The sequence below is a fragment of the Rosa chinensis genome, chromosome 1 (genome assembly GCF_002994745.2).
Source record: "Rosa chinensis cultivar Old Blush chromosome 1, RchiOBHm-V2, whole genome shotgun sequence".
In the NCBI taxonomy this organism is placed as follows: domain Eukaryota; kingdom Viridiplantae; phylum Streptophyta; class Magnoliopsida; order Rosales; family Rosaceae; genus Rosa; species Rosa chinensis.
In genome coordinates, this window is record NC_037088.1 from 38858864 (window position 1) to 38919827 (window position 60964).

Consider the following 60964-nt stretch of genomic DNA (forward strand, 5'->3'; position numbering starts at 1 on the left):
GGGTTCAGGTCTACTAGTGCAGCCGCGGTCGCCGGAGCTTCCACCTGCAAACTACCATTATTGAGCCATACCTGAATCTGATCCTTCAGCTTTACGCAATCAGCTGTGTTATGATTCCACAGGTTGTGGAATTTGCAATACTTTTTTCCTTTTAGCTGATCTAGACAAGGGAAAGGTCCGAAGTTTGTCTTCACCATCTTCGCGGCTATCATTTCATCTAAAATCTCATGTGCCCTATTGGCATCATATGTATACGCCGCGAACTCAGGCTTGGTGAATGCTATAGATTTGAGTTTGATAGGTTCCTTCGATATTTTCAATTGCTTCAAGGCTGGACTCTTCCTCCCTGTCAACTCTAACGCGGAGACATCATTCTCCTCTTCCTGGAAAACTTCTTCCCCTTGATAATGATAGTAAGGATCATATGTAGTCAACTGGTAGTGCAACGCAGCCACTGTACGGTGTTTTCCTGGCATATATGTCCCTTTGGATGCATTTTTTCTGGCGTCAGTCTCTCTGAGGAGATGCTCAAAGCTACCTACCTCTGTGATAAGTTCTCCCATTGATTGGATCATGTTGCCGTGTTGCTTCTTTCACTGGCGTGGCTCCAAACCTTTGATCACCAGCTTGACCAGTTCTTTCTCAGGCAACACCATGCTCAGTTTGGCCTTCTGGATCTGGAAGCGTTGGAGATAAGCAATAGCAAATTCGATGGGCTATTGGGCCATCTGAGTGAGCGAAGCCAAATCAACCTCAGGCTCGATAGCCCTGAAAGTTTCTCGAAAGAGCTTTTCCATTGGTGGCCAATCCGCCACTGATCCTGGTCGGAGATTAGAAAACCATCTAAAGGCAGCTCCAGAAAGAGAGGTGCCAAAGATCCTGCACTTGAGGATGTCATCATTCTGGTATTGACCTCATTGTACCCTAAACTTGGCCAGATGAGTTGCCGCATTCTCAGTATCCTCTCCTGAAAAAGTAGAAAATATGATGTTTTTATAACCTCTGGGAAAAGGCGCGAGCATTATGTGCGGTGGGAAAGGTCCCTCATAAACCCCATCAAGGTGGGCCCTAGGATTAACCAACCTGATCATCTCCTCTACCTCTTCGTGTCCCACATAATCTGGACTAGGAGGAGGATGCGTCGCTACAGTCTGGCGAGTGGGTTGCAAAGGTATGGCTTGGCTAGCGGCCGCCGTTCCTTCCCCGAGGCGAATTGTTCGGGGAATAGTTGACTGTTGAAGGGTCACAGCTGGCGTGGTCACATCCTTTACCAGAGCTGTTATCTTGACCGGATTGCCAGCCTGGTCAATGCCATAATAATTCCCTGGGAGCTCTTCATAAACATTCTCCGCTCCATCACTGTCATATTGAGTAAACACCACAAGATCAGGAGGACTACCTTCACCAGTCTTCAGAGTCCTACTCTTTTGAGGGGGCGGTGGAGTGGCCTTGTTGCCACCAATTACCAATGCTTTTTCCCTGCTTTTTGTTGTTGAGGCAGAGGCAGCTGCAGATGATGTACCAGTGTTGCCGCTAGTCTTCTCCCGAGCATTAGGAGGTATGTATTTGCCAGTACCAGTACCTGAAGGTTGTCCAAGCGAACCAAGAATAGCGTTAGGATCTCCCAAAGCTTTATTCAGAACCTTTTTAGCCTGGTCCAACTCAGCTCTTTGCATGGCGACTTGGGTCGCAAGATTGGATCTCTAATTGCGAAGAACTGCCAATTCTGACGTAGTATGCTTGGCTTGGTTCGCGATATCAGCAGAAATGTGCTTGCTTTGAGCGGCCTGACCGGTCATCATATCCACGAGCTCTTGGTGGTTTTCCTGGCTTTTCTTGTATGTGTCTTGCCAATGTCCCTACGTTTGTCGCGAACTCACTTCAAGTTTTTTTAATGAGATCGAAACCTCATCAAGCCTTCGGCGTTCTTCCGCAAGAGCTTTTTCCATCTTTTCATTATATGCAGCATTATTCTGTTGAAAGATAGCATGCCGCTCCTCAATGCTCGCATTCGCCGGGGCGATAATGGGTACCAAGGAATCAGTTGTCTCCTCACTCGCGGCCACTTGGGCAGTGTTGGACGCGTTGCCAGCCTCGTTATTCTAGACATGAGGACTGTTGTTGCCCTTAGTAGCGGGCTGGGGAGTTCCACCCTGTTCAGTTGACATGTCGGATGATCACGGGTCAAGTGAGAACCTTTGAGTCACCTGTTCGTCAGAAAGACCACGACAGTCTGCGCGAGAGTGCGGGCTATAACTGGAGGTCTTGTGCTTTGGGCAGTTAACGGAAACCTTTTGGTAAGGGTTTGCGCTCGACTTCCCAATGGTTGCGATCACAAAGAAATGCTATGTAAGGTCCCACTGGGCGTGGCAAAATGTTTGGCTCCAAAACCAGTATTGGTGCAAACTGTCTCTTTTGAGCATGTGCGCAGGCGTGCCAGCACAGTGGGGTGTAGTCGTCAGAGAATCCCTTGACCTGACTTCTTTTCAAAAGTTGTGGACGAGGAGAGCACCAACCTCGTCACCAGGTTCTTCTCTATGCCTTTCGAAAAAGGACTTCTTGCCTTACGGGTAAGGACTTTGGTTGTGATCTCTTCGCGTCACCGAATCGATACTCAACGTTATAGGTTGAGCAGAGCAATCACTGGGAAGTTTAAAGAAAGCACGGGTTTTGCTAAAGCGTGACTTTAGCTTCGCTGGGTTGCGAGGGCGTTACCCTTGCTTCGCTGGTTTGCAACTAGGTTGCAGGTAGGTTTGCTCCGGAGAGGCGTTGATAATCTGTATGATTAGTTGATTTGAGAGTTGTCCTTGATTCGTCCTTGAAACCTGGTATTTATACCTAGGGTTTCGACTGCTCCTTGCCATAGAAGGATTATTGATTGAAGTTTCCTATTCAATCTCCGCTACTTGACTCCAATAAGGGCTCGTTTTCGTTATGGATTCCGGAATAGGTGAAGCTGTAACCCAAACCCAAGTAGGCTTATTTTTGGGCCGCAAGTATTGGCCCGCTATGCTAAATCCCCTAAAGGATCTTACCAATATTACTTTTGGGCTCATACAGTTAGTACTTACCTATTCTATATATGTGTGGTAGAGAATAGATATGTAAGTCAATTGCACTCCTATAATTCTTTTTTTATACCTTCACTGTGAGATAAATAATATATCAGACAATTCATTCTCTCCATTTCATTATTTTTGACTTGGTATTGTTTCAAATGAAATTAACCATGAAGCAATTAGCCTTGTAACTGACACTATTCAAACACCCCAACGCATGCAGACACAATATAGGACATGCAATTAAGAATAATAGACCAGTTGAGTTTTGATTATGGATTTGAATTCCACTTGAACGGTCCAATTGAAAATGAATGCATGATCGAATTCAAATGATCATGTAACAGACCACTATTGCTATTAACTCATGTAACTGAAAATTTATGGCAATCAATAATCATTTGAATTCCAGTATGAAAGAAAAGGATATGTAAAAACTGAATTCAATAGGATTGGAATACTAACAGCAAGTATTTTGAAATATCATAAATTCTGACAGGGTTTATTGTCAAAGGCTTCAACTTCCAAGGAGCATACTTAAAAATACACCAACCGGCAGTTATGTCTTATTTGTTTTCTTCTGCTAACTTGCTATTTGTCTTCTATTTATATGGCTTTACTAATTATGTATCAACACGAATCACTTGATTTCATTATCTATTATATTGATGTAGTGATCATATAAGAGTTTCAAAATGTTTCATTAATGCAATTGTGAAGGAATTGGTTTATGATCTAGGTGATGTAAATGGCATGTTTTCTTATATGCAATGTTTACTGTTGAAGTTGAGGGGGGTGTATTCAATTCAGATTTTAAAAGACTTTGTTTGAGTTTTTATATTCCATGGATTTACTTAATCCACGGATTGTTTAAATTCTATATGGACTCTGATTGATTCTAATGGATTGATTTACTAGTATTTGTTTAGATTTTACAAATCCTTATGATGTTTTTGGTAAGTTAATTTTTTTTCTTCTTCTTTAATTAAGCAATGGATGTATGGATCCAACTATAATGCTATATCAATGACAAGAAAGTATGGCAATCTACCATTCTTTATGTTGTGTATAATGATAGAGAGTTTCTATTGGGACCTCCAAATTTGCTCACTTGACCTCACTCTATTATGAATTATTAAATGACATATATAACATACTATAAAATTACTATTAAGGACAACAATTATGCCAAAAAATATTACATTTATTTTATATAGACTTTCCAATTCAATAATATTAGATTGTATTCCTTATTATTTTCCATATCTATTTTCATTTTCTAAATTATATTTTAATAGATATCACTACAATTCATTTTCCATAACTATTCATTTTCCAATTTCACTACAAATCATTTTCCAAATTATATTTTCCTTATCTATTTTCATTTTCCAATTCAATAATATTAGATTGTATTCCTTTGTTCAAGAAAAACCTAATTTGTGTTTAGCCCAAACTCTAGGTTACTTGACCTAGTGGTAATAGGATTTAATTAGAAGGATCTAGAATCCTATTCAATGTAGAATTACTTTCCTTGTATGATTGAGATTCTATGCATTGTAATCCTCTATATAAAGAGGCCCCTATTATCAATGAGAATACACAGCAAATTTCTCTCAAATTCAGTTTCTCTAAAACACGTTATCAGCACGAAGCCCTAACCCTGAAATAAATAGCCAAACCCTGATTCAAGAAGCTAAAAACCTTGAATCCGAATACAAAACCTTGAAGCCTTTCTTTCCTCCACCTCACAGCTTGAAGAACTCTATCCCAGGAGTCCAGAACAGGCAGCCCCACCTCAAGAACCGGCCGGAAAACCACCGAACCGGCCACCGGAAGCTCTATACAACTAGCGGCAAATATTCCACCGGTTCACCATCTTCCGAACCTCCGATTTCCACCAAATTTTGGTAGCAGAAACCTCTCAAGTCAAAGATGCTGGAACCGGAAGAAAAAGTGAGAAAACCGGCCTAAAAGTGCGTGAACCGGCAGACTAAATATCCTGCAGAAAACCGGCAGAAAAGAAAAGAAAAGAAAAGAAAAAAAAGGGGAAAGGAAGCCCAGAAGCCCAAGAAGCAGAAGCCCAAGCCCATGGTAGAGGCCCACTGACGCAGGCCCACTTCCACTGCCACATCAGCACTGCCACGTCAGCACACTGACCCACTGCCACGTCAGCAAATAGGGACCCAATGCCACATCAGCAAACAGGGACCCACGGCCACGTCAGCAACAGGGACCACACTGCCACGTCAGCGGGTCAACGGTCAACTATTTTCCGGCGACTTTTCGGACAGTTTTCCGGCGACTTTTCCGGCCATTTTCCGGCGACTTCCCAGCACATTTCCAGCGACTTTTCCTGCCATTTTCCGGAAACTTTTTCCGATCAAATTTTCCGGCTACCTATTTCGAGGTATTTTTTACTAAACGTTCCCTTTTTTTTAGAGTTTTTAAATTTAATTTCTCTTCTTTTTCAGGGACTTGCAACCTCCCTTCTTCTACCCCCCTTTCTTCATTATAGGCAGACCAAATTAAGCTGAACTGTGGGGGTTCGTGCTCACTCCAAGCTTAGAGCTTGTTGAGATCTCCAAACTTAGAGTTTGTAGAGAATTTATGATCGACCACTTACATCATTGTTTCGATCTAATCCAATATCTCTTGGAATCGAATTTCTTGGAAGCGACTACGCTCGGAAATTCCTAATTTCTTGGAAGCGATTACGCTCAAAAATTTCATATGTTTTCGTGGTAGCCTATTTCGCTCCGAAACTAACCCTAATTTCTTGTTCTCTTTCAGGATGAGTAACCTGAACAAATTGGACTTTGCTCCATTGAGAATAACTGGCTCTAGATATCATAGGTGGGTTCGTGATATCCGCCAACATCTCAAGGCTGATGGAATCCTGGATATGATTCTAAAGCCTAGCCAGGACATGCTAACTGTTGAGCAAGCTCAAGCTTTGAAAGCAAATAGAGCAGCCTTAGAGGCAAATAAGGCAAAAGCCATCATTCCAATGACTCGTCATATGGATGATTCGCTCCAGTACGAGTATATGAATAAAGAAGACCCCAGAAGGCTGTGGGTCTCACTCGAAGAAAGATTTGACAACGTCCATGACTCCTTGCTTCCTGACCTAGAAGTGAGATGGGATAGCCTCCGCTTCTGTGATTTCAAGTCAGTTCTTGACTATAACTCGGAAGCACTTCGCATTAAATCCTTAATGGAATTCTGTGGTAAAAAGATCACAGATGCGATGTTGATTGAGAAGACTCTCTCTACCTTCCCCGTCTCTGCATTGATGGTTGCTAAGAACTATCGAATCAATGTAAATGCAAAACGGATCACAAGGTTTCATGAGCTCATTGGAGCTATGACTATCGCTGAAAAGCATGACAATATCCTTGTGAAGAACTATAATTCGAGATCCGTGGAAACAGAACATATTCCGGAATCCAATTATAGTCGCACCTCTAAGAGAGGGCGCCAAGAGCGAAACCCTAATCTTAGGTATACTTCTGGACATTCTGATCCATATCATCGCTCTACTTGGGAAGGTAACCGCCAAAATAGGCGAACACGGAACCGAAAAGGTAAACGTGGAAAGAGAGAGGGAGGAAACGCCTCTGGCCATGTTGGTGGCGCCACCAACACTAAGAGCCATCTAAATGACGCTTTCATAGCGCCTCAATCAATGGAGTTCGAGCAAAGAGATGTATGTTCTCGATGTGGAGTGTCTGATCATTGGGCACACATTTGTAGAGCTCGTGAAGAACTTGTCACAGCCTACAAAGCATATTGTGAAGCAAGAGAAGCTCACTATGTGGAACAAGAAGATCAAGAAGATGATCTAGAGTGAAGGGTTGAAGACTACAAATCTGGCTGGGATTAATAGATCGCCAATTCTGTTTAAGTCTTTATTTTCCAAGAGATGTAGGCGAATGCCATATTACTTTTTATTGGATTAGATTTTCTTTGATCAAAGAAACAATGATGTACTCCGTTGGCTTATGAATAAAATTTCGAGTGCTTTTCATTATGACTCAATTTTGATTCTGAGCATATGACTTTGTGACTACAATGGCTAGACCATCAATATTAATTCAAGGACATGGAATAGCCCAAGTTCCACTTACCAAATGGCACCTTGATTACAGTTGTCACAGAAACTCTCTACGCTCTTAGGGTAAATAGTACCCTATGAATAGCCAACGAATTCCATGCGAAAATGCATGTAGAGAACGGAGATGAGTTCCTTTGCATTACCTCTAATGATTGCGAACAAAGACGCATCTTAGAGAAGTTTATGTGTCTCTCTAGTGGACTTTATGTCACTATTCGAGCTATTAAATCCAATAAAGTTATGAGAGAAGATATTTAGACACATATTGGCTTTGTCATGACAGGATAGATCATCCTAGTCATGATATGATGATCCGTCTACAAAAGACTTCACATGGACATCATTTCTTTCGAGCGAAACGAAGCATGAATCACAAGTTGATTTCTAGACTAAGTGTGACCGACGCTGCTGCCTAGGGCACCGCCTCCGTCCACCACCAGCCTAGGGCTGGCGTAGTCCCTATCCATGACTCCATGGATGGCGTCCATCATGGTGATGGTGCCCTAGGTGATGCTGCAATCACCAACTTGCTTTAAAACAGCGTTTCAGACGCTCAGGCCTAACTAAAATTCTCATTGGTTGCTTCTAAAGCCTCTCGCTCATTTTACTAAAGCCTGTTCCTCAGGGAAATTAGGACTGAGACCGTCCTATGCAAAGGATATGACATTACTCATTCTGTTCTTACAAAGAATCCGTAGGGATTTTGTGGATTGATTCAACCAACTTGCGGACGTTTAAATATCTCATGATGTTGGTTGACACGCAAACACACTGGTCACGTGTTGTGCCATTGTCCACTTGTAATGCTGCTTATGCTACACTCCTAGCGCATATCATACAACAACGGGCTCACTCCTCGAATCATCCTATTTAGTCAATTGGATTTGGCTATGCTAGAGAGTTTACATCGAAAGACTTTCGATGGATATTGCAATGGGCTTGATGTTGGACATCACATTCCCATGTACACACCCAAATGGTCTCACGGAAACGACTACAATGGTAGTCCGGACATTGGTAATGCGCACCAACCTCCTTATATCCGCTTGGGGTGATGTAATATCACATGCAGCTATGCTAATTCGTCTACGACCTACTGCCACTCAATGTACCTATGCGTTACAGCTAGTGACTGGGTACACGTATTTTGTACTTATGCACATTTGAGTGAGCTATTTATGTGCCCACTGCGCCGCCACAGCGCGCTATGATAGGTCCTTACAGACGAATGGGCAACTACGTTGGATTTGAGACTCCAACAATCGTCCGCCACTTAATGCCCTTGCAAGGCGATCTCTTTACCGCTAGATTTGCGGGTTGTCACTTTGATGAGACAGTCTTCCCGTCGTTAGGGGGAGATAAGAACACAGATGTTCAACAGGAACGACAGGAATTATCGTGACCTGTCCCCACTATGTCTCATCTCGATCCCTGTTAAAGTGACGAGATCACACAAATATGCTGCAAACAAACCTGCAAGGAAGGACGTCCCTACGAGAGGACGTAGCGCCACCGCACACGAAGGTGGGTATGGCGCCAACGCCAAAGAGAGTGGCACTCTGGCGTTACAGGCCATGGCCCCAGCTAGGATGCGTGGGAGGCCCGTGGGATCGAAGGATACTTTGGCACATTCCAATCCTTTGATCATTAAGACTCAAAATCCGTCTCATGAGAATCTTCCGGGTTATGGTTATCGTTGGGGGACGCCTCAACGTCAGAACCTATTCCTGAGAATAAAGAGCTCTATGAAACTTACACTAGTGTACATGAGACGTGGGATAGAAACTCCATCATAATGATGATGTAGTTGCGCATGCGCATGAGTTTGTTGAGTCCGATGATATCGAACCACGCTCCGTTGATGAATGAATACCAACGTAGAGAGTTTTTGGCCTAAATGGAAAGACGCGATCCAGGTTAAGATGGATTCTCTAATGAAGAGGAAGGTTTTCGAGCTAGAGATGTCAACATCTCCAAATATAAAACCTGTTAACTAATGGGTCTTTGTTAGAAAGCGTAGTGAGAAAAAGAGATGGTAATCTCGCCTTATGGCGCAAGGCTTCTCACAAAACGCCTTGGAATCAACTACGATGAGACATATTCTCTCGTAATGGATGTCATTGCACTCCACTACCCTGTCAGTTTGGTAGTTTCCGAATAACTGAACATGCAGCTTACAAATATGGTCACTACGTATCTCTATAGGGATCTAGATACGGAATATACATGAAGGTTCATGGCGAACTTCATTTACCCAAGTCAAGTGGCTTTAGACCATGGAGCGCGTTTACAAAGAGGTTGAAACGCTCACTAAAGTGACTACTTGATTGGAAAGGGATATGCCCACGCGTTTCTATGATAAGTTTCGGATTCTATTGCGGTTCATGTTGGACATGATCTTCATTAGAAGCCCTTAAAGAGTTAAGGGAAACCGCTGAACACTTGAAATCCGAGTTTGAGATGAAGGATTTTGGGAGAACACGATTATGTCTCTGTTTGAAACTTGAGCATCGTGTCGATAGATGCTTAGGCATTTTGACAAGGTCAAGCCTTCAAGCACCCCCATGATCGTCCGTAGTCTTGATCCTGAAAAGGATCCTCTTCGTCGAAAGGATGATGACGAAGATGTGCTAGAGGCAGAAGTGCCTTACTTAGTACAATAGGCGCATTATTGTACTTATCCCAATGCACAAGACTGGACATCTCATATGTTGTGAACTTGTTAGCTAGATATAGCTCTGCGCCAACGCGACGCCATTGGATTGGTGTAAAAGATATCTTTCGATACTTGAGATGTATGAATGATATAGGCTTGTTCTATCCCTATAGAGAGATGATGGATTCGGACCCATCACACACCAGAAACACCGCCAACGCTGGCCTGCGTTCTCTATCCCCATCCCAAAAAGACATGTGTTTTGGAAGGTTTTGCTGATGTTGGGTATCTCTCTAACCCACACAATGGTCACTCCCAATCCGGTTAAGTGTTCACCATGGGAAAAGACCGTGACATCTTGGAGGTCGACAGAATAGACCCTAGTCGCTATATTTTTGAACAATGCAGAGATCATCGCTCTTCATGAAATGGTTCGTGAATGAATATGGATTGGATCCATAGTTACGCATGGTCGAACAATTGTGGTTTGAAGTCTACCACAGATGAGCCTACGAGTATTTAGGATAATGCTACTTGTTTTGAACGAATGAGGCAAGGCTACATCAAAAGCGATAACACCAAGCATAATCAGTAACAACAGACACTCCTCTAGATCAAAGTGAACTAGATTCAATCTGAGGACAGTGACGCAGACTTGTTTACTAAGTCATTGCCCAAATCCACGTTCGAGAAACATGTGGCAAGAATTGGCTTGCAGAAATTATCTGAACTCTCATGATCGTAGTCATCAGGGGGAGGCGCAGACATCAGGGGGAGATGTCTACATGTTCACCTCAAAACGTGAAGGGTGTGTTGTGCTCTTTTTCCCCTTCGACCAAGGTTATTTTTGTCCCACTGGGTTTTTGTTACTCGGCAAGGTTTTTAATGAGGCAACGAGAGAAGCACCGCATTTGGGCAACACAAGGGGGAGTGTTCAAGGAAAACCTAATTTGTGTTTAGCCCAAACTCTAGGTTACTTGACCTAGTGGTAATATGATTTAATTAGAAGGATCTAGAATCCTATTCAATGTAGAATTACTTTCCTTGTATGATTGAGATTCTATGCATTGTAATCCTCTATATAAAGAGGCCCCTATTATCAATGAGAATACACAGCAAATTCCTCTCAAATTCAGTTTCTCTAAAACATCCTTATTATTTTCCTTATCAATTTTCATTTTACTCAATAAAGCATTCATATATATTTAATAAAAATTAAATATATAAAAATGTATTAAGATAATGTGACATAAAAATGTATGATATATATATTGAACGCATATTGGTGAGGGAAAACAAAATAATTCATCTTATGATTTATGACCTAAATCTAAGTCAATCCATTATATTTGCAAAAAAATAAAATAAAAATAATAATAAATAAATAATTAATTAATCATGTGGTACCAAAAATATAGAAAAAAAAAACATTAAAAAAACGAATGATTTTTTTTTTTTGAGAATAAAAACAAATGATTTCTTCAATTTTTTTTTTTGCACAGCTAAAATAGAAAAAACTTAATAGTTCATGGCATTTTCTTATTGATTAGACATTAATTTTTAAAGAGTTTTTCTATTGGAACCTCCAAATTTACTCACTTGACCTCTATGCTTTTTACACCTCCTATCAAATTTTCAAATACTAAATTTACTCATTAAACCTCACTAAAATTCCTCAAATAACCTCACTCATATAATTTACAAACAAACTATAAGATCTTTATAATAAAAAAAAACTTAGTCATTTCAATGATTTAATTACTCTATAAATCTTAATTACATTTCTATTCCTTAATCAGACAACATAAATCTCTTATCCAATAAAAATAAAAAAATCAAACACACGGTATTGAGTTTTAAAATTTAATAAAAATAAAATAACATGAATTATTATGTGATTTTTTTTTTACTTTTTCTTTTTTAGCTGTGCAAAAAAAAAAAAGATTAATAATTTTTTTCTTAATGTTTCTCTATTTTCTACACCTCATGATTAATTATTTAAATATTTTTTATTTATTTTTATTTGCTAGCTCTTTTTTTTTTTCCTTCTTTTTGCAAATATAATGGATAGATTTAGATTTAAGTCATAATACAATGTATTTTGTTCTCCCTGACCAATATGTGTTCAATATGCATATCACACATTTTTATCTTAATCATAGTTTTATTTATTATTAAATATATATGAATGCTTTAATGAGTATGTAGTGAAATTGAAAAATGAAAACAGATAGGGAAAATAATAAAAAATGCAATATGATATTATTGAATTGGAAAGTTTAGAGAAAATAAATATAACAATTTTTTTGGTATAATTATTGTCCTTAATAGTCATTTTATAGTAGGTTATATATGTCATTTAATAATTCATAATAGAGTGAGGTCAAGTGAGCAGATTTGGAGGTCCCAATAGAAACTCTCATTTTTAAAACTCAAGTTTGATTAAGAAATGTATATTTAGTTAAGATTTATAAAGTGATTAAATCATTGAAATGACTAAATTTTTTATTTTAAAGATAATAATTTGTTTGCAAATTATATAAGTGAGGTTATTTGAGGAAGTTTAGTGAGTAAATTTAGTATTTGAAAATTTGATAAGAGGTGTAAAAAGCATAGAGGTCAAGTCAGTAAATTTGGAGGTTCCAATAGAAAAACTCAAAATGATATATGAACAAAAAGAGAAAACTAACCAGCCAAAATGTTACACAAAAAATAAAGCAATAAACTAATGACATAATTTATTTCATATCTAATTTACAAAAGAATCATGTGTGGGGGTGTGATTATACACATTTATATGCGTGTAATTATATCTAAAACACTATAAATAAGCAAATCTCCATGTCAATTAATATGTAATTAATCCATTTTTATTTACTTTGTAGAAAATAAGTCGAATTGCGGAAATGAGAAAAAATTGTGCGAAATTGGAGCAAATTGGAGTTTCCGACAAAAGGACGAAATAATCAATGCGGGTCAACCGTGGTCAACACCATCAAAGGAGCGGAATCAAATTACCTCCAATAATATGTGTGGAAGTGCATTGAGAAGAGAGAAGAAAGAAAGAAAGAAAAAGAAAGAAAATGGGGAAAAGAAAGAATGAAGGAAGGTGATGAAAAAAAAAATTGAATTGAGAGAGTTAAGCTAATTAATCATTGATTTGATTAATTAATTATTCATTTGATTAATTAATCAAGATACCATCAGCCATCAGCCATCACATACGTGCAGCAATTAAACAAGGCCTTGTTTAATTATTTCAACCTATGAAAGTATGACATGTGGCAACCTCTTCTTACCAACTTTGAAACCCACAGATCCTAGGCATGATTCTCGTTCTCTCTCTCCACCAATAGACCTGATCCATTCTTTTCTCTTCCCACCACAGAGGCCACGTGCAGCCTTATCCTCTCTCTCTCCCTTCAAAAGCCAACAACACACAGCTGCACCACTATAAATATATCCCTTCACTCTCAACCAGAGAGGGTAGCCGCACCACACCTGAAACAGAGGCAGCCCTTTTGGGCTGCTCTCTCTCTCTCCTCTCCTCCTCCTCCATTTTTCATAATAGTTTTAGTTTTCTTTTGGGTATTCATAGAATTTCTCACACAAGATTCAAGGATCTATCAAAAGGCTTAACCTCTACAAGATTCAAAAATTGGGTAATTGTGGGAGTTATAATTCAAGAGTAGTCATGTTGGCTTTCTAGCTAATTGTGGCTATCATTGTTTTCTCCTACACTTCTCTTTTCTTTTCTCTTTGAATTTTGTAGTTTTGATGTCTATAATTATGGGTTGTGAGTAATTTTCTTGTTGGGTTTTAGGGTTGTGTCCCTAACCCAAATTTTGTGTAAAAGATGTTTAATTTAATGTAATGATGCAATTTTCATATGATGGATGTTTATATCTATTTTTGTTGGGTTAAAATGCATGTCTAGGAGCCTAGTCAACTCTAGGGTGTGTATTTTGAGCATGTCTAGGATGGAGATAGAGACTTGACCCCCTCTAATTCTTAAGCTAGAAACCTTCAATTTCGTATTCGAGGGGTTATAAGCATGGTGATTTACACTCGTTGCGTGATTGCGCGGGCGGGTAGCTTAGTAGTCTAATTCCTCGATCTCTACGCCTCTTGATGTGAATTAGTGACCATTGAACCGGCTCTAATTCATGTCAAGTGAGTCCCTACGGCCCTTGAACCGGAGTAGGAATACCATGAAAGGCAATTTCGGTCCTTGAGCCTTGAACCGCCTTGGATACGACTACCGCCAAAATAGGAAATATGCATCTATATTAGATTAGCTTCCGACACATGAGATTTGGGTGAAGGAACCTACCTAACACCCAACATTCTCATTTTTATTGTTTACATTTCATTTTTATTTTTATTGCTTCACATTCATTATCTTTTTGCTAAGTTGAAATCAACTCCCAAATATTGAACTCTTCCACTCATTTGTGAATATCCACCACTAGGTTCTTAGTTTTGATTAGGCTTTAGTGAAAATCAAAGCCGAGCATTGCTAAGGCTTGGTGCCTTAGATTAGTGTTATTTTATTTTATTTTATTTGTTTTATTTCCTTTATTTGCTTAGTGACTTTAGTTCCGACCACCCAAGGATTGTGGGTATCCCTTGGTGAATCGGTTCTTTAGGTCACTTTAGCATATTTTTGTTTCTTTATTAAAAAAAAAAGAAAAAAAAAGTTGTTTATTTTGTTTGCTTACTCTTTAATTTTATAATTTCTAATTTTTTTGGTTACTCATCTTACTTTTGGGAACTCATATATAGGTGCATATTTCTTATCATATTGAGTTATGGATCAATGGAGCTATGGATGGGATGACCCAAGGGGATATGAGCAAGGAAGTTTCTATGGTGGAGGTCATCAAGTGTGGAATTCTCATGTGATCGGTTCTATGTCTTCTTGCAATGAAACTTGTGCTTTGTGTAATTCTCCGTGGCATTCATCTTTTGAGTGCTCTTTGAGATTTGAATGCCCAAATTTTATGCAAGAGTGTGAGTACGGGATGGGCATGTATCAAGAGACATTTGTACCCGATGCATATCCACAAGAAGAAGCTTATGAGCCTAGTAAGGAATTCGTTAAAGGACTACTAGCTCAATTGCAAGCCTCCCGAGATATTTTACAAGCCTCTCAAGTTAGGATTTCACAAGAGACCATGGTGTCCGAAGGATATCCTCATGAGCAAGCGTATGAGTCTAGGAAGCCTTCTCTTGAAGAATTGCTAGCTCAATTGCAAGCGTCCCAAGCTCGATTGCAAGCTTCTCAAGAAATACTTATACATACCAATGAGCAACTTGAGACCAGTCTTGCACAAGAGCCACCCTTCACCATTTATGAGCATAAATCTTTCTTTGACCAAGTGGAGCCTATTTCAAGAGAAGAAGTGTATATCGAGCATCTTGAGTAAGAATCCTTTATGCAAGTTGAGAATGATGATAGTGATGTTGATGTACAAGAAATTGAGCTTGGTTATGAAAGCTTCAATGCAAGTGAGGTGAGAGACTACACTTCGGAGGAATGGGTGCAATATTGGAAATCTAAGCTTCCAAATGAAGGGGAGATACTTGAAGATGATTTCGAAGAGGTGGATGACTTGTCTAGTGAGGAGGATGCGGAATTTGAAGTTCTACACCATAATCCCTTGTTCATCGAGGAGGATGCAGAGCTTCAAGTCATATACTATAATCCTTTATTCATTGAGGTAGATGTTCCCAAGGAGGAAGAGAGTCCTTCAATACTTTGTGATGGTCAAGAAATTGAAGAGCCAAGGACTTTCTCTCCTCCCACATCCATGGAGATCCATCATGAGCTTCCCAAGTTGGATTGTAGAATATTGAGCACTTACATTATTCATGAGAGGATTGGGATCAAGGTACTTTTACCTCCCAATCCACCATTAAGTGGCCAATGTTTCTACAATGAGGTGATGGATAGGAAAGGAAATGGAGCACTTGCATTCACCTTTTCCCATCACTCTCAAGAGCTTCTACCACCTAGTTTTCCTATGAGCATCATTTCTACACCACTTTTGAAGGAGAAGGCAAAGTTGACTCCTATAAGAACAATTATGAAGAAGAGGAAGATTAAGAAGCTACACTTTTGCTCGCCATTTGGAATATTCATAGGTAATTCTTGGTCTTGCCTCTATGATACATCAAGGAGTCCCTTAGCCCCAAACAATAGGGTGGTTGTACTTGAGAAGTATCCACCTTGACAAGATCATGTTTTATATGGACCGGCAATGAAGTCCTTAAACAAAGCGCTCGCTAGGGAGGCAACCCTAGCACATCATCGGTAGTATTTTTTCCTTTAGTAGTTTACTTTTATGGTGAATAAAGATTTTTGGTCATTTTTGAGAGGATGGGAGGTGTCCGGAGTTGGAAATGTGAAGGAGAATTAATTTGGTAGTGAGCAGTTTCTGTCCTGAAATTCAGTTGAATTTGGGTGACTATAGATTCCATTCTACATGCAATTTTGAGCTGAAATTTTTTGGAGCTATTCTTCTATATGTCTACTATCTTTTGCCAAAATTGGAACCACTTTCAGTCACTGGAGCTCTATTTATTTAATGGTCAATGCATGAAGTTCAGAACAGAGGAAGCTACTGTAGAGTGACTTTGGGAAGCTACACCTTCTACATCCTAAGCAATTTGGAGCTAAAAATTTTCAGAGATGTATTTTCTCATGTCCTCTATATGAAGAAGAAACAGTTTTTGATTTGAACCTTCTTAGCTTCAGATATAGTGTTCCAAGTAACAGAGGTCAGAAACAGGGCACAGCAGAAACTGCAGAACAGATCAGTGAGTTTGGAGGCCAACGATGTTTGACTCAGATATGATACTTCATTGAAATTTTACCTTCAGATATATTCATGAGTTTACTTTCGTATCCAGTTGGTCTCACCCTCTTTGCACCTCTGGAGCTTCAGATATTACAGTTTTGGTGACTGAGGGTCAGCAGAAAACTTCATGACAGATTGGCAAGTTTTACCAGCTTTAATTTTCATTTCAATTGGAGATAGGTAGCTAACTTTATCTGGATAGAAAGCTCTCTGAGTCTACTTTCCATTTCAAGTGGCCTCACCTGATTATCACTTTCTGAGTATGAGATATGGGCATTTGAAGACAGAAAGGTCATTGCTGGAAGTTTTCTGCACTCACTAGTTTGTGTTCACTCGGGGTGGTTGGACTTCTTGCACTTCAATTCTTCAATGGAGGTCATTATAGGGCTGTTGTGAGGTGTGTTGGAGGTGATCAAGGCTATGAACTTAATGAAGGACCCTTGTCCTTATTTCTTGATGGGTTATTTGTGACACATTGCCCTTTGGACACTATATATTTCTCAATGGAGTCGATCTTTTATGAGCACCTAGAGCTAGCTTGGAGCATACGTTAAGGAAGTCAAGGCCTTGTGCCTTGAGGTTGGTGTCTCATATTTTCTTCTCCGAAGGTTGTGAGCAATGAAGGTGTCTACAAAGGGGGTTTTCCGTAACTTTACTCCGCATTTAGATTTTTATTTTCATGTTAATTTTTGTGCTTTCCCCCGGACTTCACTCTCATGCCTAAATCCAACACGGATTTAGCTTTCGAGCTCACTTTACAACATTGAGGACAATGTTGGTTTTAAGTGTGGGGATGAGGGCTCGGGCACCTATGAAAAAAAAAAATTTAGATTAGCTTTTTGTAATTAGAATTTAGTGGTTAATGCCTTTTCCAACCCCAATGACGAGACATGGACTTAGTTTGTTGTGATTGTGGATAGATTGAGCATGATATAGGACTTTGAATTTGTTTTGTAATTGAGTGCATATGTGATCTATGCTTGACTATATGTGTGCACATAGCCTATGTTAGGTTCGTTCATCATAATTAGAGAAGCATATAGATTATTCGATTAACTTGCATGCCCTTATTTGTGAGTTTTTGTGCCTATATCTATAGTGTATGCATCGTTCATTCACTTATTCTTTCATGTGTGTACAATTTCATGACAATGCGTATCTAGAACTTGCTTGAGACCTCTTGAGGCTACTTTTAGCTTACGACATGATAGAAAGGATGGAGGCATTAGGACTATATACCACCATGGCCAAAAAAAGCATGTGCCCAAAGATATTTACCACTAGATTGCCACTTTGAGCCTATGTATATATTTTAGCCTTTTTGTTCATTACCACCACAAATCCCTACCTAGCCTAAACACTTTTATCCTACCCTTCCATGGTAGTTGGTGAAGCGATTCGAGAGAATGACTTTATGTTTGAGTGCTTCAAAAGAAAGAAAAAGTTAAAAGTGTGAGGTTACAAAAGAATAAGTGTGGGGGTGAGTGATTTGTATAGAAAAGAAAGTTATAAAAAAAAAAAAAGAAGAAGAAGAAGAAGAAAGTTGTGTAAAGAAAAAAAAAGTATTACGTAGTAAAGTGTGGGTTGTATATTGGGTTTTAGAGTGAGTGACTTATCATTCGAAAGCAAAAATCTTAAATCTCTACAAGAGAGAGTTGCTTCACCGATTTCTATGGACTTTGTATTTCCTTATCCTTCATTTCTATTAGCCACTTACCCTTAGCCCCATTACAACCAAATAAAAGACCTCTTGATCTTGAATGTTGTGGGTTACCCAGCGGAGATGAGATCGAAGAGCAAGCATATGGCGGTGTATGTTATGAAATTGTTTTTGAGTGAAACACATATAGCCCCTACACATTTGAGCAGTAATATTTAGTGAACCTATGTGAGTTTAGTGGGTTATATCGGGTCTTCTATATGCCTATTTAATTGTGGTGGATTGATTTGACACAAGGTCAACACATGCATATGCTTCAGCATTTCTCACATATGCATCTTAATTGCCTTACAAATTCATAATTCCTATTTTATGCTTTGTCGACCTCATGATCATTTACATAATTAGTTCTCCGAGGGTTATGATTGGAAAGGCTAATTCCATACTTTCTTTATGTTTGAGCATTTGTGCTTGAGTTAAAAGATTTTTGGCAATTAATTTACATTTAGTTTGCTTGGGGACAAGCAAAGTTCAAGTTATATGCGTGTAATTATATCTAAAACACTATAAATAAGCAAATCTCCATGTCAATTAATATGTAATTAATCCATTTTTATTTACTTTGTAGAAAATAAGTGGAATTGCGGAAACGAGAAAGAATTGTGCGAAATTGGAGCAAATTGGAGTTTCCGACAAAAGGACGAAATAATCAATGCGGGTCAACCGTGGTCAACACCATCAAAGGAGCAGAATCAAATTACCTCCAATAATATGTGTGGAAGTGCATTGAGAAGAGAGAAGAAAGAAAGAAAAAGAAAGAAAATGGGGAAAAGAAAGAAGGAAGGAAGGTGATGAAAAAAAAATTGAATTGAGAGAGTTAAGCTAATTAATCATTGATTTGATTAATTAATTATTCATTTGATTAGTTAATCAAGATACCATCAGCCATCAGCCATCACATACGTGCAGCAATTAAACAAGGCCTTGTTTAATTATTTCAACCTATGAAAGTATGACATGTGGCAACCTCTTCTTACCAACTTTGAAACCCACAGATCCTAGGCATGATTCTCGTTCTCTCTCTCCACCAATAGACCTGATCCATTCTTTTCTCTTCCCACCATAGAGGCCACGTGTAGCCTTATCCTCTCTCTCCCTTCAAAAGCCAACAACACACAGCTGCACCACTATAAATATATCCCTTCACTCTCAACCAGAGAGGGTAGCCGCACCACACCTGAAACAGAGGCAGCCCTTTTGGGCTGCTCTCTCTCTCTCCTCTCCTCCTCCTCCATTTTTCATAATAGTTTTAGTTTTCTTTTGGGTATTCATAGAATTTCTCACACAAGTTTCAAGGATCTATCAAAAGGCTCAACCTCTACAAGATTCAAAAATTGGGTAATTGTGGGAGTTATAATTCAAGAGTAGTCATGTTGGCTTTCTAGCTAATTGTGGCTATCATTGTTTTCTCCTACACTTCTCTTTTCTTTTCTCTTTGAATTTTGTAGTTTTGATGTCTATAATTATGGGTTGTGAGTAATTTTGTTGTTGGGTTTTAGGGTTGTGTCCCTAACCCAAATTTTGTGTAAAAGATGTTTAATTTAATGTAATGATGCAATTTTCATATGATGGATGTTTATATCTATTTTTGTTGGGTTAAAATGCATGTCTAAGAGCCTAGTCAACTCTAGGGTGTGTATTTTGAGCATGTCTAGGATGGAGATAGAGACTTGACGCCCTCTAATTCCTAAGCTAGAAACCTTCAATTTCGTATTCGAGGGGTTATAAGCATGGTGATTTACACCCGTTGCGTGATTGCGCAGGCGGGTCGCTTAGTAGTCTAATTCCTCGATCTCTACGCCTCTTGATGTGAATTAGTGACCATTGAACCGGCTCTAATTCATGCCAAGTGAGTCCCTACGGCCCTTGAACCGGAGTAGGAATACCATGAAAGGGAATTTCAGTCCTTGAGCCTTGAACCGCCTTGGATACGACTACCGCCAAAATAGGAAATATGCATCTATATTAGATTAGCTTCCGACACATGAGATTTGGGTGAAGGAACCTCCCTAACACCCAACATTCTCATTCTTATTGTTTACATTTCATTTTTATTTTTATTGCTTTACATTCATTATCTTTTTGTTAAGTTGAAATCAACTCCCAAATATTGAACTCTTCCACTCATTTGTGAATATCCACCACTAGGTTCTTAGTTTTGATTAGGCTTTGGTGAAAATCAAAGCTGAGCATTGCTAAGGCTTGGTGCCTTAGATTAACATTTTTATTTCTTTTCTTTGTTTGCTAAGTGTCTTTATTTCCGATTACTCAAGGATTGTGGGTTAGCCACTAATCCCCGTGGTACGATAAACTTTGGGCATAATATTTCCCTATCTTGACAACGATACGTGCGCTTGCGTAAATTTGTATCAAGTCAAAATGTATCATCTTAATAATATCATTAAAAGTAAGCTTAATTAGCTAGAATGATTAAGGCTTCTAGAGCTATAGTGATAAAAATAAAATAAAAAATTATTAGATGAGAGCAGAGGCAGAGGAAAATAGTGGGAAAATAGGTCTAAGACAAAATGGATGAGTGTAACCTATTGAGACCTGCTTTTTATTTATTTTATTTTTTTGGGTGAAGAGCTTCTACATTTTTTGAGTGAGAAAGAATCTATCAAAATCTCTTGGGAAGTGGTTGGATTGTTTTTGAGTTTTGTTATGTATAAAAAACACTATAAAATCCTCCAAAATCCAGTATTTAATGAAATCCTTAAAAATTCGTATACTTTTGAATATCAGCAGATTTGAATGGATAATTTTAAATCTGTTTAAGGATATTTGTGTTTAATCCAAACTCTAGGTTACTTGACCTAGTGGTAATAGGGTTCAATTAGAAGAATCTAGAGATTCTCTTTCCTTGTATGATTCTAACTCTATGCATTGTAATCCTCTATATAAAGAGGCCCCTATTATCAATGAGAAGACACAGCAAATTCCTCTCAATTCTCGTTTCTCTAAAACACGTTATCAGCACGAATCCCTAACCCTGAAATTCTAAATTCGTAGCCTCCAAATCCCAGAAACCACCGCCGCCCACCTTAAAGATCTCAACTCGGGCAGTCCAGAACCGGCAGTCCCACCCCCAGAACAGGCCGGCAAACCACCGAATCGGCCACCGGAAGTAGCAAAAGTACCTCTACCCAGTTCAAAGCCTTCCTCACCACCTCCTGCAGCAATACTCGACCACCTGCAGCATATCCACCCCAGAAACCCAGAACCGGAAATTTCACCACCGGAACCGGCCCAAAAGTCCCTGAACCGCTCACCAGAAGTCCACTTGCCCAGAACCGCCGCCTCACCTTCAGCTTGCAGAATCCTCTGGTCAACGGCCCAGAAGCAGCGAAGCCCAGAGTCACAGAGCAGGCCCAGAAGCAGCCCAGCCCAGAAGCTTGGCCCACTGACGTCACCCACCTCAGGCGCCACGTCAGCACTGCCACATCAGCGCCGAGTTAGCAACGAATCTGCCACTTCAGCTCTGACCTGCCACGTCAGCACCCCGGTCAACGGTCAGTCAACGCCGGTCAACTTCCGGTCAACACTTTCCGGCCACTTCCGGTGACTTTTCCAGCGACATTTTTCCGGCCACTTTCCGGCGACATTTTTCCGGCCATCTTTTTAAGGTAATTTTTCTAAAAGTTCCTGTTTTTGAAGTTTTTTTTTATTTTCTTCTTCTTTTCTCGGGGACTTCCAACATCCCTTCTTCTACCCCCCTTTCTTCTTTATAGGGGAGACCAAAAGCCGAACTGTGGGGGTTCGTGCTCACTCCAAGCTTGGAGCTTGTAGAGTCCTCCAAACTTAGAGTTTGTTGAGAAGAAAATGATCGACCACATACATCGTTGTTTCGATCTAATCCAAAACCCCTCTTGGAATAGGATTTTCTTGGAAGCGATTACGCTCAGAAATTTAATAGCTTTTCATGGTAGCCTTTTTCGCTCCAAAACTAACCCTAATCTTGTGTTGTTTTTCAGGATGAGTTACCTGAACAAGCTTAACTTTGTTCCACTAGAGACAACTGGCGCAGGATACCATAGGTGGGTCGGAGATGTGCGCCAACATCTTAAGGCTGATGGACTTCTGGAAGCCATCCAAGTGCCTAGTCAAAACGTGCTCTCAATTGAGCAAGCTACTGTTTTTGAAGCAAAACAAGCTAAAGCCATAATTCTCATGACAAGGCACATGAATGACGCGCTCCAAAATGAATACCTCAATGAGGAAGACCCAAGAAAGCTATGGGTAGAACTTGAGCAGCGATTTGGCAACATTCGTGACTCCCTGCTTCCTGATTTAGAAGTGCGATGGCATAGCCTCCGCTTTTGTGATTTCAAGTCTGTGCTTGATTATAACTCGGAAGCTCTTCGTATCAAGTCTCTGATGGAGTTTTGTGGCCAAGCCATAACTGATACGATGTTGATCGAGAAGACTCTCTCTACCTTCCCCGTCTCTGCACTGATGATTTCAAAGAATTATCGGATTGATGTAAATGCAGGACGTATCACAAGGTTTCATGAGCTCATTGGCGCCATGAACGTAGCTGAAAAGCACGATAATATTCTTGTGAAGAACTATAATGCTAGACCCGTGGGAACTAAGCCTATTCCGGAGTCTAACTATAGTCGCGCCCCCAATGGAGGACGCAAGGAGCGAAACCCTAAGAGTAGGGACAATTCTGGACATTCTGGTCCATATGTTCGCCCTAAAGAGGAAGGAAATCGCCGAGAGAGGCGTGCACGGAACCGTGGAGGTCAACGTGTGAAGAGAGAGAGAGGCGGAGCCTCCGACCATGGTGGTAACGCCACCAAGAGCATAGGTCGTCCAAATCGCGCCCCAATGGCACCTCGATCAAGGGAGCCTGACCATAATGATGTTTGTTTTCGATGTGGATCAACTGAACATTGGGCCAAAACATGTACCGCACCCCAGAATGTTGCAAACGCATACAAGACGTATCGTGAAGCAAGGGAAGCAAATTACATGGAACAAGAAGATCAAGATGGCGATCTAGATCTAAGGGTGGAAGACTACAAGGATCAAGACCCAGAAACTGGCGATTTTGATTAAGTCTTTTTATTTTCCAAGAGATGTAGGCGATTGCCATATTACTTTTTATTGGATTAGATTTTCTTTGATCAAAGAAACAATGATGTACTCCGTTGGCTTATGAATAAAATTTCAAGTTCTTTTCATTATGACTCAATTTTGATTCTGAGCATATTACTTTGTGACTACGATGGCTGGGCCATTAATATTAATTCAAGGACATGGAATAGCCCAAGTTCCACTTGCCAAATGGCACCTTGATTACAGTTGTCACAGAAACTCTCTACGCTCTTAGGGAAAATCGTACCCTATGAACAGCGAATTCCATGCGAAAATGCATGTAGAGAACGGAAATGAGTTCCTTTGCATCACCTCTAATGATTTCGAACAAAGACCCATCTTAGAGAAGTTTATGTGTCTCTCTAGTGAATTCTATATCACTATTCGAGCTATTAATCCAATAAAGTTATGAGAGAAGATCTCTTGGATTTAGACACATATTGGTTTTGTCACGACAGGATAGATCATCCTAGTCATGATATGATGATCCGTCTACAAAAGACTTCACATGGACATCATTTCTTTCGAGCGAAACGAAGCATGAATCAAAAGTTGATTTCTAGACTACGTGTGACCGACACAGCTGCCTAGGGCACTGCCTCTGTCCACCACCAGCCTAGGGCTGGCACAGTCCCTATCCATGACGCTATGGATGGCGTCCATCATGGTGATGGCGCCCCAGGTGACGCTGCAATCACCAACTTGCTTCAAATAGCGTTTTAGACGCTCAGGCCTAACCACAATACTCAATGGTTGCTTCTAAGGCCTCTCGCTCGTTTTACAAAGCCCGTTCCTTAGGGAAACTAGGACTGAGACCGTCCTATGCAAATGATATAACAATACTCATTCTGTTCTTACAAAGAATCCGTAGGGATTTTGTGGATTGATTCAACCAACTTGCGGACGCTTAAATATTTCATGATGTTGGTTGACACGCAAACACGCTGGTCACGTGTTGTGCCATTGTCCACCTATAAATGCTGCTTACGCTACACTCCTAGCACATATCATATGACAACGGGCTCACTCCCCAGATCATCCTATTCAGTCACTTGGATTTGACTATGCTAGAGAGTTTACATCGAAAGACTTTCGATGGATATTGCAATGGGCTTGATGTTGGACATCATATTCCCATGTACACATCCAATTGGTCTCGCGGACACGACTACGATGGTAGTTCAAACATTGGTAATACGCACCAATCTTCTTATATCCGCTTGGGGTGATGCGATATCGCATGCAGCTATGCTGATTAGTCTACGACCTACCGCCACTCAATGTACCTCTGCGTTACAGCTAGTGACTGGGTACACGTCTTTTGTACTTACACACATTTGAGTGAGCCATTTATGTGCCAATTGCGCCGCCACAGCGCTCTATGATGGGTCCTTACAGACGAATGGGCAACTACGTTGGATTTGAGACTCCAACAATCGTTCGCCACTTAATGCCCTTGCCAGGCGATCTCTTTACCGCTGGATTTGCGAGTTGTCACTTTAATGAGACAGTCTTTCCGTCGTTCGGGAGAGATAAGAACACAGATGTTCAACAAGAACGACAGGAATTGCCGTGGTCTGTCCCCACTATGTCTCATCTTGATCCCTATTAAAGTGACGAGATCACACAAATATGCTGCAAACATGCCTGTAAGGAAGGAAGTCTCTACGAGAGGACGTAGCGCCACCCTACACGGAGGTAGGCATGGCGCCAATGCCAAAGAGAGTGGCACTCTGGTGTTACAGGCCATGACCCCAGCTAGGATGCGTGGGAGGCCCGTGGGTTCGAAGGATACTTTGGCACATTCCAATCCTTGAATCATCGACACTCAAAATCCGCCTCATGAGAATCTTCCAGGTTATGGTTATCGTTGGGGGACTCCTCAACGTCAGAACCTATTCCTGAGAATATAGAGCTCTATGAAACTTACACTAGTGTACATGAGACGTGGGATAGAAACTCCATCATAATTGATGATGTAGTTGCGCATTTCATTGCGCATGAGTTTGTTGAGTCCAATGATATCGAACCACGCTCCGTTGATGAATGAATGCCAACGTAGAGAGTTTTGGCCTAAATGGAAAGATGCGATCCAGGTTAAAATGGATTCTCTAACGAAGAGGAAGGTTTTCGAGCTAGAGATGCCAACACCTCCTAACATAGAACCTGTTGATTAATGGGTCTTCGTTAGAAAGCGTGATGAGAAAAAGATATGGCAATCTCGCCTTATGGAGCAAGGCTTCTCAGAAAACGCCTTGGAATCGACTACGATGAGACATATTCTCTCGTAATGGATGTCATTGCACTCCACTACCTTGTCAGTTTGGTAGTTTCCAAATAACTGAACATGCAACTTACAAATGTGGTCACTACGTATCTCTATAGGGATCTCGATACGGAACATACATGAAGGTTCATGGCGAACTTCATTTACCCAAGTCAAGAGGTTCTATACCACGGAGCGCGTTTACAATAAGGTTGAAATGCTCACTAAAGTGACTACTTGATTGGGAAGGGATATGCCCACGCGTTTCTATAACAAGTTTCAGATTCTATCGCGGTTCATGTTGGACACGATCTTCATTAGAAGGCCTTAAAGAGTTAAGGGAAACCGCTGAACACTTGAAATCCGAGTTTGAGATGAAGGATTTTGGGAGAACACGATTATGTCTCGGTTTGGAACTTGAGCATCGTGTCGATAGATGCTTAGGCATTTTGACAAGGTCAAGCCTTCAAGCACCCCCATGATCGTCCGTAGTCTTGATCCTGAAAATGATCCTATTCGTCGAAAGGATGATGACGAAGATGTGCTAGAGGCAGAAGTGCCTTAATTAGTACAATAGGCGCATTATTGTACTTATCCCAATGCACAAGACCAGACATCTCATATGTCGTGAACTTGTTAGCTAGATATAGCTCTGCGCCAACGCGACGCCATTGGATTGGTGTAAAAGATATCTTTCGATACTTGAGATGTATGAGTGATATGGTCTTGTTCTATCCCTACAAAGAGATGATGGATTCGGACCCATCACAAACCAGGAACGCCGCCAACACTGGCCTGCGTCCATTATCCCCATCCCAAAACGACATGTGTTTTGAAAGGTTTTGCGGATGTTGGGTATCTCTCTGACCCACACAAAGGTCATTCCCAATCTGGTTAAGTGTTCACTATGGGAAAAGACCGTGACATCTTGGAGGTCTACATAATAGACCCTAGTCGCTATATCTTCGAACAATGCAGAGATTATTGCTCTTCACGAAGTGGTTCGTGAATGTATATGGATTGGATCCATAATTACGCATGTTTGAAGCAATTGTGGTTTGAAGTCTACCACAGATGTGCCTACGAGCGTTTAGGATAATGCTGCTTATTTTGAACAAATGAGGCAAGACTACATCAAAAGCGACAAAACCAAGCATAATCAACAACAACAGACTCTCCTCGAGATCAAAGTGAACTAGATTCAATCTGAGGATAGTGAGGCAGACTTGTTTACTAAGACATTGCCCAAATCCACGTTCGAGAAACATGTGGCAAGAATTGGCTTGCGGAAATTATCTGAACTCCCATGATCGTAGTCATCAGGGGGAGGCGCAGACATCAGGGGGAGATGTCTACATGTTCACCTCAAAACGTGAAGGGTGTGTTGTGCTCTTTTTCCCCTTCGACCGAGGTTATTTTTGTCCCACTGAGTTTTTGTTACTCGGCAAGGTTTTTAACGAGGCAACGAGAGAAACACTGCATTTGGACAACACAAGGGGGAGTGTTTAAGGATATCTCTATTTGTGTTTAATCCAAACTCTAGGTTACTTGACCTAGTGGTAATAGGGTTCAATTAGAAGAATCTAGAGATTTTCTTTCCTTGTATGATTCTAACTCTATGCATTGTAATCCTCTATATAAAGAGGCCCCTATTATCAATGAGAAGACATAGCAAATTCCTCTCAATTCTCGTTTCTCTAAAACAAAATCTTAATTGAATACATCAAGATTTTAATTGACTGTTTAAAATCTCAGTTGAATACCTATAGATTTTTAAAATACGAAAAAATCGTGTAAACTCTTAAATGAATACACTCCTCTGAGTCTACTTTCCACTGGTTGAATTAGTGACAACAAATTCCAAATTTCAAGAAATGAGTCTTAAACTTTACATCTTCTTTATCTTGATATTTTATCTTAGATCAAGTTCTCGTTTTTGGTTTGGTCAGATAGCAGAAAATGTATGCACAATTGCAGGGAAATTTCCATTGCAATGTTGGCTTTTTATTGGTAAATTTCTACTGCTTTATAAGTTAATCTTTCCATCACTTTTTCTCTTTTGGCAAACTAATTTTTTCCATCACTAGTGTCTAGTGGCAACCCATTCAACAATTTGTGAAATAAAACAAAATTTGAAAAAGCCTGAACCGAAATGTGGGGTAAAGAAAGAGTCAATAACATTCGTAGAAAATAAATAGTTGGTGCTTTCTAGCTGCAAATGCATTATTACTTGGACTGGAAAGTGAGAGGAAAAGAAGGAAAGGCCGAAATGGGCTTCCCACACAAAAGCAAAAGGAGAAAGGACAGAGGTTGAAATTTGGAACTCAATTCCCACTTAACTGAGAAACCACCAAAATTTTGAGATTTCCCTGAGCAGAGTTTTGTTGGTTCATCCATGGCTCTGTTCCGAGGACACAAGGCCTCCCTTTCCAAATATACTACCTCTCCTTATCCATGTAGCTATCACGTGTTCTTGAGCTTCAGAGGTGAAGACACCCGAAAGAACTTCACTGATCACCTCTATACGGCTCTGGTCAATGCTGGATTTCATACTTTCCGGGATGACCCTGAACTCGAGAGAGGGGAAAATATCAAGGAAAAGCTTGAGAATGCCATTCAACAGTCACGAAGTTCTGTGATTGTGTTTTCAAAAGACTACACCTCTTCCAGATGGTGTCTAGACGAGCTTGTCATGATCCTTGAACGCAAGAGGACCTCCGATCATGTCGTGTTACCGGTTTTCTATGACCTTAATCCATCTCAACTGAGGAAGAAGGCAGAAAGCCTTGTGAAGAGGCACAGTGGAGTTCTTGCAAAAGCATTTGCCAGACTTAAAAAAAAAGAAAAAAAAGCAATCGCCGGAGAAACTGAGTAGGTGGACGCAGGGCCGGTCCTGAAAATTAAGAGGCCTAGTGCGAAAATTTAAGTGAAGCTTTATTAATTAGTATAAATAAAACAAGATCTTAGTTGAATAACTAAAAAGAATATTTAGTATAAATAAAACAAGAAAAGAGTGGAGCGATAAAAACATAACAAAACAAAGACGGAAAATGAAAAAGGAAAACAAATAAAAAAACGAGATGAAGATAACAGAAAAGGAAAAATAAATAAAAAGAGAGACCTTACTAGAAGAAACATGGAACGAAGAAAGACAAAACAAAAGAACAGAGAAGAAGATCAAAGAAAAAACATAAAAATAGAAAGGCCCAAGGGACTCAAACCAAAGACATATCATGTCAAATCAAATAACTACAATGATTCATCATATACTTTTACATTTTTAATTTATATATATTTACATAAAGGCATTACGAAATTAGGAGACCTTAGAAAATCAGAGGCCTTGTGCACCTGCACCACATGCACACCCCAAGGGCCGCCTCTGGGTGGACGGAAGCACTTGTTGAAGCTGCAGATCTAGCAGGCCTGGTGTTAGAAAATCAAGCTGATGGGTATGTAAATTCAGATCATAACTAAAGTCATATACTAATTTGTTGATTTTATCCGCATGATAATTGTTTGAAATTGATAGACTCAGCTGGCTAGCTTGTATGATATATTTTTGTTTTGATTGCAATTTATAGGCACGAGTCAAAGTTCATCCGAGAGATTGTTAGAGAGATTCAAGACAAGCTAGGACGCGCGTGTGCCCCTAAGTGATGTCCAGAAGGAATTAGAGGATAAGTTGTTATCTGTTAACCCTGTTCTTGATGACGCCGAGGGGAAGCAACTGAAATTCCAAACGACTGTGAAGCCATGGCTACATAATCTTAAAGAGGCTGTCTATGAGGCTGAGGACCTGTTGCAGGAGATCAAAACAGAAGCCTCGAGGCCAAAGATAGAACACGAAGACGAATATGGGAGTAGCACGTGTGAGGTACAAGAGCCCTTCTCTACTCCATCTCATGCTTTTGACTCAGCTTTAATATACTGCAGGGTAGAGGAAGTTCTTGAAAGACTGGACGAAATTTCGAAGCAGACAAAAGATGTCCTAGACTCGGAAGTAACCGCTGGACACAGAGTATCACAAACACTACCATGCATCAACTTCTTTGGTAGAAAAGTCTGTGTGTGGAAGAGATGAAGAGAAAGAAACATTGGTTAAATTATTGCTATCAGATGATAAAATAGGTGTGATTCCTATTGTGGGTATGGGTGGGATTGGAAAGACCACCCTTGCCCAGTTTGTATACAATGATGTTAGAGTGAAGCAACATTTTCACCTCCAAGCATGGGTTTGCGTTTCAAAAGAATTTGATGCCCTTAGGATCTCGCAACACATTTATGAGTCCCTCACCTCAAAAGCTTGCCAAATCACGAACCTAGATCTGCTTCAATCAAACCTGCATGACAATTTGACGGGGAAAAGGTTCTTTGTTCTTGATGACATCTGGAACAAAAATTATAACCAGTTGGAATTCTTAAGACGTCCCCTTGAGTTTGGAGCACACGGAAGCAAGATTCTTATCACAACACGAGATGAAGATGTTTCACGTATGAATTATGATGGGTAGCGTTGAAGCTCACCGTCTCATGCCAATGTCTGAGCAAGATAGCTGGTCATTATTTAAAAATCATGCCTTCAAAAATGCAGCTGTTGGTGCACACTCACATCTTGAAGAAATCGGTAGACAAATTGTTCAAAAGTGCAATGGTCTTCCTTTGGCTATTAAATCCCTTGGGGGTCTCTTATGTTCTAAATTGTTAGTGGACGAATGGGAAAGTATATTGAACAGTGACATGTGGGAGTTCTCGCCGGATGAGAGTGACATTCTGCCTTCTCTTTGGTTGAGCTATATGAATCTGCCTTCGCATCTCAAGCGTTGTTTTGGACATTGTTCGATATTTTCCAAGAACTATAAGTTCAGAACATCAGAATTGGTTTACTTGTGGAAGGCTGAAGATCTCTTGCAACCTAAAAAAAACAAAACAGCAAGAAATCGGACAAGACTACTTCAATGATCTAATCTCCAGGTCATTTTTTCAGCTTTCATCAAGTCCCTATGGAACTACATTCATCATGCATGACCTTATCAATGATTTAGCAAGCTTTGTATCCAGAGAATTTTGTCTTAGGTGGGAGGGAAGTGATTCACCCGACATTTTGAGCAGGACTCGTCATTTTTCATATAAGAGATATTATGATCATACTGAGAACATTAGGATATTTGAGGATTTACAGCAAGCTAAATATTTGCGTACCTTTCTGATGAACGTAACTTCAAGCAAAGGATTAGATGAGCTGCTACCAAGATTACAATGTTTAAGAATGCTCAATTTATCAGGGCGTATAGGGGAATTGCCTGATTCTATTAACAACTTGAAGCTTCTTAGGCACTTGGACTTGTCTTACAGTTTCATCAAAAAGTTGCCTGATACAATTTGTACTTTGTATAACTTGCAAGTATTGTTGTTGTCAAACTGTTGGGGCCTTACTGAACTGCCAGCCAACTTGGGAAGATTGATCAACTTGAGCCATCTGGATACTACAGGTATAATGTTAAAAAAGATGCCACCGGATATGGGTAACTTGAAAGACCTCCAGATGCTACCCGAGTTTGTTCTAGACAAAAGTACCGCAGGGGATAATTTGGCAGACTTAAAGAAGCTTCAAAATTTGCGTGGAGGACTTTGTATCTCAAGGCTTGTGCATAGCAGCGGTTTGGAGGCACTGAGGGACAAGAAGTTTCTTAAGGAACTGGTTTTGGATTATTGGAGAGGATGGGATGTAAGTGAAGAAGAAGCAGAGTCTTGCGATTTGGTGGAGGCAAAATGGGATTCAAGTGAAAAAGGCAATAATACTGTAGAAGAAAGAGAAGTGCTTGAGAAGCTCCAACCTCACCTGAACCTGGAAAGGCTTACAATTAAAAGTTATGGAGGCAAAATGTTTCCAGGTTGGTCAGAATATTATTCTTCCTCTGCTCTTGTTTCTCTTAAACTTGTTAATTGTCAGAATTGTATCTCCTTGCCACCATTGGGACAGCTACCTTCCCTCAGAGAGCTTTTTATTTCTGGGTTGAGTGGGTGGCAAGAATGGTCTGATGTTGGAGGTGACAATAATGAAGGCGGGGTTTTTTCTAATCTTGTTCAACTTGAAGTATATGAGTGTCCCAATCTTACCGGGAGATTAGCTCGAATTCGAATGTTTTCCGGAAGATGGATTCCCGTCAAAGTTAAAATCACTTGACATCATCGGCTGTAAAAAAGTGAATGCAAAGAGTATGCAGAATCTGAACAAGGGTCTCCGAACACTCACCTCTCTTGAAGAATTGTCACTTGATTTTGACTGCGACGAAAAAGTAGATTGGTTTGCGGAGGAGCAGGAGGGGCTGCTTCCCAGCACTCTCACACATCTCAAGATCTGCCGTCTGAATTGTGAGACCATCGACGGCGCAAAGTGGTTTTGCCATCTCAACTCTCTTCGAGAATTGTTCATTAGGAATTGCCCTGCTTTGCAGTGCTTGCCAGATAGTGGGCTACCCTCTTCTCTTTCTCATCTAAAAATCATTGAATGTCCTTTGCTTGAGAAACGGTATCAAAGAGAGACGGGTCAAGATTGGCCCAAGATTGCTCACATCAAGTGCATAACTATCGGTTGGCCATGTCTCGGAGGGCTTGCATTCTGATCAATTTGGCCATTTCTCAGAAGGCTTGCATATTCTGCGTGTAAGATCCTATTGTTTGAACTCATTGTTGATTCCACAGTTCTAGGGTCTTGCTTGAACTCATGATCGATGGGTTTGACAACAAGTCATGCCATATGAAGGAGAAACAGACCATTTCCATTTCCTACGGTACGTCGCACATCCCAATTCTGGTCTTCGCCCTTCCCAATTCAGTCTATTGATACTAGAGAGAATATATATGTTGTTGTCAATTGATACTTTGAAAAGCTGGGTAATGTGTCTTCTTTCTGCCCTGTTTCTTGATATGCAGCAGTTTCGTGGAAAGTGAGCAAAAGTTCTTGATATGTTAAGACAGAGATAGGCCAAGGTTAAGATTGCTCGCAGGACCAATATTGCCATGTCTTGATGTCTGATTTGTAAGCATAATTCTCAAATTCTCTCGCAGTTGATTAGGTTTACTCACCTCTTCATTCTTGTAGGCAATTTCTGATTTACTGCTTCTATTTTTGCACAGCTTCTCTTCTTATCTGAACTTGCAGACTGTTCTTTATCTACTCCACTCATTCACACAAACACTTTTAGAGTTTCCAAGCAGAATGAAAATCACAGAGAGATGACAGCCAATTTTGGATCAGGTACGATACAATTGCACTCGAGACATTTCTAGTACGCAATTTCTAGTTTACTGTTTCTGATCTCTCTTCAGTTCGTTCTAGTTGAACTGACTTGGCTTTCATCAATGACTTTCTAGAAAGCTTTTAAAGTTGCTATTTCAATTCATTCCTCATAACTTGATTAATACCTGCCACACTAATCATGATAAGTCGAGGTATATTAAAATATTAAGTACCACAAAAACTTATAACTCAAGCTAACTAATCCAGCATAACTTAAACAGCTACTACAAAAAATCTATGCATAATAATCTTTTTCATTATAACAAAGAACTGGGGCATGTATTGATTTTCTAAAAACTGTTTGAGCTCAAGTCCACGCTAGTGTGACTTCAATTTTCCATTGAAAGATTATAAGCTGTAGACACAATGTGGAACTATATAGTGAATTGAGAGATTGAGTGTACAGATAAAGTATACTCGATCATTAATATCTATATTAATCTTCAGTCTAGTTCAACTTTTGGATTGTCTTGCTACAGGATCAAGCTAGCTTGTAGTGATGTTTATGTGTTTTTGTTGCCAGTGCGATATCAGCTCCCTGGATTTTACAAGTTTACAACTATATGCAGTGCTGCCGCTAAAGGTATGTTTACTTTTGTGTATGATATGGAATTGAAGAATTAATGATCTTATTAAAGGTCGTGGCTAAGGCCCTGCATTTTGAAGAAATGGCTAATGCATGTATCTTGTTATTTTCCGTTCTTTACATGCAGCATCTCAGAAGACTTGTAGCTGTTGGACTCTCATAAATTTGAAGTCACTTTGCATATCATCCAGAATTGAAAAATGACCTTAAAGGTTGTGGCAATTCAATATTATCTCAGGAGCAATAAATTTTGTTAGCCGAATCTTGGTTCTGTGTATGGGCAAAAGATACATGAGGACCACCAGTTTTGCATCCTCACTGAACAGAACTCGGTCTCCATCCTTTTTCTGTGAGATCCTTTCCAGTTTCTAAGTTAATCGAGTGTTACACATCTTACTATGGAAAAAAGAAATTTCAATGCCAACTGTTTTGATCTTTCTCTGTTCTTTATATGCAGCATGTCACAGCAAGGAAATTCTTTGGCAGACTATCAACTCACTGACCCTTTAGGACAGTCTGGAGGGCCACGAGAGGTGTCTTTGTGATTGTTACTTCACCCTCAAGTAGCTGGGAAAACTTTTGCAGTGATGTCAAGATTACTATCAGCGGCTTCAAATTTCAAGGAACAGACATAGATATAGTACAAAGAGGCATTTTGCAGTCTGCAGTATGTATTAGCTCTATCTATACCAGAAGATATGTGCATTCAGCAGCAACTAGTTCTGTCTATCCTAGTAGACAGTACCAAACTTTTTTGTTTCTGTATAAATGAATTGAGCAGTTCTCAGATATATGATTTTGTTGAAATTGCAAATCAAATCAATGATGCAACTGTTGGATTGGAGGCCATCTAGATGGCAATCACGTTTTTTCTTCTTTTACTTTTTACCTGTTGCAGGCTATACATATAGGTAGGCAATTTAGTTTGAATAAGTTTCACTGCATATTTATTGTTTTCTCATTTGCATAGTCTAGTAAGTCAAGTTGTACCATAGACAATGCATTCAATGCTTTGTCTGCTATGTTTTGTAAGAATCCCCATATAAGGGATGAGCTATTACGTGTTGTAATCATCCCAATTAACTCATTCAAGAGTTCAGCAACAAGATTGCAGTAGCTTGTCTTCCATTTTCTCTGTTCCTTTGCTTTGTTATTCTTGCTTCTCTTCTTTATGTGTGAGTGAGAGTGTCGTGTGATTTTTTTGTAAACCTATCCCCCATTGTAGTTGGTGTTAGCTTGAAAGCTTAAATACCAACATATTTTTGCTGCTCCTTACGTAAACACTTTTGTACTTGCACAGTTATAGAACATTCCCATGCTTTCAAAACTGGCAGTATCTTGGGCTGTTTCTTTCTAAAAAAAGAAAAGTAAAATACAATTGGACTTTAAGTTGTGTACCTATGTGTTATTTAAAGATGATTATGAGGAAGATAAAGTGAAGCCCAGTTTTAATTAACCTTCGGTCTATTTATTTTGATTGCCAGAAGTAAAAACCACTCCGTTTCAGCATTCCTTACCTGTCAACGTTGTTCAGAACTGGTTGTTTAATTTGGAGTCTATGTTTGGTCAGGCTGCAGAGATGTGCAACTGAAGCTTGATTTTGTAAATGACTGAATTGATTTTGGACCCAAACTACAGGGTAGTAATCTGTATTTAGGCCTATTAAATATGTAGATAGCGGGAATCCTCATTCGGTACTACTCCAGAGATGCTAGAGGTACATAGGTACGCACAATTGTTTAGCTTCCTAATACAAGGAATTATTGTAATTTAGACAAACTAAAAAAACATAGAAAATCATGCTAGAGAAAACCAAACCATCCGTTTGAGATTACAGAGTGCTAGACGGAGGTTGAAGAGGAGTGAAAGTTAAGCGGGTAAACTCCTGACTACCAATTAATTTGATTTGAAGTTTTCTTTTACAGAGCATCAAGTTTGATTTTTGATTATTGCAAATGCTAATTAGACGACTCGGTGTGGGTTGGTGTGAGATGCAGAAACTGAAGGCAGAGAGAAAGACTCGTTTCAGTCTCAGATAATAACCTGGTACGCCTTCCTTAACTGCCAATTTAATTAAGTTTTCAACTGCTGATTCGATGGATTAGAGGGTAAGGAGTGGGTTAAGTTTTCTATAGGATTAATTTCAGTTTATCCCCCTGAGGTTTGGAGGTGAAATCATTTCACCCCCTCTACTTTCAATTTTGAATTTTTACCCCCTAAACTTTTCAATTTCAATCAGCCGTGTCCAATTTTTACTGTTCCGTCCAAATTGGACGTTAAGTTTGACTTTTGAGGGTTAAAATGGTCATTTCAACATAAAAAAATAAAAAAATAAATTTTTTTTCTTCTGCTTTTTAGTTTTTTTTTTTTTTTTTTTGTTTCTTCATTTTTTTTTTTTGTCTCCAACCTATACACCACAAGTTATAATAGGTTTATAAAAACAAAAAAATACTCTAAGTAGTTGAAAGCCGCTCGCTGGTCTACGATATTTGTGACATATCTCCGATAAAGTGAAGAATTTAGGATATATCCCAAATAAAGTGAAGAAATATTTGTAAAAAATAATTTTACACTTTATCTGTAAATAAATATATGTATATCCCCAATAAAGTGAAGAAATATCTGTGCAAAATCATTTTCGGTCTACGATATTTGTGATATATATCCAATCAATTGAAGAATTTTAGGATATATCCCCAATAAAGTGAAGAAATATCTGTAAAAAATGATTTTACACTTTATCTGTAAATATCTGTATATCCCCAATAAAGTGAAGAAATATCTGTGTAAAATCATTTTTTACAGATATTTATTTACAAATAAATATTGGATATATATCACAAATATCGCAGACCAAAAATGATTTTACACATATATTTCTTCACTTTATTGGGGATATACAGATATTTATTTACAGATAAAGTGTAAAATTATTTTTTACAGATATTTCTTTACTTTACTGGGGATATATTCTAAAATTCTTCACTTTATCGGAGATATATTACAAATATCGTAGACCAGTTAGCGGCTTTCAACCACCTAGAATATTTTTTTGTTTTTATAAACCTATTATAATTTGTGGTGTATAGGTTGAAGGCAAAAAAAAAAACTAAAAAACAGAAAAAAAAATTATTTTTAATTTTTTTAAATTTTTTATGTTGAAATGACCATTTTAGCCCTCAAAAGTCAAACTTAAAGTCCAATTTGGACGGAACAGTAAAAATTGGACAAGACTGATTGAAATTGAAAAGTTTAGGGGGTAAAAATTCAAAATTGAAAGTAGAGGGGGTGAAATGATAACACCCTCAAACCTCAGGGGGGTAAACTGAAATTAATCATTTTCTATATTTTCTTGCCTTTGATGATTGCAATCAGAAAGATGCTACCTTTCACATAAGAAGTGAATGCAATTAACAAACTATCAATGTGGAAAAGATATGTTGTAGTCGCATTGTCGTGAGGGGTCTCGTTTCCTTGGATCATAATCATCCAATAATCATTGTAGTCCTTTATAAAACTATATGTTGAAAATTGGAACCCTATAAATTATGAGTTCAGAATACAGAAAAGCGGAAATATTATAGCGGGTATCTTCCCCCCTGAAGTTTAGAAACACATCGTATTTCCATTGACGAGGAGAAGAGGTTGACGCCATCTCCTTCGGAATTGAATCAGAGTCGCCTGTTCCGGTCGATGCCCAGACATTGCCCTTTCCAACTATAAGGCCTCACATTCTACTTTGAATATAATAGACCGACTGAGTTGAATCACATTTGGAACCAACCCAGTTGCCTTTTTACGTCATTGTCTCATGGATGGATGGGTTGGCCGTCTCCTTTTCTCCTCCCTGTTAGGACTATGGAAATTTTTTTTCCCCTTTTCTTCACCTCATAATTTAATTGTTTGAGTTCTTAAAATATCATAGCCTGCAATGGGAGCAAGTTCTTGATTAAATCTAATTAATTGTTTATTATGTTGTTGTATTTTGCTGACTAAATATTTGGTTTTTACTTTTGACAAACTTTAATTGGATTATGAAGAGATGGAGGAGATTTTTTTGAATAAGCCTACGGGGCGAGATAATATATTCATCACAAGGCATAATAGGCCGTTACATACCCTTTCGTTGTCATTTAAGGGCATAAACAGAAAAGAAGATAGTGTTAGTACCCACAGTGGTACATAGAAATAGACCTACTCATTACATATTAAATAGGGCTAAATATTGGTTACTACCCTGTGGTTTAGGTCCAAAATCAATTCAGTCCCTGGACTTCTAATTTCATCAAAAACACCCATGCACTTTCAATTTTGATCTAATAGGTCCAATTCGTTAATATTCTGTTATGGGTTCAAGCTATAGTTGGATTATTGTTGAAAAACTTTTTATTTTTAATAGTAGGACTCACTCCTAAATTGACTATGCAGGCCACCTCGACACCACATCATAAAACATAGGCCATATATGAGCCACATTAACAAGTTAAATAACTCAATTGTCGGAAAACTAACAAATTGGACTTATTAGATCAAAATTGAAAGTGCAAGAGTGTTTTTGATGAAATTAGAAGTTCAGGGACTGAATTGATTTTGAACCCAAACTACAGAGTAGTAATCTGTATTTAGCCCTATTAAATATGTAGATAGCGGGAATCCTCATTCGGTACTACTCCAGAGATGCTAGAGGTACATAGGTACGCACAATTGTTTAGCTTCCCAATACAAGGAATTATTGTAATTTAGACAAACTAAAAAAACATAGAAAATCAAGCTAGAGAAAACCAAACCATCCGTTTGAGATTACAGAGTGCTAGTCGGAGGTTGAAGAGGAGTGAAAGTTAAGCGGGTAAACTCCTGACTACCAATTAATTTGATTTGAAGTTTTCTTTTACAGAGCATCAAGTTTGATTTTTGATTATTGCAAATGCTAATTAGACGACTCGGTGTGGGTTGGTGTGAGATGCAGAAACTGAAGGCAGAGAGAAAGACTCGTTTCAGTCTCAGATAATAACCTGGTACGCCGTCCTTAACTACCAATTTAATTAAGTTTTCAACTGCTGATTCGATGGATTAGAGGGTAAGGAGTGGGTTAAGTTTTCTATATTTTCTTGCCTTTGATGATTGCAATCAGAAAGATGATACCTTTCACATAAGAAGTGAATGCAATGAACAAACTATCAATGTGGAAAAGATATGTTGTAGTCGCATTGTCGTGAGGGGTCTCATTTCCTTTGATCATAATCATCCAATAATCATTGTAGTCCTTTATAAAACTATATATTGAAAATTGGAACCCTATAAATTATGAGCTTGGGTCCAAGATCTGGAGTGATAAACATTCAATAATGATATTGGAATCCTGATAACCTATCTAAATCACCTATGCAGTTTACACTTTCACGTAATGTTAAGATGTAGTAGCTTCCTTGAGCCCGTAGTACTCTTAAAATTATGAGCAACTATTAAAACACAATGAGGCTGCTTTTGACCGACTTTTTCATGTCAGTGAATTGTTGTATAGATTGTCATATAGAGGAAGAATCTGTGTTTCGTTAACCACATTGTAATGCAGTTGATCCTTAGGCCCTTAAATATAGTTCCAAAAGCTGGCTAATGTATTATGTGTCACCCACATTCCAATGTGGTTCCAATGGATATATTGTCTTCACCAATTGTGATGTCAATTGATCTTCAGGTGTTAAGCTTCCGGATCAGTATGAATTAAAATTGGCCTATGTGCTCCGTTTCTTCCATATATGTAGTGAATTATTTTGTTGATATTTTCTATTGATATTGTAGAATAAGTTGTTCATACTTCATAGGATTAGGATGAAGACCACTTGTAAAGATTTTGGGGATCATCCATTAGATGATGCAAATACAGTTATAGCTATACAATGTTGACTTTTACTGGTGAATTTCTACTGCTACTAACTTTTCCATTACTAGTGGCAACACACTAAAATATTGTGTTCAGAATTTTTAAGCAGATATATACATGAAGCATTGATATCTTTATTGATCTCAAGTCTACTTCAACTTTCAGATTCTCTTTCTTCAGGGTCAAGCTAGTAGTGATGTTTCTATGTTTCTGTTGCCAGTGTGATATCAGCTTCCTAGACGTTACAAGTTTACAACTATAAGCAGTGCTGCCATTTAAGGTGTGTTTACTTTTGTATAGTATATGGATTTGAAGAATTAATGATCTTTAACGGTCATGGCTTAGGCCCTGCATTTGGGAAAACATGGCCAATGTATCTTGGTTATTGTCTGTTCTTTTGCAGCATCCATAATACTTGTTGCTGTTGGACCCTGATCTCAGTAACCAGTTATGAGACCCGTCAAAATTGATAACATCATACTTGAAATTGGTTTTGCAAAAGACGAAAAAAAAAAAACTGTCGCAAATGATAGAAGAATTAATCGTAATTAAAGGGTGTGGCTTACCTCTATGTTCCATTGATCTTTAGCCTTCATCCCTGCAATTTGGAAAAGGTGGAAAGAGAAAGGTTAATTTAGATGTGTGATGTCCTGATAGTCCTGGAGGCAGTGTTGAAACTGAAGGTATTTCTACTTCCTTGTTATGCTTTCCTTCCATACTTCTGTATTGAATCTGAAAATGGAGAATTAACTACCTTAAAGCTTATGGCTTTCTCTATTATATCAAGAGCATTACATTAATCATCAAAAACACTTGGTTTCTGTGGCAAAAGATAGCAAATGACCAAACAGTGTTGCACCTTGAATGATAAGAACTGCCCTTGTTGACATGTAAGATTCTTTCCCTTCCATATCTATCAATTGCTAAGTTTTGTTAAAAGCATGTACTTGGTCCTGATTAATTCATGTCAAAGAAAATTAAACATGGTCTTAAAAATGAATAAATAATAGCATTCTAGTTCCAATTGGTCTTTACCCTTGGGCCTGGAATTTTTATGCTACGTTGCAGGGCCAGATTTGGAAATAGCAAGAAACGAAGTTCTCAGTTTGTAGTGACTACTGATCGAGAGTTTTGTATATAATATGATACTTGGGACAGTTGAAGCGCTGCATACCCATGTCACTTTCCTTTTTTCGTCTAATAATTGGGATGGCTATGGCAATTACAATTGTGCCAGAGTGAGAAGGGCAAAGATTGGCCCAAGATATGATATGCCAGATCAAAATCATTCAATTCCCTCTCAGATGATTTTCTGCAAAATCTAGTGCTCTGTTGTCATTGCTAATCAAATATTGATTCTGTATATGCTTGTACTGGAGGTAAGCATGGTCCCATGGTTGACCAACAGGGGAACATTTTTTATTTTAGAGTTCCATTGCTTATGACGTTTTGAATTAGTGTCTTGTAACTTGGCCAGCATGCTCTGTTTCTTTTCCAAATGTAGTGAAGTTCTATACCAGTGCTTTGCTAATGTTTGGCTGAACATAAACAATGGAGGTACTAGCATTGAATTTCTACTTTCCACTTTTATGTGCCAACTTCTGGATCCTCTTCTGATCAAAGGCTCAAAGCATCTCTGGTTGTTATGCAATACTACCAGCCTACAACTGAAGGTATTTCCATTTTTGAAGTCATTTTGCATATAATCTGAAATTGAAGAATGACATTAAGGGTTGGCACTTGTCTACTGTCTCAGGAGCAGTAAAGTCATTGGCAATAACTTCAGAGTTATGTGGGGAAAACAGATGGCATATGGCTAACAGTATTGCACCTTCATATGGACCTGTGAGATTCTTAATTTCCAGTTTCCAGGTCATCATTGCATATATTTACTTCTAATTATGGATGTAGTTTATAGAGAGCACCTGTGGATTCACTTAGTCCTAGAATAGTAGACATGCTCAGTGAATAAGCTAAAGTAAATAAAAGCAGGCCCAGAGCCTTTGTTCTCTGTTAATTATATGCAGCATCTCAGCAAGGACAATTTCTATTCTAGGACAACTTTAGGATGCCGGAAAGGGATCACTATCTCATTTCCTCTTACCTAACTCAGCAAATAAGAGTCTAGTATAGTCAGTGAGGGAGAGATATACTTAGAAATAGCCCAAACCTGTAGTTTAATCTCATAACATCTTTATTAATCTCAAGTCTACTTCAACTTTCAGATTCTCTTTCTTCAGGGTCAAGCTAGTAGTGATGTTTTTATGTTTCTGTTGCCAGTGTGATATCAGCTCCCTAGACGTTACAAGTTTACAACTTTATTAGCAGTCCTGCCACTAAAGGTGTGTTAACTTTTGTATGGAATATGGATTTGAAGAATTAATGATCTTTAAAAGTCGTGGCTTACGCCCTGTATTTGGGAAAAGATGGCCAATGTATCTTGTTTATTTTCTGTTCTTTTCATGCAGCATCGCATAATACTTGTTGCTGTTGGACCCTGATCTCAGTAACCAGTTATGTGACCTGTCAAAATTGATAACATCTCATTATACTTGAAATTGGCACTTGAAAAAAAAAAAAAACTTTGTTGCAAATGATTTGCTGACTGTAAAGAAGGGTCTCTGACTTTGGCATAGTTACAACAATCTATGCGTGGTTAAATATTTTTCATTGTAACACATAGTGGAATGTCTGACAAATGTTTGAACTGGAGTCTACAGTTGTATTTTCATTTCTCATTGAAATATTATAAATTTTATACCGCACAATGTGGAATTAGAATGTAAGATGAGCAATTGAGTGTAAGTCAAAGCCCTTGAGGAAATTTCAGCAGTTTTTTCTTGCTCTTATTTGTCCATATCATGTGGACAGTTTATACAATTTTGTAACCGGATAAGAAGGCTCAATCCCATGCATGCTGCTGAAGTGAATCCCTTTAACAATGCATCAGGAATACAACCTGTTCTCGCTACCACTTATCTCTTGCATTTCCCGGCATTAATCTTCTTTCTATTCTTTCTTTATCAGTACCGGAGTTTACCATTGCAAGTTTTCTAATCTGCTTGATTAAATTACAAAACCAGTAAGACCATATTGATTTGTTTAAGATTGTAGGTTGACCATATTTCTCTAGAATGTGAGCAATTAAAAGATATATGATGTTACAGTTGCCAAAAAGATGTTACAATACTTGAACGTTCTAAATATATAACTATTCTTTGTTCTTGTTGGATTAGACTTGAGTCTCACATTCATATCCCTCTCAACCCGTAATATATTGGCAGTACTCTTCTTGCTGTTTGTCTTTGTGGGAACATGTTAAGGGCATATTGAAGCTTGGACATTGAAGTCTCTGCAAGTGCTGAACCTTGGGGGTGCTACTCAATCTATGAGCTTATGTCTATATGTGAGCATTCTGTTTTTGTATTCATATTTCGCTTAATTAATTGGTAATTTCACGTACCCATAAAATCTGATTTTGGGTGTATAAAAAAAGGGGATGTGTATTTAGAGGTGTGTGAATAAAATTTCTCATATGGACAAAGTTTCCATTTGCAATTTGATTGGTACCTAACTTGTCAATTTGATTGTGCTCGATGCTCTACTTGCTTTTGGCCAAAATAAATCAGTCATATTTGATGATACCCAAATATAGAGGAACAAATTATATTAAGGAAACTACTTAGGTATTGCATATCAGTATGTCTGTAATGTTAGTATACAATTCAGGATCACTTACCCCAAATGAAATAAATCTGAACTGCAACTGCACAACCCATAGCTTTCTTCTCCACAACCAGTGAACCCCTCATTGATCCGGAGGAAAAGTGGAAGTTGCATTATTGATTCTCCAATTCTCCTATCTTTGCCTATTACCAAAAAGCAAATTATTGCTTCTCTTATCTTTATGTCATCCACCCAACATCTCATCATTCACACAAATAGGGACCTTTGTTACCACTCACTGAGACACCAATAAATTGGTCACCGTTTGAGAGGGGAGCTCTAGCAGGAAGTTTGTTCGTTCTTGTTATAGCTCAAAAAGCCTCCTCTTCCAAAATGTCCCTTTCTTCATCTAAATATCATGTGTTCTTGAACACACTTGCAAGAATTTTAGTGATTCCCTGTCATTTTTTCTCAATAATTTAATTTGGATGTTTGATTGCCATTAAGATTTCTCATCACAATGTGCTTTGTTTCTTCATACGTGTAGTCAACAGACAATGTACGTGGATACGAATATTGCATTTCTACTTCCATTTACATGTTCTGATATATTATACATTGATGATTATGAGGTGATCCAAATACAATTAGTCAATTATATTATACATGCTTACATTTGCAAATGCTGGCTTTTTATTGGTAAATTTCTACTGCTTATACGTTAATCTTTCCGTCACTTTTTCTCTTTTGGCAAACTAATTATTCCATCACTAATGACAACCCATTCAACAACTTGTGAAATAAAACGAAATTTCGAAAAGCCTGAACAGAAATTCGGGTTAAATAAAGAGTTTATTATATTCCTAGAACGTAAATAGTTGGTGATCATCCCTTTCTAGCTGCAAATGCATTATTACTTGGACTGGAAAAGAGAAAGGAAGAGAAATGGGCGTCCCACCAAAAGGAAAAGTACTAAAGGAGAAAGTAAAAGAGAAAGAAAGGGGCGTGTATCTTTCAACACTAGTAGGAACTTGGAACTAAATTCCCACTCAACTGAGAAACCACGAAAATTTTGAGATTTCCCCGAGCAGAGTTTTGTTGGTTCATCCATGGCTCTGTTCCCAGTTCACAAGGCCTCCCTTTCCAAATATACAACCTCTCCTTATCCCTTTAACTATCACATGTTCTTGAGCTTCAGAGGTGAAGACACCCGAAAGAACTTCACTGATCACCTCCACACGTCCCTTGTCAACGCCGGGTTTCAAACTTTCCGGGATGACGGACTCGAGAAAGGGAAAAATATCAAGGAAGAGCTTGAGAATGCCATTCGACAGTCACAAAGTTCTGTGATTGTGTTTTCGAAAGACTACACCTCTTCCAAATGGTGCCTCGACGAGCTTGACATGATCCTTGAACGCAAGAGGACCTCCAATCATTTCGTTTTACCAGTCTTCTACGACGTTGATCCATCCCATCTGAGGAAGCAGACTGGAAGTGTTGCAAAAGCATTTACTGAACACCAGAAAACTCAATCGTTGAGTAAAGTGAGAAGATGGAGGACAGCACTTAGAGAAGTTGCAGATCTAGCAGGAATGAATTTACAAAATGAAGCTGACGGGTATGTAAATTCAGATCATAACTAAAGCATTGAGTAATTACTAACAACTGTATATACATGTCATGTACTTAGTTGATTTTATCTGCATATCTAATTCTTTGAAATTGATAGACTCATAGTTGGCTAGCTTGATAGACTCATAGCTGGCTAGCTTGTATGATACATTTTTGTTTTAATTGCAATTTGTAGGCACGAGTCAAAGTTTATCCAAAATATTGTTAGAGTGATTCAAGACAAGCTAGGTCGTGTGCCCCTACGCGATGTCCAGAAGGAATTAGAGGATAAGTTGTTATCTGTTAACCCTGTTCTTGATGACGCCGAGGGGAAGCAACTGAAATTCCAAACGACTGTGAAGCCATGGCTCCATAAGCTTAAAGAGGCTGTCTATGAGGCTGAGGACCTGTTGCAGGAGATCAAAACAGAAGCGTTGAGGCAAAAGATAGAACACGAATATGGCAGTAGCACGAGAAAGGTACAAGAGCTCATCTCTACTCCATCTCATGCTTTTGACTCTACTTTAATATACTCCAGGGTAGAGGAAGTTCTTGAAAGACTAGAAAACATTTCGAAGCAGACAAAAGATGTCCTGGATTCGGAAGTAACCGCTGGACACAGATTATCACAAACACTACCGTCAACTTCTTTGGTAGAAAAGTCTGTGTATGGAAGAGATGAAGAGAAAGAAACATTGGTTAAATTATTGCTATCAGATGATGAGACTGGCAATAAAATAGGTGTGATTCCTATTGTGGGTATGGGTGGGATCGGAAAGACCACCCTTGCCCAGTTTCTATACAACGATGTTAGAGTCAAGCAACATTTTCAACTCCAAGCATGGGTTTGCGTTTCAAAAGAATTTGATGTTTTAAGGATCTCGCAACACATTTATGAGTCCCTCACCTCAGAAGCTTGCCAAAGCAAAAACCTTGATCTGCTTCTATCAAAGTTGCAGGCAACTTTGAGGGGGAAAAGGTTCTTCTCTGTTCTTGATGACATCTGGAACAAGAATTATAACCAGTTGGAATTCTTAAAGCGTCTCCTTGAGTGTGGAGCACATGGAAGCAAGATTATTGTAACAACACGTGATGAAAATGTTGCACGTATGATGGGTAACCTTGAAGCTCACCGTCTCATGCCACTGTCCGAGCAAGATAGTTGGTCATTATTTAAAAATCATGCCTTCAAAAATGCAGTTGTTGGTGCACACACACATCTTGAAGAAATCGGTAGACAAATTGTTCAGAAGTGCAATGGTCTTCCTTTGGCTATTAAGTCCCTTGGGGGTCTCTTATGTTCTAAACTGTTAATGGAGGACTGGGAAAGTATATTGAACAGTGACATGTGGGAGTTCTCATCCAATGAGAGTGACATTCTGCCATCTCTATGGTTGAGCTATCAAGATCTGCCTCTACATCTCAAGCGTTGTTTTGCCTATTGTTCACTATATCCCAAGAACCATGTATTTCAAAAATCAGAGTTGATTCACTTATGGAAGGCTGAAGATCTATTGCAACATAAAAAAAACAAAATGGCAGAAGAAGTCGGACAAGACTACTTCAATGATCTAATCTCAAGATCATTTTTTCAACTTTCATCAAGTTCCGATCACTATTTCATCATGCATGACCTTATCAATGATTTAGCAAGCTTTGTATCTGGAGAATTTTGTTTTAGGTGGGAGGGCAGTGATTCACCCAACAGTTTGAGCAAGATTCGTCATTTTTCAGATATGTCAGTATATTATCATGATGAAGCTGATAGCGTAGAGATGTTTGAGGCTTTACAGCAAGCTAAATGTTTGCGCACCTTTCTATCATTACCACGTCTGTGGAGGAAGTTGCACAAAGGACGATGTGATATATTGCCAAAATCACAATGTTTAAGAGTGCTCAAGTTATATGGGCACAATATTAAGGAATTGCCTGATTCAATTAACAATCTCAAACATCTTACGTACTTGGACTTGTCTGCGAATCCCATCAAGAAGTTACCTAATACAATTTGTACTTTGTATAACTTGCAAGTTTTGTTGTTGTCAGGCTGTCCAGGACTTACTCAACTGCCAGCCAACTTGGGAAGATTGATCAACTTGAGCCATCTGGATATTACAAGGACAAAGTTACAAAAGATGCCACCACAAATGGGTAAGTTGAAAGACCTCCAGATGCTACCAGAGTTTGTGCTAGACAAACACACTGCTCTGGATAATTTGCCAGAGTTAAAGAAGCTTGAAAAATTGCGTGGAAGTCTTAGAATATCAGGGCTTGTGCATAGCAGGGGTTTGGAGGCCTACATACTGAGCGACAAGAAGTTTCTTAAGGAACTGGAATTGGATTGGAGAGGAAGGGCTTGGAGTGAAGAAGGCAATAATACCGTAGAACAAAGAGAAGTGCTTGAGAAGCTCCAACCTCACCTGAACCTGGAAAGTCTTACAATTGAAGGTTATGGAGGCAAAATGTTTCCAGGTTGGTCAGAATATTATTCTTCTTCTGCTCTTGTTTATCTTAAACTTGTCAATTGTGAGAATTGTATCTCCTTGCCACCATTGGGACAGCTACCTTCCCTCACAGAGCTTTATATAGAAGGGTTAAGGAAAGTGGTATCCATAGGTTCTGAATTCTATTATGGTGACGGCAAGACAACTACTTGTGTGAACAAACCATTTAGATCTCTACGGGCTTTAAAATTCTTCCATATGAGTGGGTGGCAAGATTGGTCTTATGTTGGAGGTGACAATAATGAAGGTGGGGTTTTTCCTAATCTTGAGGAACTTGAAATATCATGCTGTCCCAATCTTACCGGGAGATTAGCGTCAGACAGTCTCCCATCTCTTGTGTCTTTCACGGTATGGATTTGCCCAGAATTTGAATGTTTTCCGGAAGATGGATTCCCGTCAAAGTTAAAATCACTTGACATCCGCGATTGTAAAAAAGTGAATGCAAAGAGTATGCAGAATCTGAACAAGGGTCTTCGAACACTCACCTCTCTTGAAGATCTATCACTTGATTTTGACTGCGACGAAAAAGTAGGTTGGTTTGCGGAGGAGGAGGAGGAGGAGGGGCTGTTTCCCAGCACTCTCACATATCTCCAGATCTGCCGCCTGAATTGTGAGACCATCGACGGCGTCAAGTGGTTTGGCCATCTCAACTCTCTTCGAGAATTGATTATATTTAATTGCCCTGCGCTCCGGTGCTTGCCAGATAGTGGACTACCCTCTTCTCTTCAAGACTTGCAGATTTGGCGTTCCCCTGCTCTGCAGTGCTTGCCAGATAGTGGACTACCTTCTTCTCTTTCTCGTCTATATATCGGTGAATGTCCTTCGCTTGAGAAACGGTGCCAAAGAGAGACGGGTGAAGATTGGCCCAAGATTGCTCACATCAAGCACATACGTATCAATATGGTAATGATATGACAACGACAGAGGGCTTGCGTTCTGATCAATTTGGCCATGTCTTAGAGGGCTTGCATATTCTGCGTGTAAGATCCTATTGTTTGAACTCGCTTGAACTCATGATCGATGGGTTTGACATGCAACGACATGCCATTTGAAGGAGAAACAGACCATTTCCATTTTCTACGGTATGTCGCACATCCCAATTCTGGTCTTTGCCCAATTCAGTCTATTGATGTTGTTGTCAATTGATACTTCGAACAGCTGGGTAATGTGTCTTCTTTCTGCCCTCTTTCTTGATATGCAGCAGTTTCGTGGAAAGTGAGCAAAATTTCTTGATAGGCCAAGGTTGCTCGCAGGACCAATATTGCCATGTCTTGATGTCTGAGTTGTAACTTGTAAGTACTCTCAGTTGATTAGCTTTACTCAACTCTTCACTCTTGTAGGCAATTTATGATTTGCTGCTTCTATTTGTGCACAGCTTCTCTGTTGGAGTTCCCTTCCCATGCTAGACATCTAATTAATAGGTATTATAAACCGAGCTGGACTCTGTCTTGGAGAAAAGAAAATATAGAAATAAAAAAGGACGTTTCAATCCTCTAATAAGAAGGCGTGCTGCTGCAGTTAATTGGTTTTCGTTATCTCTTCTCCTCCCTAGAAGACTAGAAGGGTCTGGTGAAAAGAAGAAGTCATTTTGATATATGTATTTTCCTCCAGAAGCCTTAGCTGCATAGAGAGCGTGAGTATTCATTGCAAAAGGAGAGAAGAAAGAAAGCAATCCTTCTTTTACAGCTTTCTTGTGAGTGTGTACCCAAGAGTGTTTCTTTTGAGAGATTTTCCTCTAGTGATCTAGAGAGATTGGTGGTTGTAAATCCATTTTCATAGTGGAAGCTCTTCAGTCTTCAGAGATTGTCCCGTGGTTTTTCCCTTCACATTGGAGGGTTTCCACGTTAAATTTGGTGTCTCTTTGTTGCTCCTATATTTCTGTCATTGCTCTGTTTTGATTAGCTTTGCAGTTCTGGCTTTCTATATCGCTGCTTAATCTGTTATCAATCCCAACATTCTCTTCTTATCTGAACTTGCACTGTTCTTTATCTCCACCACTCAATCACACAAACACAAGGATATATTTAGAGTTTCCAAGCAGAATGAAAATCACAGAGAGATGAAAGCCATTTTTGGGTCGGGTACGATACAATTGCACTCGAGACATTTCTAGTACGCAATTTCTGGTTTACTGCTGTTTCTGATCTCTCTTCAGTTCGTTCTAGTTGAACTGACTCGGTCATTCATCAAAGACTTTCTAGAGAGCTTTTAAAGTTGCTCTTTCAATGCAATCCTCACAAAAACTTGTAACTCAAGCTAACTAATCTAGCATAACTTCAACAGCTACCACGAAGAAATCTATGTATCATAATCTTCATCATCATAACAAAGAATCTAGTATTAGTAACTTATGGTTCCCCATGAGCAGTCTTTCCGCTATGTCACCATATTCGATGTAAATTTTTTTGAAAATTCACTACAACGATATTTTTTGGTCGATATATCGGTCCAGATCTCTTCCCCCCACCCAACGCAAAATATACCACATTACCAATATGTCTCTGTTATATCCTAAAATTTGAGTTTTGATCTATTTGTTATGGATCGAACCTAAAATTTCTATGGTGTTTGTTATATCCTAAAATTTGAGTGCTGATATATTTGTTTGAACCTGTAACCTCCATAGCCTGTAATCATCAAGCCACAGTCATTGGTTATTCCAAATAATCAACATGCCACAACTCATTGACAATGTGTATATCATGGTTTAATCTTTGTACCTTGGGTTGGAGGCATTGCCCATTTATTCAGATCGAGTCCAAATAAAACAAATGTGAAGTCATTAGTGGTTACCCTACCAATTTGCTTATTTTGACTAGACAAAGCTGCCTTGAAAAACTAATGAAGGATTGAACTTTTAAGTCATCAGAAATTACTAGCCCGGGAACGCATTTTACCTACCCGAAGTCACCTACATGTCCAAGTACATTGCCCATTGACGTTGGTATGGCATTGCATCTCACGCAGCATGCAAGTGTCTCAGGTCGCATCATAGAGAAGAAGCACTGCTGCCAAACACTTGGATGTTGCATATGATGCGACCTGAAACACTTGGATGTTGCATATGATGCGCCATACCAACGTCAGTGGGCGTACAAAACACTTGGATGTTGCATATGATGCGCCATACCAACGTCAATGGGCAATGTACGAGGACAGCAGGTCCAAAAGAGCGAAGCCTTTGTGGAGGCAACCAGATGTCAGACCTTGCCAACCATCAGTAAAAAGTGGCTTGGTTTCATTCATGAAGCCGGGAGTCCAAAAGGTTCATCAATTATCCTAGCCTTGAGTTTAAGCAAGTCTATCTGTTTTGTTTCAAACTAGTGTCACACCAAGGAGGAGTAAAAGTATGCATGCAAAAATATGAGAACGAAAACCACAGCTGAAATAAACCTTCAAATCACCACAAATATCTGTTGTGTACCATATAAGAGATGCTAAAATCCTCCTCCTCTTGTTTTATTTCTTCTGACATAACTACATAAGTAACACCAAATCCTTACCAGTCCAGTTACCACAGAAAACAGAAGACTCGATTTACTCTTGGACAAATATATATATATATATATATATATATATATATATAAAATTTAAAATCAATCTGCCATTGACTGAATCATATTGGGTATACAAGCAGGGAAAAGAAACAAAAGCATTTGGACTCGAATCAATTCTAACATCTTAGCTCATCACAAACTTTAAATTCTGTGTAAGAACCAATGAATACTAGAGGCCTAAAAGTATCTCGAAACCAGGACTATAACAGCTAACCACAACTGCCATACTGCCCTATAAAGTGGATAAAAAACAAACTGCCTTACTGCTGGGCACACTGCACCCGTGGCATGGGGTCATCATCATCTTCTTCATCATCATCATCATCATCATCATCATCATCATATGCCTCCCGGTACTGTTGTTTTGACTTGCGCCTCATCTCATCCTCAATATTGACATCATGCATAGTGGTTTCCTCACACTCATCCAGCTCCATGTCAGTCAAATGCTTCTTGCTTGGCTTGGGTGTTAGTATTGTCGCTATATTTCGGCATTGATCAGGGGAAAGAATCCCAGAATCTGGAAATTCTACGTTGAAATGGATGAAAAGCATGCCCTTTATGAATGGCCTTTTGTGATGCGGCATGCCCTCATCATTGATTGCTTTGGATTGATCTGAATTGGGAAAAACTAAATGAGAAAACAACTAGAAGATCACTAAATGAACAATTCAAGCGGTAATTATCAAATAGCAAGAAAATTACCAGGCTTCATGACTTCTCCAGGATTTGATTTGACCAGAAGCGGCCTGCCATCAAGATGAGTCAACACAAACTGAAACCCACACAGAGCCTCAGTTAAACTTAGTGTGTGTTCTATGTAAAGATCATCAAACTTCCGCTTGAACTTGGTGTGCTCCTTGAGTTGCACTATGATAACAATATCCCCGGTAATTGTATCAGGCTGCCAAACCATACATAGCAAATAAATATACAAAAATTCCACTCGAGACAGAGCTTTCAAAGGAACATAAAAAATTTACAAAAATAATTTGAGATAGTAGACAGTAACTTTGCCACTTGTGATGACAAGAACAATATGTTTGTAACTACAAGCAGTACAAAAGGCACAATTCTAAATTTGAAATCTAACTTACAGCTTCATCAGCCTGTCCCTCAAAGACAATTTTCTGTCCATGCTCCATTCCCTTCTCTATGTGCACATCCAGCACCTTCTTTTCGTAACTAATCTTGTTTCCTTTGCACGGTGGGCATTTATCTCTATCACTGATTACCTCACCTGCAAAGATGACACATGTCTTTAAGAATGGGAAAACCAATATAAGGTTATATAAGAATGATGAAGCTTGTCATTAAGTACCAGAGCCGCGGCAGTCAGGGCAGAGATGTTGCATCTGTTGAAACATGCCCAATCCAATTGACCGTGTTGTAACCTTCGTTCCAGTACCACGGCATCCGTAACATCTCCCTGTTGCTCCGCTCTTTGAGCCTTTCCTGAAGAATCAAGGGCTGGAGGTTAAACCCAATGGTTAGGACAAAATCCTTCCAAAAAGAACTATTCCCACAAAAGCGGTATCCACATTTTTCAATAAGAGGCGACTTTGCATTGACTGATATATACAGCCAAACTACCTTACTTATCATATATAGATGTTGGCAACTACGGTCTCATTCAATGCCATATTGGGAACACAGATTGCACTTGTTCTGGATATGCTAGTATCCTGTGTGCAACTGGGAACACAGAATGCAGAAGATCTAACAAATGTGAGATCACCATATTCTTATATATAAGAACACCTGGAAATGGATATTATGAATTTGAAACGTAAGTTACACCAAAAAATTATGATTGTTCTGGCTTTCAGCAATCAGTGCAAAACAAAAAGCAGTAAAGAGCACAACATGAATTTTATGCAACTCCCTTCAAAGATATATATAGGTAATCGTGTGGCATACAGACACATACCCTTTACATTTGGGACACAAAATATTCCTAGAGAGAGAGAGTTTCTTTGTTGTGCCATTATACAAGTCCTCCAAAGAAACCTTTAAGGTATGGACCACATCTTCACCTTGTTTCTGCCTTCTTACATGTGAACGATAACCTGCAAGATCAAAACCACATTTGTCATAACATAACATTTTGAAAACAGATTGGGGGGGAGGATCCATAGATAAAAGACCGATCAGCATAAATCAGCAAAGCTAACACTCACGTGGATTCAAAAACGTTTCAAATATATCAAATGGATTATGTGAGGGACCACCACGTCCTGGTCCGTCTTTAAGACCATCTTCACCATATTGGTCATAGACTTCTCTCTTTTCTGGATCATTAAGAACTTCATAAGCTTGACCTAACTCCTTGAACTGATCACAAACCCAACCGAATATGGTCAATTGACAATACAATACTGAAGTAAAATATATAACCGAAGACACACTTTTCCTTAAAGAGTTGCATGTTGAATAGCTAGACACTGCAAAACTATGGGGACTTAAGCGACATAAGGTTTGACCAACAAATATATGGAGGTGATACCTATACCATGGTAGCATATCTCTCGTAAAGGCAGAATATGGTGCACAAGGTTCTTGAGTTGGAAACTACATACATAATAAATTTAGAAAGGAAAACGTTTTAGTTTTAGTTGTATAAAGATGTTTCCCAAATTAAAAACAACGGTGACTATCTCGAAGATCCATGTCAACAAACACATGAAATGGGTTGGATTGGTATTAGGCTGGATACAGCAAAATAATTCTATTAGATCTAATGTACTTATTAGATCGAATAAGTACCTTGTGTCATAATTGAGAAATTCTATGGCTCGAATCTTTAGTATTGATAAGTTTTTCACATGAAGATCAAGGGTATTTCATCATTATCACCAAAAATTTTACATCTCAGGAAATAATAGTAATTTTGGAAACATTGTATATAGTTGACTGTTCCGCAAAAAGAATTTGTAATGAACAATCTCCTTTACTTCAAAAAAGTAGCAACTTGAAGCTTGAGACAATATCTTATATATTGAGATGTCAGAAAGAACAAATAATACAAAAGAGCATGTCACATCCAGTTCTTAAGACTTTGATGTCAAGCCTTCCAGCCGTTGACGCCGAAGCAAATCTGCTTGGTCCACTACTTTGTGACGAAGCTTGGTTACTTTAATAGGATATTTTCAGTTTTATCATCAGCAGTGCACTACCCAATAGTAAACCACATGGCAATGCATGAAAGAAGAGTGTATAAAACTATAAACCCACCTTTTCAGGATCTCCACCTTTGTCAGGATGATTCTTGATAGCAGCTTTCTTATATGCCTTCTTGAGCTCGTCTTGACTTGCAGTTTTGGGGACACCAAGGACCTCATAATACTTGATGTTATCACTGTTCCTTGAAGCATGGCGAAACATGATTGAAGCACTTTGATACTACTGCTACTGCATAAGTTGACAATTGCGGGCTTCCATAAGTATGTCCACATAAAGTTCAGTATTATTTTGTGTACATGAACTCAGAACAAGGAATATGGTATTGGATGCAAAAACCAATAGGTTGATAACTAGTAACTACAAAAGCACACAAGTAAAGATGTGCCTGTGCAATGCACACATGTATGTATACAAAATGTCAAAGGATGCAAGTCCAATAAATAAACAAATTGCAAAGAGAAGCATGTATTCCAATAAAAATAAATACTGAATGAAGGCAATCCTAACTCAACAATTCAGAAACAAATTTAGATATATCTCTAGCTCTCAATGCACCTCAAAATAAGCTGTAGACAACTTCAAAGTCTACTCTAATAAACCACAATAAATCATCTGCAAAACATAAGATGTGCATCCACATCCATGATGGAAAAAATTTCATCTTTACATGTAAACAAAAAAATGCATCCCCTTTTGATGTCCTGGTTCTCTTCAAGTCTTCATATTATAGATTTGTTAAAACAAATATGCTTTGGAATTGCTCAATTGATATAGAGTTTATCTAACACTGTCCTCCACTAAAGCATTGAAAGCACAATTTGGTTTAGTTTGGTTTAGTTATACTACGCAGCAAGAATTTGCCCGTTGTTTGTCAATGCCCAACCTATAAGGCTTAAACCAGTAAATTGATTATTTTCTTAATCACTTGATAAAATCACTAATTCTATGATTTTGAAAGCTTGGAATTCAATTAATCAACCATATGGACTTAAATTAAGCAATTCGATAAAACACCATCACTTCATAACTTGCAAAAATAAACCGCCCACAAAAATTTAACCCAGAATTTAACAGAGGAAAACAAAACCCGATAACAAAGAACCCAAGAACCAACAATGCCAAAGCAAAAGCATCAAACATAAATCTTATACAAAAACAGTTTTACACACCAGAAATGGACTTTGAGGACTATTCAATCAATCTCAAAACTCAAATAACACATAAAGTTTATTACTTTGCGCAAACTAAAAGCAAAGAACAAAAACCCACTATCGCAAAAACAAAGATTTATAAACAAATCTACAAAATTAAAGTCCCTACAAAATCTGACAAGAACTTAGTAGCACAGATCAGAAAGACAAGAGCAAGAAACAAAGATTTGCTCGAGAGACAGAGTAATACCTTTGGAACTGGGTTTCTCAGAGAGAAAGTATAAGTCTTTGAGAAGAGAAGACCGAGGTTGAGTGAGAGAAGAGGGAGTGGGTTTCCCTCAATGGCTCAAGTCTCTCTCCTCACCAAGGGTTATCTCAGTGTTGGGGGTTTATAAAGGAAAGGAGAATTGCTAAATCCAGAGCTGGATGTTGGAATTTAAGCTTATAAAGGAGGTTGGTAGTGACCAAAATTGATGTGGAAATAGCGTTTCCATTGGGAAAGGGAAAGTGAACTAGTGACTAGGAATATGCCAATAAAGAAAGGAGAAAGGTGCCACCCTACCTGACCCATGGTCCAATCACTCCATTGCTCTTATTCAATTATGGCTACTCAAAATTAAGAATGTTGTTATTTCGAAGACTTTGCATCTAGGTTGTAAACCAATGAAAATAACTTGTATTTTAATTTTAATTTTTATTTTATTTTTATGTAATTAATAAACAGCTTAACGGAAATGAAAGTATGTTTTGATCTGAAGGTCAGGTTGGCCTAAAAATCCGGGGTTGCAGGTTGCATCCTCATGGCAATGTTATATCGTAAGGTTGAATCTTGGCCGGGTGACAAGTTACGATTCAGTTAGAGCTCTAGTCTGTCTGCCCTGGTACCTCATGGATCTAAGTAGGTTACTTACGACTCCTGGGTACGTATTTTGTCTAGGTTGGACCAAAGATTCATATTCAATTTGTTAGGTTAACAATTGATATGATTTGATGTGTGTGTTGGTATTTTGTCCAGGTTGGACCAAAGAATCATATTCTATTTGTTAGGTTAACGATAGATATGATTGATGTGTGTTGATGTATTGTCCAGGTTGGACCGATTTGATGTTTTATCCAGGTTGGACCGATTTGTTATTTTGTCCAGGTTAGACCGATTGTGATATTTGAATTGTTAGGTTAACTATATGAGTTTGTCACGGTGTGACTTGCGTTGTTTTCTTTTGGAAAAAGAGTATTGTTTTGGGAAGTATGGTATGTTTTCCTTATTCTCAAGTTGAAAGGTTTTTCTCGTTTTTGGTGTGAGTTGTGTGCGGTTTGAGTTACTCATACGGGCTTGCAAAAGCTTACCGGGTTTGTTGTGTGGCAACCCGGTGCACCATTCAAACGATGTAGGGTTTAATCCTGCAGGTCAAGGTAATCATGGCTGAAGCTGAGGTAGCTTGTTGGCAGCAGAACAGGTAGGAAGAAATTTTGGTTGGCTTTGCCATTGTTATGACTTCCGCTATGTAGTAAACTCTGAGGATCATTTACTTTTTATTTTGTTGTTGACAATTTAATTCGTAAGATTATGTAATATATGACTCTGTGGGCGGGTCAATATTGACATAGTGGGTTCAAGGCATCTATACGTATGTAGTTTAAAAGGGAAAAAGTTTCCAGGTGCTTGGTATTGATGGTTGAACAATCACGCATATGTAATTATGGGATTATATATTAATTTTTATTTGTGTTAAAAATCAAGGGCGTGACAACAAATAATAGAGAACAATAATTATGAACTGAATAAACCTACTTTTTCTTGTCCTTTCATATATGATTTCTTAGCTTATGATTAGATTCTAATAAAACTTTCATTAATTCATGTATTCTTACATGTACAAAGTTTGCAGAACTTCAATTGAAAAAAAAAATGCCTTATATTCAAAGTTCAGAGTTTAGTGTGGAGTGTTTAAGGTTTCACAATGTTGGATGACGATAAAGTGATATTAACTAATTGTTCCAATGACATGACAATTCAATGCATTCAATAAAACATCAAACATTTTTCATCAATGGTTAAATAGGTAACTACCTACAGATAGTTACATAAATATAGATTGTTTAAAATTAGTTGAACATAAACTTTTAGTGACACAAATTTCATTTAAAAATCATTAATTCGAAAGCAGAGCTCCAAAATAACAAACAGAAACTATAAAACAATATCAAAAGCTAACAAAAATTAGCTTTCGTATAAAAATTGTAGTGCTGCCACTTGAATAAATTATTGCAAACAAATGAGTATAATTTAAGAAATTACATCACCTTAACAACAAATGCTGCACTTATTTCCTGACAATTATTATCTTCATAATTCAATCAAACATTTTATATCCTCTCCTAAAGTTTGATTTGTGCAGAACTAAAATGATCAGAAAACTGAACAAAAGTAACTAAATTGAGCTAAATCTAAATTTACCTGCAACAAGGAGTAGAGTTTTGCAAACTCAATGACCACAATACAACCTTTCTTTTTAATCAAGGGTTAATCAACTTAACTTTCACTCTAACTTAGAAGTACCTCCTTTATTTGGCCTACATAATAAGGCAAATGGAAATGTCAGACAAAGAATTTAACCTTTAGAAGAAAGCTGCAATGCACATACATCAAAAGGTATAGCAGGACCCATCTATATTGATCTGGCATCTGGATTTAGTTGATGGCATATATGTGTCTTGCTCAACTGTTTGATATGATAATCACATCTGAGTGGTAGGCTAGAAACAGATGTATGGGTAAAGAACTATCATGATTCAGTTGAGGTTGTTATACTTTTTTCTTATGATATGTTTTGTGTGGCAGGTATATTAAGTTTTTCTTATTACTTTGTTTATGATGCTTTGATTTGATGAGAAGTTGGTAGGGACTAACAAATATTGCTTGAGGACTTTGGTGCTTCTTTTTAGGGATGGGGATTTAGCCCGAAAACCCGAAATTCGACCCGAAACCGGGCCGAACGGTCCGAGCCCTTTAAAAAAATTTGACAGTTTTATAAAGCCCGATCCGAAAGCATTCTATAACGAGCCGGGCCCGGTCCTTAAAAGTTAAATTTAAAAAAAAAAAAAAAAAAAAAAGCCCGGAGGCCCGAACTCATGTATAATTAGTCATATTTTTTTTAGTTTTTTATTCTTCTCTCTTCTTCTTTCTGGACTCTCTCTTCTCTTTCTTCTTTCTTTTCCCGTCTCTTCTTGTCTTGTCTTCTTGTTCCTCCCTCCCCTCTTTTTTTCTTCTCTCTTCTTATCTTCTTTTCCCCAAACGCCTCCATTGTCTTTTTTTCTATTCTTTTCCTTGGTCTCCCCAGTCCTCCTTCTCCATCAAATCAATTGTAGATAATGAGAAATTCCTAATTCTTCTGTGTCTTTACTCAACCCCAAAAACTCACTCTCTCTCTCTCTAGTTTTTCTGTAGCTATGGAAGTTTGATCGGATAACAAAGTTTGAGCTTGATTTGATAATGAAGTCCGAGCCTGAGCAAGAGGATCAAAGTTTGAGCTTGATTCCATAAACCCAAACTTTCAATGGTGGTGGTTAGGTTGCTTTGGAGGGTGGAGGAATGGGTTTGGAGCAAGATCTAAGAACAGATCTGTTGTTAATTTTTTTAGCCTTTTGGGCCTAAAAAACTTGATGACCGGCCCAGTTTTTTTCGGTCTGGGCCTTTCTGGTCCCTTAAACTTAAAAACGAAATTTGAGCCCGGCCTGAAAAATTCGGGCTCCGTCCCGGGCCTTGCAAATTATGTACCGGGCTGGGCCCGTGGCCAGGCCTACTTCCTTTAACAAATATCTCATTCTATTTTTTGCCCTTCTATAACTTTAGTATTGCAATACTTTGAAAATCAATTCATGAATTCAAAACATATGCCATTATCAAAAATAGATATCAGTATGATTACTTCAATGCTTTTTAACCTTACATGAAACAAATACATATCTGCTTTGTCTTTCTATTTATCTTTGTTATTGTTCAACAGATAGTTACAATTAAATGTCTTAATGTATGTGATTTGATTTCGTTTTGTAGCCTAGGTTTTAACTTTTCAACAGTTCCAAGATCCAATTTTTTTGGAGACTCTCAGGAATAAACTGAGCAGTAGCAAGTTTGAGATTTTGAGCAGTAAACGTGCAGTAGAGTATCAAAAGAGCCTGACTTTCCCAACTTCTTGAATATAAGCAACCCGTAGGCACTAATTACAGAAAAAACGACATATCAGACTTTCAAAGCTTAAAAACATGCAGAAAGATAAATACTCACAACAACAATAATCAACAAAGGCATTTGCTCCATTGAAAGATTGAATTTTTATAAAATTTTCAAGCAGGTATTATAGTTTCAATTACAAACCGAACATAATTGTTTTGTTTTGAGTAAGAGCTCTCCTTCTCTCTCTTCCCCTTCCTCTCTCTCTCTTTCCCGTTCTCATCTCTCTCTCTCTCTCTCTCTCTCTCTCTCTCTCTCTCTCTCTCTCTCTCTCTCTCTCTCTCTCGTTTGTCTTGCCTCTTTCTCTGTATTGGGCGAACAACAAAATCTGAAAAGAAAAAACAGTTTTATCGAGGGCTAAAGACTGATCATCTGGAAGAGTTCATACTCTGAAAATTCAACTGCTAACCTTTGTAGTCTGCAAGAGCTGATGTCAGTGTACAGATTCTAGTCCAAATTCGTATCTCCAGAAAGAGCAAGAACCAACCTTTATCCTTATCCAATTCAAGGTCAACAACGAACCACAAAAACAAAATATCTCAGCTGAGGGCAAGACCGTCTTTCCAACCCTTAGGAACTGTTCCCTATTGAATCCCCGAAACTCCCTTTTAAAAACACGTACTCATGAGCATCAGATAGCTCCCCGCTACCCCCCATGATGTACTATGGCAACAAACTAGAGCTCTAACTGATCGTGTCCACAAACCCGGCCAAAGGTGTGAAGTCCCGATATATATGCCTGAGGTCACTCCCAGCAACCCCAAATCCTCAGACCTCCCCGGTCGTCAGATCATCAAAACCTTTTAAAATGGTCACTCAGGACCCAAAAGTTACTCAACTCACACAAAAGGAGATGTCACCCTGTGACCTCCAATCATCAGACCTCCCCGGTCGTCAGATTAAAACCTTAAATCAAACCAAAAGGAGAAATCACAACCTGTGACTCTCAGATCTTCCGACCCCCAGTCGTTAGATCAAAACATTCAAATCACATCAAAGCAACTCACACCAAATCTTGACACTTTTCAAAACAATAGAAATTCCCAATTCCCACAAAATGTTTCTCGAAAAGTCAAGCCCCAAAACAATAGAATGAAACCCATCAATACCTATTGCTTCAATTCACTCATCAACCCACAAGAATAGACATATTCCACGTAAATATATATATAAGTGGTCATTCACTCAGGAATGCCACTAATACCAACTATAGTTTGCAGTTAACTAAATAACTCTCAAAACAATAAGGTCAACCCGTTCGTGAATGAACTTCGTGAGATTACTCACCTCGAAACTCCTGCTGCGTCTTCAATACAGAACAATGCTACCAACCCACAAAATAGCCGTCCAAATACTTCGTCAAGTACCTAATCACAATCGGTTTCCACTTAGTAATAATTCACAAACGATTTAAGTCCGAAACCTCTGTTTTGAACTAAAATCCCCAAAGTGACGCCAATCGAGGCAAAACCACATCCGAGACCTCCCAAAGTCTCCGGAATAC

The 60964-nt window shown here is 38.7% G+C and overlaps 4 protein-coding genes and 1 long non-coding RNA gene across 30 annotated transcripts; 4 read left to right on the top strand and 1 right to left on the bottom strand.

Annotated features, from left to right (window-relative positions):
- Window positions 1–13278: 13278 nt before the first annotated feature.
- LOC121051609 lies at window positions 13279–15313 on the top strand. Its single transcript, XM_040514271.1, has 2 exons — window positions 13279–13494; window positions 14618–15313. The coding sequence occupies exon 2, from the start codon at window positions 14644–14646 to the stop codon at window positions 15259–15261; it is 618 nt and encodes a 205-aa protein (XP_040370205.1). The 5' UTR covers window positions 13279–13494; window positions 14618–14643; the 3' UTR covers window positions 15262–15313.
- Window positions 15314–30300: 14987 nt separating this feature from the next.
- LOC112182127 (putative disease resistance RPP13-like protein 1) lies at window positions 30301–34610 on the top strand. Of its 3 annotated transcripts, none has more exons than XM_040513636.1 (6): window positions 30301–32578; window positions 32721–32826; window positions 32925–33045; window positions 33567–33670; window positions 33801–34022; window positions 34131–34610. In XM_040513636.1, exon 1 carries the CDS (start codon window positions 30805–30807, stop codon window positions 31969–31971), a length of 1167 nt encoding a protein of 388 aa, XP_040369570.1. In that variant the 5' UTR covers window positions 30301–30804; the 3' UTR covers window positions 31972–32578; window positions 32721–32826; window positions 32925–33045; window positions 33567–33670; window positions 33801–34022; window positions 34131–34610. The 3 variants fall into 3 exon arrangements, with proteins under 3 accessions (XP_040369570.1, XP_024176338.1, XP_024176339.1); XM_024320570.2 differs by having other exon boundaries at window positions 33611–33670; XM_024320571.2 differs by having other exon boundaries at window positions 32724–32826; window positions 33611–33670.
- A 923-nt stretch (window positions 34611–35533) lies between these two features.
- LOC112182129 lies at window positions 35534–43094 on the top strand. 22 transcript variants are annotated; one of them, XR_005806208.1, is made up of 7 exons: window positions 38411–38519; window positions 38640–38688; window positions 39775–39834; window positions 39958–41227; window positions 41311–41426; window positions 41835–41896; window positions 42839–43093. It is a non-coding gene; the product is annotated as an uncharacterized LOC112182129 (long non-coding RNA). The 22 variants fall into 22 exon arrangements; XR_005806210.1 differs by having other exon boundaries at window positions 41311–41399; XR_005806207.1 differs by lacking the exon at window positions 42839–43093 and having other exon boundaries at window positions 39958–40237; window positions 40316–40444; window positions 40623–41227; window positions 41311–42827.
- Window positions 43095–44068: 974 nt separating this feature from the next.
- On the top strand, window positions 44069–49278 carry LOC112182126 (putative disease resistance RPP13-like protein 1). 2 transcript variants are annotated; one of them, XM_024320569.2, is made up of 4 exons: window positions 44069–44838; window positions 45028–48417; window positions 48540–48627; window positions 48711–49278. In XM_024320569.2, the coding sequence occupies exons 1-2, from the start codon at window positions 44330–44332 to the stop codon at window positions 48248–48250; spliced, it is 3732 nt and encodes a 1243-aa protein (XP_024176337.1). In that variant the 5' UTR covers window positions 44069–44329; the 3' UTR covers window positions 48251–48417; window positions 48540–48627; window positions 48711–49278. The 2 variants fall into 2 exon arrangements, with proteins under 2 accessions (XP_024176337.1, XP_024176336.1); XM_024320568.2 differs by having other exon boundaries at window positions 48537–48627; window positions 48711–49277.
- Window positions 49279–50919: 1641 nt separating this feature from the next.
- Window positions 50920–55633, bottom strand: LOC112175932 (chaperone protein dnaJ A6). 2 transcript variants are annotated; one of them, XM_024313671.2, is made up of 8 exons: window positions 55477–55633; window positions 54127–54303; window positions 53073–53226; window positions 52823–52961; window positions 52214–52347; window positions 51990–52132; window positions 51598–51796; window positions 50920–51508 (listed from the first exon to the last, which is right to left on the bottom strand). In XM_024313671.2, exons 2-8 carry the CDS (start codon window positions 54274–54276, stop codon window positions 51153–51155), a joined length of 1275 nt encoding a protein of 424 aa, XP_024169439.1. In that variant the 5' UTR covers window positions 54277–54303; window positions 55477–55633; the 3' UTR covers window positions 50920–51152. The 2 variants fall into 2 exon arrangements, with proteins under 2 accessions (XP_024169439.1, XP_024169447.1); XM_024313679.2 differs by having other exon boundaries at window positions 54127–54326; window positions 55477–55629.
- Window positions 55634–60964: the final 5331 nt, after the last annotated feature.

Bases quoted from the DNA above. Each gene is read 5' to 3' on its own strand.
- LOC112182127 (XM_040513636.1), top strand. From the start codon at position 30,805: ATGCATGACCTTATCAATGATTTAGCAAGCTTTGTATCCAGAGAATTT.
- LOC112182126 (XM_024320569.2), top strand. From the start codon at position 44,330: ATGGCTCTGTTCCCAGTTCACAAGGCCTCCCTTTCCAAATATACAACC. The intron at 44,839-45,027 runs GTATGTAAATTC...TGCAATTTGTAG, and splicing joins TTACAAAATGAAGCTGACGG to GCACGAGTCAAAGTTTATCC.
- LOC112175932 (XM_024313671.2), bottom strand. From the start codon at position 54,276: ATGTTTCGCCATGCTTCAAGGAACAGTGATAACATCAAGTATTATGAG. The intron at 53,227-54,126 runs GTGGGTTTATAG...GTTTGTGATCAG, and splicing joins AAGGTGGAGATCCTGAAAAG to TTCAAGGAGTTAGGTCAAGC. The intron at 52,348-52,822 runs GTATGTGTCTGT...TTGATTCTTCAG, and splicing joins TTGTGTCCCAAATGTAAAGG to GAAAGGCTCAAAGAGCGGAG.
- LOC121051609 (XM_040514271.1), top strand. From the start codon at position 14,644: ATGGATCAATGGAGCTATGGATGGGATGACCCAAGGGGATATGAGCAA.